At 39.2% G+C, this 71,879-nt stretch overlaps 5 protein-coding genes across 9 annotated transcripts in view; 3 read left to right on the top strand and 2 right to left on the bottom strand.

Annotated features, from left to right (window-relative positions):
- Nucleotides 1–2,077: 2,077 nt before the first annotated feature.
- stard7 (StAR-related lipid transfer (START) domain containing 7) lies at nt 2,078–7,566 on the top strand. The gene is made up of 8 exons (XM_039779949.1): nt 2,078–3,017; nt 3,512–3,675; nt 3,902–3,951; nt 4,439–4,549; nt 4,732–4,814; nt 4,913–5,012; nt 5,095–5,179; nt 5,451–7,566. The coding sequence occupies exons 1-8, from the start codon at nt 2,563–2,565 to the stop codon at nt 5,627–5,629; spliced, it is 1,227 nt and encodes a 408-aa protein (XP_039635883.1). The 5' UTR covers nt 2,078–2,562; the 3' UTR covers nt 5,630–7,566.
- A 9,343-nt stretch (nt 7,567–16,909) lies between these two features.
- drg1 (developmentally regulated GTP binding protein 1) lies at nt 16,910–23,190 on the bottom strand. Its single transcript, XM_039780339.1, has 9 exons — nt 23,009–23,190; nt 21,537–21,660; nt 21,208–21,383; nt 21,036–21,105; nt 20,298–20,467; nt 19,413–19,543; nt 18,358–18,525; nt 18,074–18,196; nt 16,910–17,276 (listed from the first exon to the last, which is right to left on the bottom strand). Exons 1-9 carry the CDS (start codon nt 23,045–23,047, stop codon nt 17,177–17,179), a joined length of 1,101 nt encoding a protein of 366 aa, XP_039636273.1. The 5' UTR covers nt 23,048–23,190; the 3' UTR covers nt 16,910–17,176.
- An 893-nt stretch (nt 23,191–24,083) lies between these two features.
- kcnn2 (potassium calcium-activated channel subfamily N member 2) lies at nt 24,084–48,238 on the bottom strand. 4 transcript variants are annotated; one of them, XM_039780335.1, is made up of 9 exons: nt 47,290–48,238; nt 46,794–46,889; nt 35,599–36,017; nt 35,188–35,329; nt 34,911–35,021; nt 34,690–34,817; nt 32,728–32,736; nt 29,689–29,758; nt 24,084–26,103 (listed from the first exon to the last, which is right to left on the bottom strand). In XM_039780335.1, the coding sequence occupies exons 1-9, from the start codon at nt 48,061–48,063 to the stop codon at nt 25,828–25,830; spliced, it is 2,025 nt and encodes a 674-aa protein (XP_039636269.1). In that variant the 5' UTR covers nt 48,064–48,238; the 3' UTR covers nt 24,084–25,827. The 4 variants fall into 4 exon arrangements, with proteins under 4 accessions (XP_039636269.1, XP_039636270.1, XP_039636271.1 ...); XM_039780336.1 differs by having other exon boundaries at nt 46,794–46,886; XM_039780337.1 differs by lacking the exon at nt 46,794–46,889.
- A 10,987-nt stretch (nt 48,239–59,225) lies between these two features.
- slc2a11l (solute carrier family 2 member 11, like) lies at nt 59,226–64,958 on the top strand. Its single transcript, XM_039780484.1, is given in 12 exon segments — nt 59,226–59,312; nt 59,683–59,783; nt 59,785–59,808; nt 59,952–60,076; nt 60,283–60,416; nt 63,194–63,218; nt 63,221–63,282; nt 63,433–63,456; nt 63,458–63,509; nt 64,534–64,646; nt 64,787–64,902; nt 64,904–64,958. Coding segments are annotated over 12 exon segments (918 nt in total).
- A 1,580-nt stretch (nt 64,959–66,538) lies between these two features.
- Nucleotides 66,539–71,879, top strand: part of nt5c2l1 (5'-nucleotidase, cytosolic II, like 1) — a 10,474-nt gene continuing 5,133 nt past the window's right edge. The window contains exons 1-10 of one of the 2 annotated variants that reach the window (XM_039780569.1): nt 66,539–66,845; nt 67,865–67,938; nt 68,117–68,234; nt 68,669–68,764; nt 69,514–69,605; nt 69,810–69,867; nt 69,989–70,082; nt 70,194–70,247; nt 71,662–71,745; nt 71,836–71,871. In XM_039780569.1, the coding sequence (XP_039636503.1) occupies nt 66,784–66,845; nt 67,865–67,938; nt 68,117–68,234; nt 68,669–68,764; nt 69,514–69,605; nt 69,810–69,867; nt 69,989–70,082; nt 70,194–70,247; nt 71,662–71,745; nt 71,836–71,871 (768 nt within the window). In that variant the 5' untranslated portion in view covers nt 66,539–66,783. The remainder of the gene's footprint in view (nt 66,846–67,864; nt 67,939–68,116; nt 68,235–68,668; nt 68,765–69,513; nt 69,606–69,809; nt 69,868–69,988; nt 70,083–70,193; nt 70,248–71,661; nt 71,746–71,835; nt 71,872–71,879) is intronic. The other variant, XM_039780570.1, reaches the window with a different exon arrangement.

The following is a 71,879-nucleotide window of genomic DNA, read 5'->3' as shown; positions in this document are numbered from 1 at the left end:
AGAGTTTACTGATGTTTGTTTTTCTAGCTTCATATAGTCCTGAACAAACATAAACCTAAAACCTAATAGGCTACTCAAAAATAATTGCTACTTATTCTTTTACGTAACGGTGAAATGGCAAACTCACAGAAAGGACAACTGATGGGATTGTTCAGCTTTGTTGTTCTTGTTTTTAACGTGTAGCCTAGTATTCCAGTGTAAGTGAGTGCAACAAAAAGCTAGAGTCAAATTCACTGTAAGCCATTAAAACTGATTCTGATAACCATTTCCCTTAATGCATAGGCCTATATATACCTACTTAGAGCAGAACTGTGGATTTGTTTGTTTTAGAGATAACAAAAACTAGATAAATAAGGCACATGCTGTGTTTGCACGAGGTTATTTTAAAAACATCTTGTCTCATGGTCTTGATAGGCTACTGAAGTCATTCAGCCTTGAGCAAGACACATGATTGAAAATAAAACAATGTAACCTATTGTTACACCCACTTCTTCAATGTAATGACCATGTAGTAAAAACAATGTGTTAATATATAGGTTAATGAATTACCTATTTCCTATTTTGTTTATAGACTTTTGACAGTGCACACTGCACAAGATAATTGAATGAATGGCTGAATGAAAGGGTTAGACAAAGAGAAAACCCATAACACTGTTGCTTCCATTGAGTCCTGGGGAACCTAAAAGACTAGAGCCTTGTTGAGGGCAGTGCACCCAGTAGCCTACCTCTTAAACAATATATTAGCCAAACTCTCTCTGATGTAGTAATTTTTTTTTGAGTTTGATTTGTGTATTTTTTTTAATTTTGAACAAACAGTTCAGCTTGTATCAGACTGATATATGGCAACACTTCTTGTTCTCTGAATGGTTAAACAGTGCCATCTGGCGTAGGCTACTAAGATTTCTTTCTCTGCCTATATATTTTTCTATGACGATTCTACTGTGAAAATTGCTCTTTATTTTTTATAGGCTAATGACGATTCCATTGTAAAAACAAAACAAAATTACTCTTTTATTATAGTTTTCTAACTCCACTGTTGAAGGTTCAGAATAAATCTGGCTGAGGCAGCACAAACCCAAATCCACAGCTGTGTCTTTGGCATGTTACTAAACTGAAGACATAGAGTAAAAGAATGAGCACAACAACTGTGTTTTGGCTTTGCTGTATAAATGAGCCAGAAAAACCTTTTTAGTTTCCTTGACCATACCATTCATACAAATTATGCATTACTGGCAAGCTCCAAATCCATAAATATGGATTTTCTCTATTCCAAAACTATCCAGAAGTAGGCTAATCAATAGAAGAAGAAAAAATATTGAATTCTGGTATGTTATCATCATAAGAAATCCTCCGCTAATATGGAAAGCACTACATGAGTTTTCTTTCAAAAAATTAACTTTCTATGCTCAACCAAGTACGCTATAAAAGGTAGTGCCCAGGTAGGGAAACTATATGCCTACACTTATGTCTGAATAAAAAAAAATTATAGCCCCTTGCTCAGCTTATTATTTTGTATTTATTATTTTATTATCTTTAATACAATGTAGGCCTACAGTTACTATTTTGACATTATGTTCATCACTTTACTTCATGTTCACTAACTTGTCATTATTGTTATTATGTATAAAATATGGTTAAGCTGAAAATTTTAGAAACAAACTCATAAATTGTTCCACACCTATTCTTTACTGTGTGCTAAATCAAGAGGTTGTGACTTTGAGCAAAGAGGTTATAAAAATGATAACCTTTTGCTTTGAATTTGAACCAAGGTTTCAACAACAACGTTGGAAGGCAACACCGACTTTCTCTCCTCATTATGTGTTTTCTGTAGAGAATGAGCGTGGACGGTTTGAAAAATACCTTCTCATCCCAAACTAGAGGAGCTAACCTGAGCACTTGGAGTGCAATATCTGATCCCATCGAAGAAACTGGAAAGTGGGTAGCTTTGGTACAAATGTAAAGCTGAACAAGCGCACATGCTGGTGCCCGAGCAGCTAAATTTAAGACAGGCTCCCACTGGGACCAATCAGAATTGCCCTAGAACAACAAACGTCCAATGAACGCCCGCTTTACAGTTTTTAAGGCTGGATTTCCGAGTGGGTGTGTACGGAGACTGTAGGAAGAGGAGGTCAAATGCATTTGCTAGAGTTTGAAAAACGTGTGGCTGTCCAGGAAAGAGACCGTTTACAGGTAGACAGTTGTGTTGGAGATTACAGTAACATTAGACGATACAATTTACAGTGCCGTCATTAGAGTTTCGATTCAGAAAGAAGTGCGGCGGTGTTGGGTGTGGTTGTGTGTCGTAGGCTGCTAGCTAGTAAGCAATTGACAGATAACGTTAGCTAGCTAAAGCTAACGGTAACGTTACATGACGCGTGCTCGTAAACACCTCGCTAACTAACGTTACAACCGGAGTAAAATTATCATCTTTATAAAGGTAATGCATGTTGCATCTCCGCAGACCATCAGCTTTAGCCACGGAGTTCGTTAGCTAAGGTTAGCTACTGCACTTTGTTGACATTTATTTTGTCTTTGAGAACTTGCGTTACGGTCACAGCTGTCATGTTTCACTCCGTTCCCCGTCGTCCGATCTGCGAGATCGGTGTAAATACAATGAGGCTTCAAAGCAGTGGGTCATTCAAGCGGACTGTCGAGGAGGGCAAAGGAAAGCTTGAGAGGGTCCCGTTACTGGGCAGGAGCATGGGCCTGCTGTTGTCCTGGCTTCAGAGGGCAGGTGTCGGTGCCAGTGAGGCCGCGGGATCTGGCCGAAAGAGGAAGGGCTTGCTCTCCATATTTGCGGACCACTGCAGCTTTGTGACCGGACAGAGACTCCGGCGTGCTTGCCAGATCGGCGAGCTTTACTCCAACCTGTACTCCGAGCGGACCAGGTGGACCCTGGTCGGTAACATATGGCGTAGATTTCAGAGCAAGCATGCCCCCAATGGGAAACTTGTCGCGGCCCTGGCTGGTATATTCATGTGGGAGAATGAGAAGATTCACGATGAGGAAATTCACAGGTTTGCTATCTATCTTTAAACTCCCATATGGATGCTTTTGTGCTCTGATAAATTACATCAGGAAAATCTGAATAAATTAATGGAGCCATGACAAATGGAGAAGTTTTTGTATAGAGTTACTCAATGGCATGATGAGCATAAATATGATGTGAATTATATGCTATGGTCTTCACATTCACCAGATTTCAACCCAGTTGAACACTTACAGGAGATCTTGGACTAGCATGTAGAAAGCCATCATCATCAGAACCCCAAATGAGGGAATAATCCTTTTGGAGAATAGTTTTCATCCCTCTAGAGTAACCGAGACCTGTAGAATCTATGCAAAGGATCATTGAGGCTGTTCTGGGAGCTCAACACTTTACTAAAACATTTCACATAGTTGTCCTTCCATTTTGGTTTGCAATGCAGCATTTAATAATAATGTGAGTATAATTTGTAATGTCAGCTGTACAGTATGCTAAACCACCTGTCTGGTTTGCATCCATTTAAAGGTGTGGACTTGAACTACAGGCGCTGGGTGCTGTAAAATGTCTAAACGCCGCTTCAGGGACAGTGGCTGGGCACCTTGAACTTGGCTGGGAAGTTGTGATGGAGAAAGAAGGCTTCAGAGTGTGGAAGAGACCTATACCCAACAGTCACCTCTATGAATACAGAGGTCAGCCAACTCACAATCTTACATGTGTAACCAGGTCTCGGAGTTCTGTTTGTGCTTTGAGTTTTTCCTGGGACTTTGGGTGTAGTGATATTGGTATGATTTTGTCTGAGATGAGTCTGTGTCCTTTTATTTCTGTTTAACTATTTTTTTAATTTTTTATGTGAAGCACTTTGAAGTGCCTTGTTGCTGAAATGTGCTATACAAATAAAGCTACCTTGCCTTGCAGTGTTGGGCTCCTACAACGATGTCACCCCAAGGCAGTTCTTCAATGTTCAGGTACAAACTTCTCAAATGTGCTACTAGGAATATGGTGGTCTCAGTTAATGAAAAATTAAGTGAAAAGGATAACTTATTCTACGGAGGTACTGGCTTACAATAAGAAACCTAAAAAGTGGGGAGAGAGCGGCACTTATAATTCCTGATCAGGGTTTTGGGTGTGCAGCAATCACCTCACTCCTGATGTCTGACTGTTAAACCATTGGAAATCTTTATTACTGAAATGAAATCATTATGCAAGCTGATCCAACTGTTGTAGTAATTTGATTTGGCAGTGGGATTTTCATGTTTCATTTTTTCATTGATTGTGTTTATAGTATATTTATGGCAGCTTGTTGGGCATTTCCATCACCCAGCTGCTTTTGCACAACCAACGTTTCAGCTGCATGTGTTCAGTGCAAACACTCAACTGTGTTGCAACTGTAACCCTCTCTTTGTGCTATATTAAGCACCTCATCCGTGACTTATGCTTTCCCCTTTCCCCTAGTTGGATACGGAGTACAGAAAGAAGTGGGATGCGCTGGTAATCAAGCTTGAGGTGGTGGACCGAGATGTCGGTACAGGCTCTGAAGTTGTGCATTGGGCTACACACTTTCCTGTGAGTTTCTGTTTTGCTATTATGCCTAAAGGGAGGAGGCCACTTTGTTGTTGTGTTATACAAGCAAAGTATGATTGACCTTGGCTTTTGTGGTTAAGAGCAACTACTAGCCAAGTTTCACTATATCTTTATCAGCTGTTATTTAATCTTGTTTAACCTCCCCCACCCCCACCCCCCCACAGTATCCCTTGTACTCAAGGGACTATGTATATGTGCGCCGCTATGATGTTGACGTAGAAAACAACCTGATGGTCCTGGTTTCCAGGTGAGACTTCAACAATAATGTCTCTTGAGTGAAATATGGTTTAGTTTTGGATACATTAGTAAATGAGTAACTTGTATATCTGTAATTCTGCTGTATAGAGCCGTGGAGCATCCCAGAGTCCCAGAGACTAATCAATTTGTGAGAGTCCATTCGTACCAGTCAAAAATGGTCATCCGCCCTCACAAGTCCTTTGATGAGGTTTGTGTTGCTAGACAAATTACTTAACTTGCATTTAGGTTCCTGTGTTTTGTAGCCACTGAGTTTGACTTGTGTGTTACAGAATGGATTTGATTACCTGCTGACCTATAGCGACGACCCTCAGACTGTCTTTCCCCGTTACTGTGTGAACTGGATGGTTTCGAGTGGTGAGGTCTTTTCACTTATTGGAACGTATTGGGTCTGCATGTAATGATTATTTTTACAATGATTTTTTTACTTCATTTGTCCATATTCCATTTACAATGATGTTGAGCAGAAAATCTGCACACTTGAGATCCTCCCACTTGGAACCTGCAAATGTTTAGCTTTATTTATTTATTTATTTATTTTTCTTCCCTTTTTTACATTTCGTGTTTTCCAACTGAGTTTGGGTATTCTACCCTGATAATAAGGATGCGCTCCCTTTGCACCTGCCAGGTATGCCTGATTTTCTGGAGAAGCTGCATGCGGCTGCCTTGAGGGCCAAGAACTTGGAAGTGGGTATCTTTGACTACACCGCTGTCATTAAATCCAGCAACACCAACCGCCAGCCAAGCCAGGAGCGCCTCAGTGAAGAAAAGCCACACACAGGTGGTCCTGGACCGATCTACGCTTGAGATGGACATTTGGACCAGGAGTTATGTTGGTGTGTTTTCACTCTCACTTGAACCTCAATCAAACCCTCCAGCACTAACTTTCTGGGTAGATTGCATGAACTGCAAATGGAAGTTGCAACCTACATTAAAGACTAATATACAGTATGTCCATCTGTAGATATGGTTATATTGGTTGTCGATAAGATGTCACAACAACAATGGACTGTATTGTTGACAGCATTTCTGTCCTTTGGAAAAGGAAAAGAAACACCGCCATAGAAATTTTCATCTAGACTGCCGGCATTGGCACTATATTTGCTTAGCTGCCAATACGCCGTGGCATTTTTTATTTTTTTTGGTTTGACTCCTTTGGTGTAATGTTTGTCTTAGAACTGTTGGTAAGATTGAGCCAAAAAAAAATGTACCCCCCTGTTTTAACATTCTATTGTTTGACAAGATTTGACTTTAAAGGTTGTGCAGACTGCACTGCATGCAGCCAAATTACTGTATTAGTGTCTGGTGTGATTTCAGTGAGATGTTGTGGAAATGGTTGTGCAGTATTGGACAGAACGGTGACTGACTTCTGATGGACATTATCACTGAAACTTAAACTATGGCCAAGATTTCTGGACTGACTATGAAGAATAGAGGCCTCTGCCGGGAATACTTGCCACCATGTTTCATGGCTTTAAAGCAACTGGTTTCCTGTTTTCTTGCAGCATGAGTGATCTTCACAAGACTGGATTGGATGGATTAAAGAATTTAAATAATGATTATTTATTATTATTATTATGCACCCACCGATGATTATTGGGACATTTTTCCATGGAATTAGGTCTTTGTGTTTTGGGTATGGCATTGTTTTGCTGTCAGCACAGTTGAGGTTTCACGTTGTTCATCTCACCGTGTCTGTTTGAAACTGCCAGCATTGACAAAACTGCCTTCTGAAGATAAACCAGTCCTTCAGCGTTAGGGGCATAGTGTCTTATAACAACCGCATAAATCCTCTCATACAATGGTACTGATGTGGTACAGTTTAGTTTCCCTAGCAAGTAAACCCTACAAGACATTTTAATGAACAAATTCCCCTTTTTAAGAGATCTTTGGAGCACTTACTTTTGCCACATTATTTAACATGTTTTTCCCGCATTCTGCAGGTTTTGATATTAATGGGAGTCTTACTCACACTCCATATAATTAATCCTTTCAAATCATCCTTGTTGCTTTTGTAGTGAACCGTTTGCAGGGGTTGTTATGACTGTACAAAGAGTCACATTTAGTGGAATAAAACCTTACCTAATAATAAAGTACACTGTTTACAGCCTAACAATCTGGCACAGATATCTTGAAATTCAATTGTTTAAAAACCTCTCCTTGTACTAAAATGTAATGCAATTTGTTCTACATCAGATTGACTCAGCTGCAGTACCTCAAGATAAAGCAGTACAGTGGTGTTTTTGTCAAGGAGGTCCCACCTGTATGAGTGTCAAATATTAACATATCCCCAGTGTGTCACCATGTATAATTCTATTCTGTAGTGAAGTATTTCCAGCTATTGGATTAATGGAACAAAGTGTAAGATGTGGCAAACGGATGTTTTTAAAGTGTTTTTTTTTTTATTATTTTTTTTTTCTCTCTCTTGTGATTGGACAAAACAGACTTTTTAAAGAGCTCTCAATTAAACATGCAAAGTTTGCTAATGTTCTGTTTGCGAATGTAACTGTTGATGCTCTGTCATTTGTAGACACCTGCGTGCCACCTGCGGTAGTCAAAGTTTTCATACAGTTTTTTATTTTTTTTTCCTGCAGGCAGTAACATTTGTTATTGGTTAACACACGAGAATTACTTTAGGAACAGAGAAATGATTGTGTGAATATAAGCTTGTGCATCCTGTGATTTCAAGATTTGTTTGAAATCGAAGATCGACTCATCAGATCAAATAAATATCCTCATGTGTATCTTTGTGTTAAGCTTTTCATTGCAGAGCATTCTTGGTTTTGACCTTGTCTTGGTTAGAGAAAAGGGTGATTAGCATTGTTTGTGTGTGAAGCAGCCAATGTGGTCCAGTCTAATGAGATAATCTATAAAGCCTAAACTCCCTGTCTGGGCATAAGGTCAGTGACCGTCTGCAGAGAGGCTCCAGTGTACTGAAAGCACTGTCTGCTCAATCGATCAGCTTGGAACAAGACTCTACTGGCAAAAAAACTAGCTGTGTCCCAAATCCACACTGCATATTAATGTTAAGTAGCTCCTCCAGTTTCTTTGTGCATCTCATTGTGGAAGAATAGAATCAGCAGCACACTCAATATAATACTAATGCCTCTAAATGACCTACGTAAGCAAACAAGACCATCAGCAAGAAGATTGGCTATTCATTCTCAATACCTGTCCCCTGATCCGATTCCCAACGAAATCAGACTGGAAGAGCCTATGTTTACATTTTCCCAGGCAAAGTTTTGCAGTGAGTAGTAAGTTAGCAAGTTAAAAGGAAGCAGGATACGACTGAAGAACAAAAAATATAGCTAAAAGGGGCAGTGATAAAGCACGAAAAAAAAAAAGTCAACCCTGGCCAGTCAATTAACAGATGGAAAACAATTACAGCATTTGAAAATATTCTCCAGAATTGGCCCTCTTCCTACTAGACTAGTGAAGTATGTAAAAGGTCTATTTTATTTATGAAATACATTGCGAGATGTGGTTTTACGTCAAAATAAAAATATGAATTCACATTGGTAGCTGAAACAAAGTTTGATCAAGGGAACTGGCTGGAGAACCTAGTACATGTTTTTGATGGTGGGGGAAACCAGAGCACCCAGAGGAAACCCACACAAACATGGGGAGAACATACAAACTCCACACAGAAAGGCCCAGAACGACCTGGATTCAAACCTGGAACCTTCTTGCTGTGAGGCCACAGTGCCAACCATGCTGCCCCATATTACACTTATTAATTTTACCCACAAACAGATGCATTCCCTCATGCTATGAAAATTAGTATTAAAAATAGTCTCAGTGCAGGCCAGATTAAGATCTTTACAGGAGGTGACGGTGCTCATGGAAACACTATCACTATAATTGTCCTCAGGGCTGCCAAAATCAACACAAAATGAAAGTTCCTTGTAGTTACTTTAAAGTGTGGCATAACATCACATTTTAATTATACTTTTTTTTTAAATACAGAATTATTTAAAAACTTTGTTTTGCAAATTAGTAAATGTCCAAGAAGAAATTGTTTGATCAAACTCTGCTTGTAGGTTTTGTTTTGAGTGGCTTGCTGAATAGTATTCCTTGAAAGGCATTGCAGGGTTGGTAAGGTTGAGAAGCTAGCAGGATTTTAAAGTTGCATCTCCTCTGGGCTTTGTCTAACTTGGATAAGGACTGGGATTAAACTCATCAAAACTCCTTCATTTACACAATTTACATAGTTTCCCTTTTTATTTATTCCTAGGAGGAATTAATTGTACAAAGTACCCTTTGTTTTTATATTTTGTTCAAATAAAAAAAAAGATAAATTACTTTCAATTAATGATATCACAACTATCAAGACATTATATATCATCCCCCTACATGTTGCAAAAAATAATTACAACCAACGTGGTGTAAAACTTGTTTATTTTTCATATAAACAATATTAAATATCATATAGGCTAGTAATCAAACTTTGTCCAGGGCTTCCGTGTTAGCAGACAGGTCTGGCTCTGGATGTGGCAGTATCATCAGCTGTGGCAAACTACTCTGGCAGTGATTGTCCTTGAGAGAGAATTCAGAAAGACACCCACAATGAACAACAGAACCATTACCATTTCTCTGGCGCAAATATTTAGTACCAACTAGGGCGTAATTTATCCCCCGCACACTTTTCAGGATCCCGTTTGTGTCCCCCCACTTTCAAATTTGTTTATTATTTTTTAACCGCGAGCCGTCCTCGCAACGAATGAGCAGAAGAGTGTGGATGCGCCTGTGTGGACGCACGCCTGTGTCCAGGACCGTCATGTGCACACTCTTAAAATAGTTCAGTGAACGATAGAAACTTCTAATGAGCAGGTACCGCAGTTGCCGCACTTGGTAAAAATAGGCTACAAATGAAACGCCAGCAAATGCAGCAGATGACTTAAATGTTGCAAATGAAAAGAAAGGAGATGTTAGTTGGTTTATTCAGTAAATTAGCTCCGGATAATCATATATTCTGTCTAAACCTGTTGAGCTGGCTGCTAGTGTAATGTTAGACTCAGGGTTTGAGGTCCACCATATGCTTCTCACCTGTTTTAACCCTGATCAGTTTGCGTGCCTGCAGTGGAAATTAAATCTCATATTATTTAAATTTGATTCACACACAAAAAGCATAATGAGCACTTTAACATTTTTGACTTTATAAAATGATTCTCTTAAGTCTTGACGATCAGCCCCTATATTATACAATAATACATCTATTTCGTATACATTCTTTTGTACTGTTCTTTTCTGGCAGAATGCATGATTATGATCAACTTAATTATTTCCTAGATTTTGTATCACCATAGTCCCTATAAATGTATGTTGAAATGCAGGAAATGGGATTCAAATAGGGAAAACAATCTGGCAGAGGTCCCCCCACCCCCACTTCTCAAACCAAAGTTACACCCTTACCAATATCACTGATAGAACTCATTGTGTATGTGTTGCCCATCAAAGAGAACAGTTCACTTCTGCATCAAGCTATAGACCTAACGTTACTCACCGGTCAGAGAGAGACTGTGAAACAATAGTTAACACAGCAGGGAGAGATGGTCTCATCGATTTGTGTTTCCCGGTGTCAACGTTGAATTATCCTTGCCATAACTACCAAATTATAACAAAAAGAAAACGCAGAGCCTGCATCAGCACATTTGTGAAAAGCCAATATTTAAATGACACATGTTCAGGTTCAGACCCTGGCGACCATATAACGTTACACAAATTAGCGTTTTGTTAGATAAGAATATGTAAACATACAACGTTAGCTAGTGTAGCTTACTAGCTAGTAGCCTTGATCGACAGGGAAGCTAACGTTAGCATTGGGCTAATATGACTTACAATGGTAGCTACATAAATGTAAAGCTATGTTGGCTAGACATTTCCTGAAAACAACAAATCCCCCACAAAAACACGTAACGTTAACGTTACATGTCCAACAGAATTTAAAGGTGCCCTGCCATACAAAACTACTTTACTTGCATTTTTTTTTTATATGTTAGGTCCATATGTGTATGTGTTATGTTGTGAATGTGAAAATGAACTGCTACCTCCTTTGTCAGCGCTATCAACTGAAAAGAAATAAGCAGAGAAATCAGGCCAATTACAAAAGCTGGTCAGTCTGACATCATATTGCCTGAGCTCATTACTATTCATTAGCTCGCCCAGTTGGGCTAGGTAAAGGATTCTGACAGCCATCATTGGCTAGCTGTTAGCCAATCAGATTCAAACTGCTTAGCTTGTTGAGTATTAATAAGAACTGGCAGAAATCGAGCTGAGTCTTCCTGCAGGCTTTCTATACCACGCTAGAATGGCTTGAAACAAGGTAACCAAGGCATTTTTTCCACAAAAAATGTTACAGAGTCCATGGTAGAACTTCAGACATTACCACAAAGTAATGAAATATGTGTGGCAGGGCACCTTTAAGACAACAACTATGGCCTCAGTTTTCATCTCTTTCAACTCTTTCAGCTATCTCCATCACTGAAAAGCGTTTCCAATATTTATTCCTGTTTGTCCTCTTGCTGCATCTGTAAAGCCTTTAAGTTGTTGCTGTTTCAGCTCGTCTTTCTTTTCTTTTTAGCAGGGTCTGTGGGTGCAGGTAACGGCGGCAGTGGCAAATGTTTCTGAGTTTTCTTCTCCATTTTCCAGCAGACTTCAAGATATTTGGGCGGCAGCAAGCCGCGCACTGAGCTCTGGCTCGTACACCTGTAGTGTACAGCGGGGCTTCGAGGCAACCGACCAATCAAACAGTTAGGCCCGAACATTTGATTTTTCACTCCTTTTTCAGAGCCCATAAGTTATTTATAGCTGTTGGGTTGTAAAGATAAATTATAGATAAAAAAATTATAAATTAAAATAGTATATTGGAAATGTTACCAACGCCACCTGACAGAAATGTGTGCCATATTGTCTGCGTCTCTGATTGCTGGTCATTATGATTTTGATTTTACGATCTTAGTCTCACAAAAGAATCTTCAATAGGCTTTTCATGGAGGGCATTTTGACATATGACAGTAATTAAAGTACAGGTGTAAATAATATAATGAATTGCTGAATTCCATTTATCTCCGCTTCAGGGTCCTGGTATTGTGCAAGCTGCCTCACAATGTCATAATTTACTGGGACACTTGAATAGAACACAGCCATCAGTATTGTTATAAGTAACACTTAAGCCTAAGTATCTGCTGCTATTTGTTTTTAATAAATGCATTTGATAAATTGTATTTAAAACATAAATAAAATAACTGCATTCAAGACAGCAGCTGCAATTGAGGAATTACATCACCTCATCCATGGTGAAAGTGCAATCCCATAAAATAAAGGCATAGCCAACAATGACAATCTATCATTGTAACTGGCACACACCGCTGCCAAAATTTAAATTCTCAGTCAAAGGAGGGTTTATTTTTTTTGAAAATATGTTGGATATGACAAATGAATGGATAGATATGTCTCCAGGATAGAGTGCACTGACTCAGTACAACATAAGACAAGGTTCTTGTTGAACTTTATTGCTGTAACGTTCATTCGGACAGTGATTCAAACTCAAAAGTCATACATCAATATTTTACAGTGTACATTATCATGTAATGCCTGCAGCACATGAAGTGTTAGTGAAGACTCAATTCATTAAAATAAGAGTCTTAAAGAAAGGGCGAGTCTGGTTTAATCATTTCAAATTTATTGGTTAAATGTGATTTGATTTAGACAACATAGACTGAAAAATAAGTGGCTGAGCACAGTATAGAAACAAAGCTAATATAATTGAATCATCATTTCACAAACATAAACTAACCGTCTAAAACCCATGGGCTTGGATGTCTCAGGATTTGATTTACAGACCAGTGATTTGTCCGCAGTCTTGCCAGAGTGCACATTGTTTAAATATAAGACATCCACTGTCTGAAATTATGAGCCATAGTTAAAAGCCGCAGAGCACTTACAGTAATTGATCGTTTCCACAAATCTGCCATATTGAAAATGACTGTTTTATCTATATGAATGCTATAAACCCTTTGAGCCCCACTCTCTCTCTGTTAAAATCCATTTTGCCCTTCATTCAACATTTTTTTTAAAAGCAAATAAAACACACAGGATGTTTAGATGATATTTATTGGTCATAGTCATACATCTTAAAGTACATCATGAGATAAAACAACAGGAATAAGAATTATTAAAACTAAATTAGAGCCAAAGCTTTTGTAAATACCATATACCATATACTTACCCAGAATATTTAAGTTGTATTAACCTATTTTAGAGTTAATTTCATATATATTTCTAGATTCTCAAAATGCACAAGCACATTAATTACTTGAAAATTAAAATCTGAGTTTTAAAAAAACAATATGGAGTCCACAACAGAAGGCCGATAGTGCTCGCAAGCCTCCAAGGTGCTTGGCACAACCATGGACAGAAGACTCACTGCATGGTTAGATCAAGCACAATGGGGTCCAGGGCAAAGACAAAAAAAAACAACACAGTTCAGAGGAGATGCGGCTTTACATAAGGCATCCGAGGAACTTGAAAGCTTTAGTTTAAATGTAAATGGAAGTAAGGGGAGAAAATCAGTGAAACTGAATATATCTTTTGCTTTCCTCAACCAACTCATCAAGTATCAAAACTCATAAGAAACATTATCATCAAAGTATTTTCTTGCAGTTTAAAGAACAATCCCACAGCTGCAGTCCAAGATTCTAAAAAGTCCAAAGTGTGAGGGAGGAGATCCAAGCTCATGGATAGATTGTTAAAATAGACAAATTGGTTCACACAATGATTAGAAAATAATTTTAACACAGATGCATTAAAGTACATCTGCAGAATAAAAAAAAAGTCATAGGTCACACTCACTGCGGAAAAAAGGGCTACACCCTTCCTGCGCACAAACTGCGGCAAACCCCACCCTCTCGCCCTTCGCGCCCGACTCTACCAGACACGACTGAAAAAAAGTCTAAAAACTTAACTATTGCATGATACAAACATTTAAATATTAAACATTTTAAGAAAAGATTTACAGCAGGCCTGAGGAACAGTGGCTTAATCAAATTAGGTTTCTATCAGTCTGTTGGCTGTTCTTCGACTGATCAATGGAAACAGAGTTTGGGTAATTTGTCAGGGATCTTGTCAGGAACCGCATCACCTCATAGAGTCCAGTCTCTGAAATTGAACATGTAATTGACTAAATATAAGTCTTGGTGGCTAGAGATACCAATGTTCTCAATAATGATCGCTATATTGCTGTTGTCCATCTGAGGACATTTGGTGTCTTCTTAGAGTAAAGACAAAGCCCCTTCTGGCAATTTCGTCCTAACTATGTTAACGGTCACTGAGTGCAATGTCAAGAGTCATGATACCATCAAGCTAAGACAGCTGTTTCTCCAAAAGGTTTGACAATCTTGTTATCTTCTCTTTTGTGTCTCTTTCAGCTCCCCTGGGACATCTTACTAAAATGAAAAGGCATGGTACGATAATCAACTTAGACCTTTGGCAACTGAACCACTTTGTGTGATGAAATTACACCACAATGTATATTGATGCACCAAAGAGAAACCCTGCATTTCTAGTTGACCAAAATGGCATGAAAATGGGAGTACTTTGGGTGAAAATGGTGGGCGGCAGCGGTCAAACAGACCTCTGTTTTTCAGAACAATGAATGAATGTTTCAAAGGGATGCAGTGTGGCTGATGGGATGGCGTGATGGTTTTCATGCAAGGATGATTGTGATACATATTTATGCGTCCTTACCGTTTTTGGTATTTTTTCTTTCATCAAAAAATGACATGGATCACTGTCGTTCAAGAGTTGGACTTCAAACTCATGCATCTCAGAAAGAATGTTTAAATGTTCCTAATCAGTTATCATTAAAAGTATCTGATTTAAAGCAATATATCAAATAGTTTTCAGACTGAAGGTCACAACTCAACAAACTACCAATATAACATTACAAATTTAATTCATAACTTACTCTGTATTTAACTGACAACCTCCAGTTGCTGTCTTTGGAAACTCACTTCTATACATCTGGTCTTTCCGTGAAACCTACCTTTCCATCCTCTGGTCCCAAAGTCGCTGTTAGGTTTAGCCGGCTGAGCGCTGATGAAGGCGATTGGGAGCTCTGAGCTGTGTCTACCAGTTTGCTCAACTGGAGACAGACTGTCCTGACTGCGTCCTCAGCACCCTTCAAGTCCCCATCTCCTGCCCCTCCTTCAAGCTAGGAGGGGTTGGTGATGTTCTCTTGGGATAGGTGCACTGGCAAGGAGGACTTGGTCAGGCTGGGATTGGATGTTGGTTGGGGAGTTTGGGGGGGCCCACCGGTTCCGCATTTCATAAATATTAATACAGAGTCCTCCCTCTCCAAATGGGTAGATTCTTTAATTTTGTTAGAGGGGAAGTGCTTTATTCACTTAATGGCTTTTATTAGTGCCCGGTCTTCAACTCTTTCATTAGCTAAAGTGCTGCTATAATTTACAGGGTAAAAGGGGGTGGGGAAGAGGTGGTGTCTGAGGAGAGTTGATCCCGCTGCTGCAGGACAGGCATGCAATACCCTCAACCGCTGCAGCTTTTCCTACAAAAGTAGCTATTATCTCAGTAAGAACCGCAGTCTATACCATCAAATACACTCAATGGCATCCTCATTGACCATTATGGTGTTGTAGCATGTTGTCTGGCTTTTTATATATCCATGAACCTGAATCCTGTTGCACATCTAAATCTTTGTTAAACATCCAAGACACAGTGTAACCTGTAATTAATGGACAATATTAATATCCCTTCTGGCAATTAAATGTCTTCTTATATATGAACAGGAAAATATTCTTTTTGTGGTCAAAGCAGTTTTTCTTCTTGACTCAAGTATTTACTGTCTTCTAGATACACTAGATTGTTAAAGTACATTGGATATTTTGTACTGCCCTAAAGCTATTTTGTATGTGTTAAAATGCCTACTTTTTCCTGTTTGATACATTTTATGTGTAATATTAGATGACATGTAAGGGTCAGTTTATTTGGTAACACTAAGGTATCTACATAAGAGTGACATGACACTGTCATGAACACATGAACCCTAACTCTAACCCTAACTTGTCATGACAAAAACCAAATGACACTTAATGACAGTAGCGTTATGTCATAAACGTTTGACTTGTTTATGTTTATGACACGTTCATGACAGTGTAAAGTCACTCTTACGTAGATACCTTCAAGTAAAGTGTAACCATTTATTTAAACAAAACAAGCTGAAATTATAAAGGCCAGTACCACATCTTTGCAGCATATTAAATGCTATGAAACAAGCTCATATAGCTTTGGGAAAGCTATGCTTAATTGTATGTATATTTATTGTTTAGTTCAATAAAGTGTCATCTTTATTCTTCAAATTTCCTTCTGACAATATCATACTAGTCTATATACTTGCATATGCTCTGGCGCCATCCACTGAATCACTGGAAAGCATGAAGTGCTTAGGCATAAAATGGCCGCTACAATTCATGCAGGTTGCAACATATCGACAACAGATAATGCAAGCTTCCCAAAGTGCTCCCAGCTCTGATGAAATGCTCTTTATTTTGCTCTGCGGAGTCTTGTTAGTTGTGAACAGCTGTCGTATGATGTCCCCAGACTGCGTCTGAGTAAATGAACTGATTAACCTGAGTGGCTGTCCCTACCAGGGAGAGGGGGTGGACCACCAGCCTGAATAACTGCCTTCCTCATCAATGTCACATAAATCACTTAGCTGGACAGGGCTCTCAAATGACTTCTTTTCTCTGTGCCAGACTGAAATGGTCATGGTAATGCTGCTGCTTAGTGCTGGTGTGTTTCTGAAGGAGACCATGTTAGTGTGATGGAGCAAAGGGTTCAATGATGCAACATTTCTGTCCTGCTTCCGTGGCAGTAGCACATTACAATTTAAATGGAGAGAAAAACTGTGCCTGTCTACACTTGATGCATACATGTTAACATGTCACCACCCTGGTGAAGGCTTGATAGCCAAAAACGTTGAATAAAGCATAGTGTACAGGAGAAGAGTGGTGCAATGGGTTTTAATTTTGAAGGCTGGATACAAAGAAAAAAAGAACTGTGGCACAAGAATTAAAACAGCAAGATTCCTTAATGTTTTTATTGAACATATTTTTTTCAGATCTTATTGCAAGCCTTAACCAATATTCAATATGAACTATTCATGGTGTTAAGTACTGTGGGTTCTTTTAAACGTGACACATTCATTTTATTCTTAAATTATAGCAAAAAACTGGGAACCGCAGGACACAGGTGCTCTGATGGATGTTTGGTGATTTAATCAGCACTTGTACAGAAAATTTTGTAATACACAGGCCATGCAGTGAACTACGACTCCTTTTACTTTTTCACCAGCTGGATAACGTCTTCATCGTTCATCACATGGTCCTTGCCCACCTTTTGAGGGTTGTGTTTCACAGATGCTCCCCACACAAGTGCACTGAAAGAAAAAAAAAATATTGAAATTATTGTACATGAATGATTCCTTTAAGGCAGTAAACAGGATGCATGTTTAACGTTACACCACCGTAAAGAACAACCAAAAAGGATGAAAGAGCTCATCGTGGGGTAATTCACACCTTAATTACACCAGAAAATACTGTACATAGAAACTATTATTCCTATTCTTTGCTACAGCAACAATGGTTCTGCACTATAAAATAACCTACAAGACAAAATGACATCCTTCAGTTACAAAGGCTTTCTAATCGTGTGTCACTGTTTGACCCATTAATTCCCTGGAGGATGGGTAATGCTCAGCAGCACTAACATACCGACTGATTGACGATCTTAGCTCTCCCATTTGTGGATGGTGGTGCAACACATCTCAGATCCTAATCCAGACTCTCAAATGAATGCTTATCTGGGATACTTCGCCATAAAGAGGGCAATGGCTGTGATTAAAGCGACGGTGTTGTTTTTAACCATTTGATGACCACTTATCATTCTGGTATAAGGTAACTAGCAATGTCTTTTAGTAAGAGTGTGGAATAAAGCAGATAAACATATATTCTTGTTACAGAATTAAATTACACCTGTAATGTAAGTGAATACATTACAATTATAATGTACTGAATAACTATAACCTTTTTGGATTAAGACATGATGAAATAAGAAAAGGATGGAGGAAAGAAACTTCTGTAGGGAGTCTTAAGGATAGCACACATGATCAAATCTGTGTGCTAAGAGACAAAATTCCATTTAAAAAGGGAAAAAAATGAAGCCAAATCTACTCACTACTTAAGTTCTTTGATGAGGTTTTTGTGAATCTTTAAGCAGAAATCCTCGACAGCAGTTCTTCCGTCAGGGAGTACAACAGGAGATGTGTAATCAGGAAGCTGGCCTTTGGGTTTAGTGTAGCTGAAAATGAACACAAGATCTCAGTCAAATCTTCAAGTCTGAGCAAACAACAAAAAATTATAATTCACAAACAGTAGATTCCTCATTCAGCACCATTTAAATCCCCAACTCTTTCACTTCCATTCACACCCCCTAGTGGTGACTGTATAAACAACTCTTACATGCGCACAAGCCTTAGGTAGTCCCACATCTTCTCCAGCAGGTCATCGAAGTTCCAGCGGTGGTGGGCTGAGATGGGCACACAGTGGGGCACCTTGTAGATGATGTCGAGCTCCTCGATGGAGATCTGATCGATTTTGTTGAGCACATAAATGCATGGGATGTAGACCCTGTGGACAAGAGACTGTAAGTGGCTGCTACTCATGAAAGGGATGCATAATGAGCAACCGTCAATGTAGAACAGGCTGAAGTAAATTCAAAGCTTTGTGAGTAGAGACATTTGTCAAGTCATGTGTGTGGCAGGGATGCCGTGAAGCTTGCAAGGCCAGAGTGTACTGAGACAATGTTGGTTAGTGTGGAGTATTTTATGACTCTGCTCATGGTGTTACACAGGCACAGAGCATTTATGCAAAAGAGGCCCTGTGAATGCTTTCTCTCTATACACCTGCAGGTATGTGGGTTAGTGTATGGCAATTTATTTATGTTGTAATATTTCAATTATTGGTTATTTCTTTCTTTTACAAGAGTATTATTTTTCCCACTGCAATAATAATGTGCATTATGCTCTCCCTTTTTGTTTAGTTTTTTTTCTTCCTGGGAAGGCACATAGTGCATTTATGCAGGAGAGATGCTGTGAATGCTTTGTTTCATTACAATTGCAGGGAGGCTATGCTGTTACCATGTCTGGTGCCTTCAATAAAATGACAGTCCTGGGAAGAGAAGTCCTTGTCCAATATACAACACAGCATAGAGTTAGACCCGCTGCACATGCCCCACCCTACATCAACCATATCCTTGATTTTAAATTTGTATGAGTTTTTATATTTAATTAAATTGAGGAATGTTAATCCCATAAGCTTTTAAAGTAAGAGATGACATTGCTTAACTACAATTTATGCATTACACACAAAAAATGATGATGCATGTGGTTGGAACCCATAAATAGCATTTTCAAATGTATCTACACTGGTGTAGTGGGAATTGATTTAAGATTCCAACAGGCCACACCCACTGGGAATGACTAAGGAGGGCCAATTCTGGCACTTCAGCAGCTTACCGGTTTCCCTCCACCACATCAATGAGGTCATCAGCTGTGGAGTCACTGCGCAGAGTGATGTCTGCGTTGTGGATCTTGTACTCTGCCAGAATACTCTTAACAGTATCACCATCCAGCTCAGATTGTGCACACTAAAGAAAGAGGGAATGACAGGCACCAGCACAAGACAGAGAGACTATGAAAAAAAATACTGTGAAATTGTACAATTACATCATGCTTCAAGTGCAGTATAATGAAAATCCATAAGAGAAATTATATATAGGCAATGGTAATTGTGGCGTTTACCAAATACAAAATAAATGTTGATATTTTGCAGGACAGGAAAATAAATGGGTAGGAGCAATTCAATTAAGAGTAATCTTATACATGTCCACCAGAGGGGGCATTGAAAAGTGTTTGTTCCCAAGGTGATACAAAGCTTATGTAAAAATGTATTGTCTGCATTTGATTCTGCAGATCAGTGCAAACCTTTAAATAAATTATTTCTACACACAAAAGGTTATTAAAGGCTTTCATGTGTTTGTTTAAACTAATGGGTTGCGAGAAAAAATGGCCATCATCAAAATGAACTGACAATCGACGACAGATATCCCTGACAACTAAAATCCTGCATGCCAGAATAATGGCAGTATTAAGGGACATCCTTTAATTAACTATCAATGTTTAGATTGATGGTTCTCGTCATTATAATCTCACTTTTCCAGCTCATCATTTGGTTGACTGACAAATAGACAACCAGCATTTATAACCCTGTCAGACACCTAACACATTAAAACCAACTATACATTCTTATGGGCTTTAGAATATTCATTTCAGTGACTCGCTTAGAGGTGAAAATATGGACATTGTTTGCATTTCTGTATTTAAATTCTGGGTGAGACATACTGTAGCTGTGAAGTTGATGCCTCCTTTGTCCTTCCTCTTGAAGCCAATGTTGGGTGGTTGCTTATTAAGACGAATGCCAAAGCCCTCCAGCTCATGTTCTATTAGCTTCTTATGACCAAGAGGCTTCAACACATCGAGCACTATCAGGATTAGGTTACAAGTTCGAGCCACTAAAACAGAGGGAGGAGGCAGAAGCAGACACTTGTTAGAGCAGAGTGGATAAAGGAATCACAATGCTTCTGTAGTATACAGTATGCATCTGCAACCATTTAAGAATAACAACACTGGTAAGGTTTACTTTATCCTGCCATCATTTAAGCACGCAAAATCTGAATCAAAAATAAATCTAAATGTGTTGGTCCGAGTGTACATTGTTTGCTTAAGCATTAGCTGTAAGCCAATAGTATATTTTGTACTATACAACAAAGCGTTGTTAAAGCTAGTTTGTGCCTCTATAGGGGTAAAAAAAAACTTTGGGCGGAAATAAATGTGTTTAAATCATGGCCTCTAAACATCACATTACATTCTTTATTAAGCTTCATTAATATTCTTTGCTGCCATTAGAAGCAAACACACAGTAATGACAAAAGTGTCTCATTTAATGGAACATTGATGCACAATATTATCGACAGGGAAAGAACTAAATATATCTGGTATCATCCTTTGTTTTATAATTCTATTTTTTCAAGGAAAAACCTGTCTCAATCTTAGCAGAAACTTTACTGATCACAACTTTACCTGCGATGACCTGTCTGCCTCTGCCCTTGCCATCCTTGGCTCCCTCAATGATTCCTGGGAGATCCAAGAGCTTAGAGGGAAGAGGAAGACAAGAAAATAAAATTAGAAACTCACTGGAAACATAACAGGGAAAACTATTGCAGGTACTGAACAAAACAAGAAATGTGTGTACCTGAATTTTGGCCCCTTTGTAGCGAATAACTCCGGGTACCGTCGTAAGAGTGGTGAACTCGTAAGCAGCAACCTCAGAGTACACACCTGCAAGGTTACTTAGCAGTGTTGACTTTCCCACTGAGGGAAAACCAACGAAACCAATACGAGCATCACCAGTTTTTGCGACATCAAAACCTAAAAGACAAAAAAAGAATCAGGAACATGAATCAAGAAACTATACGCTTTAATGCTTTAGATGACAGAGAAGGCTTAAAAGGCATGTTTGTAATAAAACCTAGATAAAAGTAGAAAATATACTAAGTAATTAAAAATCGTGATCGTGATTACCTTCTCCTGTTGCACCACCACTGCCTCCTTTTGGTGTGATGAGTTCCCTCCTCAGTTTGGCAAGACGAGCTTTGAGCAGACCCAAGTGGTGAGCTGTGGCCTTGTTCCTCTGCGTCCTGGCCATCTACAATTGTAACAGTAACACCACCAGCATGAGGCCCTATTCTTGTTTCATGACAGTTTTGTAGTAACCAGTGATAGAAGCGTTAAGACGGTTGTTACTGTTTGTAATCAGGTTTAACTAAACATTACACAACTCGAGAAAAATTTGCTTGCGATTATCGATAAACTTTGGAATACATTTTAGTGCCGAAAAGGGTAACTGTTGATTTGGTGCCCCTTCACTTAAATTGGAAGTGCAGAGACCTTTTAATGGCCATAAACAGGAGAACTGATTATAATATGCAGTTTCAGTGTTCATATGGCCATCTGACTATTGTTTTAAGAGAGACTTGAACAATAGTGAACTTATTCTTTAAAGTAACTAGTTGACAGGATAATGAGGACTTCGAACCATGGGGGTCTGTTTTAACGGGAGGGGCTCCTTTACCTGGCCTCTCCGTTTCACCATCTGCTCAATTGAGCCATTTCAAGACAGCACCACAGTCTAAAGTTAATTTGAAGTTAACTTGAGCTTCAGGTTTATTGCTAAACCTAAAGCATCCGTTGGGTTAATGTTTCTTCTTGTACAATATCTGCTGACGTACTTTGAAACAATGTAGCTAAACTAGGATACTAAATTACGTGACTCTACCTCTAACTAAATCCTTACAATACACTTCCAAATATTTTTCAAAGCTCGTGTTCAGGGATTACTTTTAAACCTCTTCAACATTGAAATGCCTAAAATAAACACAGAAAATAATATTGTTTTCAGATTTTGTTACACGCAATCTTTGGAGTCCAAAAATAAAGTTACACACTGACACGTCGAAAACTTTGGTTACAAAACGCCTTGCTTTTGTCTTTTATGTTAAACTAATTTCGGATTAAGGTCGAATGTTTCGTGTGCTAACGTTACGGTAAATTAACTATCACAGAGAACTACAATGGCCTAGCTAGCTAAAGGACTGAGAAGCTTCAAAGACAAACGCAAACCTGTGAAGATAAACGGTTGGTCCCCAGTCAATCAAACCGAATCTGGAGTCAATACTAACATTAACTGTAGCTATGCTACTGACCTAACGTTATTTTAACATTATAGCAACGTCCTCTGACTTCTGATTAATAACACATTTCGAATGATCACGTAAAGAAACTTTTCAATACACAATGTAACCTGTCAAGAAACTTTGTGCCAGAAATATTTAGTGTAACGCGTGGCCCAGCTGTGGGAGCTAACGTTAGGCTAATAGTTGCTACAGTTAACAGCCAACAGCTAACGTTAACTTAGCTAGCTAGCTAGCAGTTAGCCTGTAGCTAAACGTAACTGATTCATTGAGTTGGCCAGCAGGCTGTCTCACATCACTTACCTCATTTTCAATCTCTGCTATTTTGGCGAGTATACTCATGGTGACGGAGATTTCTGTGAACAACCAAGGTTACCGAAAGTACTCAGATTTTACATGGACGTTGGCAAAGTTAGATGTTTAGCATGCACACGGGTCCACACCACGCAAGTGCCGCTGTTGGCAGTGGGCTGCCTCGCGCGAAATCTCGCGAGAAGATAGATTGGAGGACCAAGACAAAATTCTAAAGGAGGTATCTGAAACAGTATCTGAAAGATAAAAACCATACATAATTAGACTTGTCCAATCCTTTATATCGATGAGAAACAGTGTTGGAGAGTAACAAAGTATATTTACATAAATACTGCACTTTATTATATTTTTGTGGTACTATAGAATATTTCTATTTTATGCTACTTATTGTACTTTTTACTCCACTACATTTATTCTTCAGATAAAATCACTAGTTACGTTTTAAATAAAAACATATGATAATCATATAGAATAAAAATGTGTTGGTAAAGATTAACCAGTGACTCCCAACCTTTTAGGGTTGTGTCCCTTTTTACTAAAGAGCAGTGTCTACTTGGAGCCCCTCATTACAGGTTTCAGATGTTTGTGAGTTCCTCCAAAGAGACATATCCCATGTAACTTTTGTTTTCATTTAAATAACTGTTAGAGGGCCAATAACTTTGTTTCCGCTTTTCTACCCTATTTAACTCACTCCCTGAGATTTATCTTGTGATCTTTTGGAGGGGCCTGGCCCATAGGCTGGGAGCCACTGAACTAAATTACTGTACCTAAATGTATATATTTTTTTGCTGATAACACCATAAAGGCTACTTTTAATTAAGTAATGGTGGATTTTTATTTTGTGGTATTAGTACTTTTACGTCAGCAAAAGAGTACTTCTATATGTACCAGAATAAAGCCTACATGACACCTCACTCCTTCAGTAATTAGTCAGTGACAAAACCAAGAAAGGTTGTCACATCAAATTAAATACAGTTAAATGTCAATATAATTGATACTTAACCTAACTTGTCCTATTCAATACAAATTCTAACACAATATAAAAAAAGGATGCAGGTCAGTCACATTTTGTATATATTTTTTTATTGTTTAATTGTCTAATGTTTAAGTCGCATACAATATAATCTCTCATTGGTTTCTATGTTGCTGAAGTTTGTGGACTGAACATCTGTCATGTTGTTGACCATCTGATTGACTTATTGGTTAGTGGGTGGGCTGGTTGAACAAGATCAGCGCTGCTGGTTTGATGATCTCCTCTAACCGATGCTATGCTCTGTGAACCTTGGAAAGGTTACATTAACAACTATGTTCATATGTGAATATTAATGTCTAGAGGGTATATTGGTCACATCAGGGCCTTTCACACAGTTCATACAGAGATAGACAGTATGAAAGGCCAAGGAGGATATTTCAGTCACATTTTTGACATTAAAACTTCAACACCTAATAAATGCCAGCCACTGTAGGTAGATTTACCAGTTCTGCTCTTGAATATTGTTCTTCCAGCTCAGCCAACAGTGTAATCTAAAGCCTTTGCTGTAAAAAATAAATGCAATCTGAAGAACAATGCACATTTTAGTCTATAATCAATTTCAGGAAATAACCTAATAGAAAACTTTATGTATCTTAACTCCAGTCCAAAAAAATACTAAACCATATGCTAGATATGCTGAATCTGTCGCTTCATACATTCCCATTGTTTGTTTAGTTGTAAGAGGTGTGCTTGTCCTCATCAAAATATATAAAAATAGGCATTTTCTTTTTAAAAGGTAGATACGGTTTCAGCGAGTTGTTGTTCAGCATCTGTTGTTGCCCAGCTTGGGTGACAGCAAGCATAAATAGCACAGGAAGGAAGGACAGGAGGTGAGACACAGCAAGACAAGGCCGTAATTACTGAGTTTGTGATCACTAATTACATTTCTGTAGACCTCTACAGGTCTAAGAAAACAACAAAAAGGGCTTTGACTTGATTCATCAACACTAGCCACAACTTGAGAATTGACAATAATAAACCCATGCCCAAACATCTCAAATGTTCTCTTAATGAGCAACGCATCTTTATATCATACGTCAGTCAGCATTGAAGTGCATTGATTAAAAAGTAAGTGCAAGTACAGATTTTGATGCATTCATTTTGACTAGAGGATTAAATTATTTGCAATGTCGCCCCAAAAATAGTCATTCTAAAGGGGCAATCTGCAAAGAAAACCGCTATAGATTGATGCTGTTTCTAACCTAAAAGATATATGCTTTTTTCCTCATTTCAAGCTTTTTAAGTTATTTCTGTGTGCAGGAGCAATTTTCATCTGCTGTCTGCTCTTAGTTCACTCTAGTCCATCAAACACAGAACTTTTCCCAATATCACTGTCATGCTTCCTGACTGATTTCTCTGTGGTTTCTCAGTTTGCTTTGAGGAACACGACAACTGAATCAAGTCAGCGGAAGCACAAAGTCTGTGAGAAGCACTATTTTAGTGCAATAGTTTCACACATGGTAACCTTGCCAACTAAAACTGGCTATCTCTGCATAGAGATGGAGAAGAGTTCGTATCCTACCCCCATCGATAGGCCCTTTACTGAGGAAAGCGCCATTATTTGTGGTCATGTCACCAGAGCAAGGATAACATCATCTTTTGAGGTAATAAAAACAAATAACAGCATGAAGTTATCCCTTAAAATGCATTGTCCTCAGTATCTTGGATTCTGTCATCAGAATTTGGATAATACTTATTGAAACCATAAGGCTTTACGATAAATGCAACTTGGCCATATGATGGCAAAAGTCTTCAGTGGAGGCATTCCCCTTAGACTCTAGCTGCTCTCGGAGGAGGTGGGTGGTGCTGTGGAGGACGACCTCCGTCGGGACACTGACTGTGAGCGCTCAGTGCTGTGTTTGTCATAAGGCTGGAGCTGCACCTCCAGGAAGTCCCTGTGCTGCTGGCTGATGACCTGGCTGATGAGTCCCGGCAGAGCCTGCAAGTTAGTCAGTAGAGTCTCCAGCTTTGTCTCCAGCAGGGCAATCCTCTTTTCCATGTCCTCTCCTCTCTCATTTAAGTCCGATATCATGTCATACATGATGTTCTGAGTCTGGAAGAGGGGAGAGGGAACACACTTAACATGATTTTTCAAAATTGGTGTTATTTTTTATGGACAACCTGGTAAATTTGTATGTGTCCATTATTAACACACACACACATAAATATAAAAACACAGGCTTTAATTAATAAATTAATATTGAAAGAGTTTGTTCTGAAAAAGAGAGGAAAGGAAATAGACTGTGAGCTTCACATTAAGAGATTTACTTTCTCAACACATTCTGTTCATACTTTAAATAATTTAAAAAACCAACTGTTAATTGTCTGACAGAAACAAATTAAAGGATAGGTTCACATTTTTCAAGTCTATTTGAAAACAATACTCACATGCTCTATGTACATTGAAAGCGTTAATTGTCATTGCAGTTGTTCTTTCTCACTGTACTGGCAGCAAAGAGATCCTTCTCTAAAGCAAGTTCAATGTAAGTGATGGGGGACAAATCCATTTTAAAGTTTGATTGAAGCCCATACGAGGCTTATGAACCTCAGTTAGACAAATTAAGTGGGTATCTTCCAAAGCTACAGTCTTTTTAGTTCCCTTTTTGTGCTTCAATGTACAGTATTTTCTTGCTGAGCTACAGTGGAGGGAAGGTAACACAGAGGGAATTTAGTACAAAGAACAGAGTAACTTCGGAAGATACCCTCTTGAAGTGACTGACTCAGACTGCTGAAGCCTCATATTAAGCCGTTTTCACATATGAACTCCGGACTATGTCCAAGGAATCAGGTCCTGACATTGTCTAAAGTTTCAGTTTCTCACATGTAGCACACCACAGGAGATTTTCCGTCTCAGACATGTTCTTACTCACTGGAAATAACTCTGTTTGGTTTAAACGAGGGTAGAGCATGCAGGAGGCAGGGCATGACGCGGATTACACCCCATCAGCCGGTTTGTAATTTGGTTTTAAACAACTGAGTCTCTTGCCGTTCCTTGAAGTTTTCTGACATTTTCAGCGTTGGCCCTTACTGACAGAAGTTTCCAAATCTAGTTGTTTCTACACACATCTCCCTCTTTATTCACCCTTGGATGTTTGTTAGAAAAGTTATCAACACTTGTTTGCTGTGAATTCTCACACTTTGGGCTCAATCTGAGATTACACAGATTTTGTACTTGGGAGCAGGCAGGGTAAACACCTGTGATGTTCGATCCAGCTGATTCAGATATTTGCATTGTCACATACAGCTCCCCAGGGTAATGTCTAGATTACTTCAGGTTTGCAGTGAATGTGTGAAAGGGGCTTTAGTTTTGATTGAACTTTGAATTACACTGAATGAGAGCTGTGGATTTTGTCCCCCATCACACAACAAAATTGCTTTAAAAGGGGAACAAAATTCTTTCAATATACATATATTCAAGTGAGTATTGTTTTAAGACAAAATAGAAAAACAAATGTGAACCTATCCTATAATCACAGCATCTAAAAAAAAAATCCAAATGGGATGGACATAGAAATATCAGCTATCAGCAATATCAGCTATCAGCATGAACATCCAGTCCAATTGACAAATCAATTTTTACAGTTTAAAGTAAATGCTTTTATTATGGTAATATCATGGTGTCTACGTTATCCATTTTGTCGGCTGAAATTTCCCAGCAAGTCCATTGTCCTCCAGTCTTGGGGGAGCAGAGGTTGAAGTATATTCCACATTAATAAAGGTCAGGGGAACATCAGGTTAAGTTACAACCTTGAGAACAAATTTCTGTTAAAGACTGGCTGAGAAGGGCACATTTTATGACCAGTTTACAAGAGTTCATGATGCAGACCAGAGTACATTATAAGCTTGAGGAGACATGAAAGGTGCCTGCTGAGTTTGCATGATGCTTGCCGTTGATGCATCAATCATCTGTTCATGGATCTTTAAACTCCTGAGGTTCAGTCTTCAAAAAATAGTCAACAACAAACCAAAGAAATCTATGTGACATTTCGGATGAGGTGTGATGATGCTGCTGGAGGGCGGCTTCTGAGGTATTATTCAGTGGAGGGCTGATAATCCCTGGCAGCCTGGAGGGGATGCCATCCATCACTTACCTTGTCCTCTTCTGATTTGAGGTGGGAATAATGGGATAGGTTGTTTATGTGAATCAGTGAGAACTGAAGTAGCACTGACAGCACTTAACCTGACGACTACAGTGGAGACAAAGGTTTCACTGTGTTGCATTAACTACATGAACACTAATCTAATCCTTGATTTCTTGCAAATGTAATTCAACATTTAAACATTTTGTGTAATGATAAATAAATACTTAAATGTATGGATATATTGTCTTATACACATGCAATTTGTCCTTTTACTAAGAAATTGATTGAAAGTGGAGCAGAAATGACCCAAGTCTTGGCCTCATCTGTAAATTATGAAATGTAACAAAAACAAACATAGGCTGAGTAATGAGGGAATACGTATCATAAATAGAGGATGAAACTGACGGAGCAAGAATATATGCCATTATTATGGATCCACTTCAACTGTATAATAAAACAACAAATTGACACCATCAACCCATTTCTGGACAAGAGAAGGAGAGTGGCAGAAATAGTTTTAAAAAGCAGCTTGAGCGAGCATTTTTGCAATTTGAGGACATATAATTCAGCCTGAATGGCAAAGTGAAGAAGATGCTGTGGAAAGAGTTGACAATATTCACGCAAACAGTAAAATGCTAAACCACATTCTATATTAGACTGTAGAGGACATAATGAGCTAAGGGGATACATTGTGATCTGAGGAATTTCACATTGCACTGCAGTGGCAATGCAGCTGCCACTGATATGTTCAGCTCTATTTAGCTCCATCTTTCCACTGAGAGCACAAGGAGACTGATGCTACTCTGCCCTCTTATGGCAACAGACTCATATAACAACAAATACAGATCCAGTTTAGTGGATCTGGCTATAAGCCACCTTATATCCAATGTCCAATCCCAACTCTCGCTGTCATTTTACAGCCCGAGGCGATTGGGCAATATTAACTAATACCTTTCATGACACGCTGGCCTGAATCCAGTTTGACTGTGCTGTATGTTTGAATGTCAAAGCTCTCTGCCTTTCTCCCCTCCCTTTCTCTGCCTTTACTTCTGGCTGAATCATCAGATCACAGTGTGTCTCCCTTCCCAGGTTACTGTTTCTGCTGTGTCAGGCTGGCGTGCTGCCTGGTACTTCCCTAAGGTTTGTCAACTTCTGTTTATTACATCTGGAGACAAACATCACATAATACATAAAGTGGAAAAACAGCACGGACACAAAGGGGTTTCTCTTCCCTCTCATTCAGTAATGTTACGGAGAACACGTCCTGGAGATAATAATTTACACAGTGAAATAAATGATGTTATTATTTGAAACCCAAAAGATCAGAATCTCAGGTGAGTGCAGACAACCACAAGCATCACACAGATATATTTTTAATCACCCTGTGAACAGCCTGTCTGTTTATTTGACACCTGTAGACTTTGATTATCAGAAAACAACTAATTCAGCGAGTGAACTAGCATGCATTGAATTCAATCACACAAAGGAAAGAAACTTATCAGGATAGTTGTGTGTCCTAATGTGCAATGCAGCAGTAGACTGTTAGTCTATCTTACCTTAGCAAGGTCCACTAGTGAGTTTGCTTGGTCATTCAGCTTGCGTTGCTCCATTTTAACACTTCTCAATCTGAACACAAGACCATTCAGAACCCAATAAATTTACGCTATCAGGATTTTGTCATTCAATTTGTGCACACACAAGGCATACACATGGAGAGAACACTCCTAGGACATGCACAGGATGTGTGTAGAGAATGCAGGGGTCAGTCTGTTTGGTTGAGCTGCATGCAAGTGAAAAGGAGACCACAGAGGGTGAGAAAGCTGCCACTGAGGAGAATGAGACCCTACATCCTACTCAACCAATAAATACAACCTTAATAAAGGAACTCATACCAGAGGCGGACTCATACCACTCAAGTACTATACTTGGCATGTCAGATTATAAAACACCAAAAACTGTTGTGTCTTTAAAGTTCTGGTCTTTCTGGTTAAACCAACTTTTCTCTGTTTAAGTTTATGAATTATTTAGTCACTCAAACCACAGATATCAAACACAGTTTTATGTAAACATAGAGAGCTCTCTGTATATATGTTTTCCTTTTGAGACTTTTCAATACAAAATAAAAAAATCAGAATCAGAATTGAGAAAATTCTGATGCCACATTCAAAAAATTAAATTAAAAGGCCTTCACAATTTGCTTCACAACTTGCATCATGGATAGAAAAGAATACATTACTTGTTTAATGAGTCAAAAAAAAAGCATAATTTCCTCAGTGACTTGACTTATGGTCCACTTTTTTTTAACAGCCAAAGATCCTATTTGTTAAGTCAGCAAAAAATAACTTGCCTACTTCATACAACATGATTAAATAATTCACATCTCATGTTTAATTAGTGTGTTTTTACTCATCTACTCAAGGCGCTCAAAAACAGCAACTGTGCAGTATTGTAGAGTGTCGACCATATGTGGTTTCAAAATATTAAGTTGAGTTGAGTTTTTTTCCCCCAAGAATCACCTACGCATGCTGAATTAAACAGGACACAGTACACAGAATAGCATCATGATGGCAAGTTTGCCAACGTTTCAGATTTAAAAAAATAATAACAACAACAACCTATAACTAACTGAGACATGAATTCAGTTCGAGGTGGTTATAAGGTTGTGTGTGAATTGAAGGCAAACAGGAAGTAAGATTGAGAAGGGATTTAAAAGGCCCCGGTGGGGAGGGGAGGGGAGGGGGGTGGTCTGCTAATTAGCTGAGATGCACCTGTTTTCATGCAATGCGGGATCATTTCTCTTGACAGGCAGATGTGGAGCGAAGGTTAGACCAACAGAGGGTGCCACAGGAGTCACTAAAGGAAACTACAGGCAAGGGAAGGTTTCCTAACAACTGAGGACCGAAATGCTTCATACAGAGCAGACTCCAAAAACAAGTACAGAACACTATTTCACTTCTATTAATAATGTATGTAAATAAAATAAAAACAAAGTTATCTACAACGATGGAAGATATAGATAGATATTCAATGTTAAATGATTTTTAGTTGCTGTAAGACCTGTTCAAATTTTACCGTTGGATGACCAATAGCTGGCAGATGGGGTCAAAGCACAGGGCAGCCCGAGGTCAGGATGAGGAAGCCCACTTGTCCCGTCTTTTATATTCTGTTCCCTCGGTCAATCACCTCTCATGGGCATTTCTCCTTTTCAATGGGCACTCTATATCTGCTTGCTATTCATCAGGGGAAAACGGCAACGCTAAGCTTTTCAATACCCAATAAATCAGTTAAAGCAATCTCAGTTAGTGCTGCGCCATATTTTTTACAATCTTGACTTGCTTTCTTTGTCATGACCTCCCTTTACCTCATTGTGGAAGGAAATGCTAATTTCTCTTTAGTGTAATGGACAGGGTGACCATTCTGCAGTCGTTTTTATCCTGTCCCTTCTGACAGCTTCACGCTGCAGGCATCAGCCTCTCGGGCTCAAAGGGGATTGCTCGGAGGCTTTACCCATGACCTTCCTCTCAGGTCACTTTCCTGTTTCTCCAATCCACTGATCGCTGAGCTAACAAGCACTCACTGCCCTGCCTCTTGCTATGATTCCCACTTCAACCTTGTAGATGGAAAGGGACATCGTTCCCAAAGGGGATGGTCTGACAGCACTGAGACACTTGACTTAATGGCCTTAAACATACTGGAAGACATTTGGTTGCACGCATGCAACATCATGCCTGTGGTGTGATAAACCGCACCATCCAAATAACCTTAGGAGTGTTTAAACTGTGTTCACGGCTAACTCTGCTAATTCTTCTCAGTGCAGAAATGCATGACAGCTGTATGTGTGTGTTATTATGCTGTTTACCAGCCATGATAACACCTGATCAGCGTGTTTGCTACTGTGTCATCCAACAGAGAAATGGAGGAAATGGGGCTGCAAATGTAGCAACAGGCGTAACAATGGTTCCACACGCCGAAAGATGACCCTGAGCCCTGGTCTGTATGAGCATGACTGCTAAGTTAACATGACTTGAGGGATACTGTGAGGTATATACTTGTGCTACTGCAGGTCTGTCTCCTGTAGAGCTCTAGTCGTCATCCTTCGGTACGTGAAAGCACAGTTGATTGGAGTTTAATCAGTGGCTTTCTGATTAAAGATTAAATTCTCATCACATCCATGCAGAAATGGAAAGAAAAACACCCTCCATCACCGATAATTGAAATTCACTTAATATGCATCTGTAGGTGTGTTTACAAAGTGCAACATGGTTCTACTCAATGATGAAACAAAAAAGGTGTTTGTGCTGATTATTTGAAGCGGTTTGTTTGCAAACATGTTGAAGATTGAATGAAAAATAAGAGAACAATGTTTATTTTATCAAATTGACATGTTACTCAGTTAAACAGACATCTCAGAAAAACCTTATGATTGTTTCATGTGAAACGATTCAATTGTTGCAAGCTACGACATTTTTTGTGGCATGAATTTCACTTATCAAATGAGGGAGTGTAATTTTTTAGTCACATTATTGGGTTCAAGGACAAGCTCTCGTTAGCATGCACACAACAGGTCTGTATCTACAGGTGAGGCGAAGACTTACTTTCGAGCTCTATTGCATTGTGTCGACACAAACAGGAAAAAAAGGAAACATGAAGTAGACAAATGAATTATTACAACATCAGATAAACATATTCAGACGGCAAAATCTCTTTGCTCAAGTCTGGCTGCTGGAACCCTAATTTCTACGCTGTCACCTCACCTCTGAACAGCAGAGACAATTTTTCTTGACTTATTTCTAGCAAGTTATCTCTCTGTGTTTGGACTGTTCTGGTAGATGCAGCTCTGCTTGCTCTCTAAGTCTAATCCTTTTTTCCACACTGGTCCTGGTTATCAGAAATACAGTGAATCAAAACAAACTTCCTGTAAACATTCACCAACACAGAGTGCCTCAAAGCGTCTAGGGCCACATTACACAACTGTTTAACTCCGCATCCTTTACAGCAATTGATGAAGACTTCTGTGAACGTTTTTCACCCTTTATTGCAGCTTTGACCAGAAGAAACAGGCACAATGATATCCGTGACTCATGACAGGTCAAGGATGGCTGTAGCCCTTTTCCAAACTCTCCACTTGAGCGATCTGCTCACTGTCAGGCCACTTCCTGTCCTATATAAATCTCACCTACAGGCAATACTTAAAACTCTCCAAGATAAAGCCTGTGAACACACTACCTTGTGTACAAAACGGATAGATAAAGGTGTGGCGGTGACACCATTTTGAGTAGTTTTGTCATTTTGTCCTTACTTAAAGAGCTAGACGTGACTTTTTCCCACCAAATCTACTTCTTTATAGATTTAGTAGCTCAGAGGGATTTCCATTATTAGGCTGTCCTAGAGAACAGGAGGGGGACATGAGACGCTGTCATCACTGCTGCAAATCGGCTGAATACGACAGCAAGGACCTAATGACTCGACAAAGCAACCATGACAAAATGCGATTAAACGGCACAAATCTGGATGCGGGTTGCAGCAGCAGCAGCAGCACCACCAGCAGCAGACAGTTTGTGTATTTCTCTATCTCTCTACCTTGTAATTAAAGATCTTAATGTTTTTGAAACATAAATGTATGTTCAAAAGATTCATGAGCAAATCAAAGTTGCACGCCACAAAGACCCATATACATACATAAAACCACAGAAAGCAAACAAACATACAAACGGGGTATTTTACTTGAGCAAAGCTACATAATAACAAACTCATTGCAGACCTAGTTGAATGCCAGTTATTTAAAAGAAGCCACAGACTGGATGTGCTTGTAAGCACTGTAGGTTGAAGGAAAACAAGAGTGAGGTGAGGCTAAAATCGATACTGTTTTGGACTTAGCTAGCACATCAGGGGGTCCTTGGGGACCCAATAAAAGACTAGCTGACAGTTAAGTGTCTGACCAGCCCCTAGAAAAGTAAAAACCCAAATGTGTCAGCCCCGAGGTCAGCCTGACATCTGATTTACAGCGAAAGAAACACAAGAGTCAATGTGACAGCTAAAAGTGAGTAGTGAGAGATTAATATCATACTGCTGTGAATTCTGTAACTCAAGAATATTTCAAGGGAAAATTAGTTTCAGGAATAATTCTGTAAAACTGAGGACTGACTATTTCCATAATATACCCACACGCTTAGCGGAAGTTTTCCACGGCTCATTCAGAGAAAAATGCAATTTTTTCACATAAAACATTTCGCTTTTATATTTCACTGACACTCACTTTTTTTACTCAATTTTTAAATAAATGGATAACAAGAGCCTCTAGTGTATCAGTGAATGTAGTTCTCTTGCACATTTTACCACTCTTTATGATGCAGAATCAACAGGCACATCTGCAAATGTAAAGTTAGTCAAGTCAGGTGAAACAAGTACAAGATCCTTCAATAATATGAGCACATATATTTTGCTACAGGTGTCAAACAAGTCAGATTTCAGGTTGGTGTTGCATCGGTAAATCAAGTGATAAAAGGCATTAGGCTGACATGAGTTGCGAGGTCAGGGGTTAAGACTGGGGTACCTACTGGTGAATGGCTTGGAGAAATTTCCTCTGGTGTTTCCTGACTCTGGCGTGGTCCATCTTCCTCACCAGTTTGGTGTTCTTATAGATGAGCCACGTCTCCCTGAGAACATTCGCAGCTGTGTTTTTCACCTAAAGTGCAAAAAAGGAAACATTTGGGTCAAGAACGCAGAAAGGTAAAATATCTGTAATGTCAAAATAACAGAATGTGGAGCTTTCACTTACTCTTTTTGTTAGCTGGGTGTCCATCATAAAATTGTGGACATGTTTTTCAGCTTTGGTTAACTCCAGTTTCTTTGCCACCACAGCCACCACCAAGGCAGTGCAGCCAGCGCCCTGGGAAATAACAAGAAAGGACAGGCACAAATATACAACGTGGATAGTAGCATATTAGTTACTTTTACAAAAATAATGTCTTTAATAAAGGCTTTCTGTCAATATCAGAAATACTGACTGGCAAAAATAAAAAAATAAAAATAAACTGGAGCTCTGCTTTTCTCACCATAATGCCAGTCAGGAGGCAGACGCCTTTCCCACAGTATGTGTTTGGGACCATATCCCCATATCCAATGGTAAGAAATGTGATTGAGATCAACCACATGGCTCCTAGAAAGTTGCTGGTTGTGTCCTGGTTGTCATGGTACCTGTAATAAATAATAAATGCAATAGGTTGACCAACCTCCAGCTTCACCTTCTGACTAATTCTCATTTGAAAAAAACAAAAATCCATTGTAGTAGTAAGATTAAATGTGTTGTTAGGATACTGCAGGGCTTTCATCTTTTCTTGTAAATCTTTCTGTCTTGATGCTCAGACACAGCGTGAGCTAAGAAGTGTGTACATTATCTATTTTTATGCCTTATCTATGTTTCATGCTGAGCAGTGCTGCATAGTGTGAGAAACTGATCCAGGCACCTCTCGCAAGCTCTCACAGTCCATGCGGCGATGATCCACAGTGAGATGGTGAAGACCAGCAGCACAGTGCCGGGACAGATGGTCATGAGGGTCTTCATCACAAAGCGTGTGTTAAAGTTAATCTTGTTGAGTGCACCGATGCTGCGGGACGAGGCGTCCGTGAAGAGTTTGCTGTGCAGCAGCATGACACGAGCGATGAGGTACAGCCGCAGGAACATGGGGATGGACAGAATTATGTCCACATCTGCATCCGTCTTGGATGGCACATACGAGTAGGCCAGGCGTGCTGTCCAGGTGAAGGTGTAATTGCCTGGGATAGGGTGGATGGCGCACACCAAGATTTCCAGGCAGATGAAGAAGATGCGCTCATATGTCATGGCTATCCTCCAGTCATCAGCTGCGTTGTCCACCATAAATAACTGTAAGGAAAGGGCATGGTGAGTCTAATGCAGGGTAACATTTTCATCATGGTGACTCCGCTAGTTACAGGAAATCATTAAACCCTATTAAACAATAAGTCACAAATAGCCTTTAGTCATTCAATCACATTTTCTTAGTCATATTTTTTAAGACCTTAGCAATCCCCCTACCATGTTGCTGCCCATTTAAGACATATTATATATATACAGTATATATACAACATTTTTGACTATTTTCAAGAGAATAAAATAGAATTGAAGTCACTGTGTTGTGCTCGAAACAACATTTGGAGGAGGAAATAAAAGGGGAGAATGCTACACTCTTCAGATATGTATCTGATGAAGGTTGCAACACTGAAATATCATGTATCTGTTTTTCTGAATAAATTTTCCAAAGAATACCATGATGCTTTACAGTATAGGTTTTCATGCGTTTCGTCCTGCCTTGCAGGTAGGTATTTGTTTCTATTAATTTCTGTATGGGAAGAAAATCCCTGCGAATCTTAAGCTTCAAAGATTTTCAAGCTTAATTTTTATATTTAAGTGAAATGGATTGACTAGAACGGCTGTCTGTAAGGTAGAAAGAAACCAAAATTAAAGCTAAAACAATGAGTCAAGCTTTTCTTTGTCATACATGTAGGCTTATTCACCGTAAACTGAATATCCTTGGGTATTTGACTTTTGGTTGAACAAAACAAGACATTTGAAGACATCACCTTGGGCTCTGGGATCTAAAATTCTACAACAAATGGCAAGAATTCATGTAAAGTATGTCATTTGTATTAAGATAGGCCAAATAGTCTGTTTCCACAGGTTTGTCTTCACTACTCCACAAATAACTTTGTTTCTCTCTCTGCTTTCAGACTCCATGAATAAGTTACATCAGCAGCATGCATTTTCAACTTTAAAGCGTTATACTGATAAGAACATCTGCCGCCTTCACATTAGCATTATCTTTTGATCGCCTGGCCACCCCGAACAGAAGGTAGGCCGTTCCACTGGGGACTTCAGTGTGGGTGGATTTCAATCCCCGTCATCACTCTTCTCCACCCCTCCACTCCTCTTGTTCATCCCCTTCCTTCCCCTCATCTATTTCAATCCAATCTACAGTTATCTTCGGCCAGAAGATTCACTGCCGGGTGTATTCACCCTGAACTAATGGCAGAGCCCTGACAGCCATCACCAGCTCACACAGTGATCCCTGGTCATAGATTCACGCTCTCTTAATCTCACTTCTCTTTCTGAGTTGTATATTTACTGGTGTGGGTTGCAGATTGAATAATACCAAACTGTATTAGCTTCCCCTACATTTGACAAATAATTCCTGTTTTTGACCCACAACACTGATATTCCTCCACAGCTGCTCCTGCTCTATCCACTCAATCACCACAAAGTTCTCTGCCTGCATACAGGCCATCACAACTAGCAGTAGATATTTCACAAAATGTTGCTGTCAGCAAATACAAGTGGGGTTTCCTGGCGGCTGATTTTGCCATGAGAGCAGAAGCCTCTCTTAAGGAGAGAAAAGAAAAACTGCACAAGATTACATTTTGTCGGACACTTCCTTAATATGATAATATGGATTTAAATGAAAATAAGCACATATAATGTTTTTGCTTACAGTTTAGCATCTCTGAGAACAGGATTGTGTACAGGTCAGTTTATCTTTCAGCTCAGCTCCTCTTTAATATTCACAGTGTGCAATTTGGATTATCAGTGACTTTTTTTTCAAATCCACTAATACCTGCCGGCATTACCCTTGAAGAAGAATAAAGAAGAACATACTGTATTTTAAGTTTAGGGGCTGTACAAAAATGATTAGGGGTCAGAAAAGAGGAAGGGCCATGTATTTATTTCTTTTTGCTGAAAAGAGGTTGGTCATTTTTTTCCCAATGCTTTCATGGCCCTGGTTTATATTCAATTTCATAATTTACTGTAAAACAAGCTTGAATAGAAACATCAAAAAAGTTATGTCCAAAACATGCCTATTGTGCGCGCCATGGATGGTAAAGTTAGCTTAAATTTTGCCATATGCAGAGGACAACAATCATGTCTCCATATCAGGGCTATTCCCCCCTAGGTTCTGGAGGCATAAATATATGTTTTCACCTTTATAGTTATTAGGGATTGAACATATTCTCCCCAAAGAGCATGCCGTTTTTTACAAGCCAACATTTGCCTTCACTTTTATCTGCATTATAACAGAATTAAGGTAAAATAGTTAATAAACTGTGACATAATGCATTTTTAGCACAACCAAATGCTAATTCCACTCCTAAAATGCATTCGCTTTTATACATTACAAAAAATTGTTATACCATTAACATATTATGCTTAAAATCAGAGTTAAGATGAGAAATTAAGGAGGCTGGGTGATGCAATTTGTAATTTGTGTCAAAGGGAGGGTCCAAACCAAATGTCAATAATATCTAACACACACTGGAGGCACACTACGACTTGGCATCTTGCCAATTACTCTCCATTTGGTTTAATTTGGAATTTCTCAATATAGAAGTAAAAAACTGTCCCAGTCCTGGAGGGCTAATGGGATCAGTGACCTAGATTATACATTTACCAGTGATATGCTACATAAAATTGAATTGCTGAAGTAGTCATATTTCTCACATTGAAATGAAAGCCCATTCAACATGTTCAAGGACAAAGAAAGCACATAGAAGAAATCAATAACACGGTGCACTGACACTTTTCTCACAGACATACATGAATGCACACTAATACTGCAGCAGCCCGCTTCGCTTTAACACACAGCCTTCACTGAACCCGCAACAGCAAACACTGTATGTTTATTATAGCTTCTGAGCCAATTATATGTCCAACCGCCACTGTGCAAGAAACATCAACTGTCAACAAGCTGGCACATTACAACAAAAACAGAACAAGCTACAGCTAATACATGTCCCCGAACAAACAGTACAACTGACCCACAAAGCTTCTGCAGCTCATTTATATTTATTTAAAGGCTAGAATCAAAGTTTTCCCCAAACATAGAAAACACATAAATTAAATTTTCAGAGGCAGTTGTTCATATCAAATGAGTGACACCGAGCTCCTTTAACACACTGACATCTGTCAGAGAAGTGTGTAACTCTAACCACAGCTCGTCGTGTTCGGCTTTCCAAGTGAGTGTAATGTAGACACGGAAACACAAGCTGTGTCTCCACTCTGCTACAGTTTCTTACTTACAGAATTAGGGCTCTAAACGCAGCTAAATCTATTGTTTACACACAGCACAAGCAGCGTTTTATTTTAAATTTTAAACAACAAACCTGTCCTGTCAAATACAGTTACAAAGTTTGTTACCTCAAAACAATGTAATTAAACATTTAAACGCAGGTTGCATAAGGAAAGCCTACTTGGTGGGTAAAAGCAATTATGGTAATGGCCGACCTGTAATACAATACTCAAGGGCCCTTAACCTCAGAGCATCAAATATTCCATGCTAGCAGCAGAACCAGCAGTGTAAAAACCTTAAACTGTGTGTTTTAAATCATGTAAACATGATAGACACTGAGAGTCAGGCCTAAAATAGAGTTGATGAAACAGGACGCTTTTAAATTAGTTACAGGAGGCTGACAAATAATTTAAATACAGCAAGTAAAAGGATTTTTAAATTTGAACTAACTTAATCACAGTTCAAAACAAGTCTTTAAAGAATGAAAGCAAAGAAGCTGACAGTCTGGACTGCTGTCTGGCAAACAGCACTATGAACTGTGAGTTTTTTTTAAAACATTATGACACAATAGAGGCTCAAAGAGGCCAAATTAATCTAATTTGTGTTGGTCAAGTAAATGTTTGGCTTATTTCATATTTGTACTGGATACAATATAAATCAAGCAATCATGTAAACAGAGGAGTAAGGAAGTGATCAAACACCTCTCGAGGGGGAAATGGTCTCAGGAAATGGTCAAACTCATATGAACTGCATCATCAAAGAGGAACGTCAATTTCAAGATGAACCTTACAAACATACCAAATGAAAATTTGCAGACTTTGTACGCTGATTTGGTTACTTTAAGGGTCGTTTAACCCAAATGGCAAAAGAAAAACATTTTTTTTCTCACTTAAAACTAGTGATATCCTGGCATGCAGATCCGTTTCATTTTCCCATGTATTGTGATGGCTCAACATGCCAACATGCTCACAATGACAAAGCTTACATGCTGGTATGTAGCGGGTATAATATATACCATGTTCAACATCCTAGGTTAGTGTGTTAGCATGCTAACATTGGCTAGTTAGCACAAAACACAAAGTACAGTTTAGGCTGATGTGAATCTCATTCCGTTTTACAGATATTTGATCATAAACCAAGCTATTGGACACATTTAAATTTTCACATGATAATGATGAAATATTAAAAGTTAAGGGATCACCAACATTATTATGATTTTATCCTGAGGGGGACATGAATGCCTGTACCAAAATTCATAGCAATTCATCTAATATTTGTTGAGACATTTCATTCAAAACCATAAATGTCAACCTCATCAACCTTAAAGGAGAAGTCAGAGGATCACCAAAGACAATGAGAATGTCTGCACAGTTTCATGGAAATCCAATCTAACAGTTCAATTCAATTCAATTTTATTTATAGTATCAAATCATAACAAGAGTTATCTCAAGACACTTTACAGTAGGTCTAGACCACACTCTATAATTTACAAAGACCCAACAATTCCAGTAATTCCCACAAGTTGTCTGGATCAAAGTGGTGGACCTACCGACTGGCATTGCTATCCACAGAGCCATGGCTAAAAATTCAACAGCAACATTTCTTTCCAGAAACAATGTTCCTCATAAAATCCAGCGAACTGAGACAGAGATTTATAACTCCAAACCTGGGCAAATCAAATCAAAACTACTATCTGCACAGCCAGATGCCTTATAAGAAAAATGAGGAATACAGGGAAACACAATATGTTTTCCAATGGTAATTTGGGTTAACTGGCCCTTAACTGTAAGTCATTTTAAGTCACACACAAACACACGTTTATACCTCTTTACATGTGAGTATGTGTGTCCAAACCTTAATCTAAACCTAATTCTAACCATGGCGAAAATGTCTTCACTTTCCAAAAACTGGTATCCTCACAGTAAAAATAAAGTACAAGAGCACATACATTAAGCTCCTGCATTGTGCAACACATCTGAGAGAACAAACAGCTGATACAGTGGCCATGAGGACGATTTGAGGACAAATCCAGCAGTCTCTGGCTTCTCTCAGCTTGTTTTCTTATGGACACAAAATAAGTCTAATCACTAAGAGTTCATTCATGTCAGGTTCAGAGACAATACAGCTGAATATGTCCTGAGATCATTATCCGCCTGCCACTGTCCTGCGTCTACACCGTGCAGTCTCAGAAGAGCTCACCTGCAATGCTAAGCTGGGTTGGTTACTGGTTGCACGATGCTCAATATAACTAATGGAGTCCGGCTCAATATTTAATCTGTGTAATGTAGAGATGGGAACATATATCTTGTCACTGAGAATGAAAACGCTCAATCTCATTAGTGAATTAGGTTGAGAGGTTCTGCTCGATTAGACATTAATGCAATGCTTTATTTATGCTATCAAAGTGAGCCACTAAGAGGCCACTTTGCTGAGTAAATCTGAAGCTGTTGCTGATTCAGTTTGCTTTTGTTTCTGATATTAAGTCTCACATTTGCATAACCATTCTCCTATTCAAAGCAAAGTAAAGCCTCTCTGAGCCAAAGTAAAAGCTCGTATAAATCTTTCTTTCTTAAAAGTTTTGCTGCGGCGGCCAACACATTAATAACCTAAAATCATCTGCATGTTTAAAGTCCCACAGAGCACAATTTAGTAAATGCTAAATGCCATCAAGAAGAATTTGAGGAGGCTGAGTGTCTCTGCCCTTGAAAGCCTGTATGTTCAGTGAAAACATTAAGGTCATGAGCCAGCGGTGGTTATATGACTCCAGTCTGGAGTCTCAGGTAGAGGACAGATTTCACTGTGAGAAATGCAGAGCGTCTCCTGCAGTTACAACATATCTCTGACACATACACATGACCTAAGGGCGGTCTGACAAGCACTGCCAAGTTTGACTTTGGCAAGATTCGCAGATGTGGTGTTATTTTAATTTTTCTGCAAGTAAAATGTAATACTGTGCAACTGTGAAGCGCTAAATTTTATCACAAAAGTACACATCAAAGACAGAACAGCTTAAACCCAAAGCATTTTGCATTAGTTTAAAAAAACTCAGCAGAACTGTCATCACAAGGTACAGTGACACAGCAATGGCCTTAACACAAATGCCCCTCGGCAACCAGCCTTTGTTGTGACAAGAAGAGAAAACTTTCAAAATGTCAGTTTCTGTCTGTTTGGGAATAAGGTGAGCTCATCAACCATCTTAACAGCAAGAGCAGGAATATGCTCCAAGCTCGTAGCTCGTATCAGTCTTTGACAATGACAAATCAAAGTCATGAAGCAGCTACAGACTCTAACCTCTCAATTTCCACTCATACTGTACAGTAAGTCGCTGCCTGCCAATGCAGCAAACTCAACTAAATCATGGCGGATCGCCAGTTGTTACCAAAAGACATCATTGGGACTGAATCAGACCGATAACATTTGAAGTAGAAGTATAAAAAGATAATGAACAACATCAATACATACAAAGAAGAATTAAACGTTATTATACATATCCTAATTGTAGTGGGTGGGACAAGTCTCAGGATATTTAGCAAAACATGGACAGACTGTTTCTTTTGGTAACTGCTCAGTAGGTCACCCATCACTACCATGACAGCACAGCAGATGTATCCCTAAACAATTTAAATGACAGCTGGTATCCTGTCTGACCTGACCTTTTGAGTTTTCAGTCACTCTGAGGAGGAAACACTTCCTGTTGTTATACCCCATAAAATGAGAGGGCACAGTCTTTACAGAGTCTGAGAAGTAAATCAGTTTTAAGGGGTATGGTGGTGGGGAAAAATTTCATCATCCTGACTTATGCTTCTACATCTGACAGGCATCTGTGAGTACACATGGGTGTGCATGCATAATCCATTTCACTGCAGGAGCTACATTCCCCACATGGAAAAGTGCACTTAATAAAAGCATTCTACTAATATCACAAATAATTTTGGGCTCATGTAAAGTCATAACAAAAATAAAGTGGTAGTCATAAACCAGGGCATGCCAGGGACATCAACTGTAGATACAGTATGATGGTGATAATACCACATATGGAGTCAATTAGTCAGGGTTAAGTGAAATCTAAACCCAAACTGATATACTTTGTTATAATTTTGATATAATTTTATCAGACTTTTCAAAGCTTATCCAGAGCCACAGACATTATACAACGTATTTGCCGTGTTGTACTTCCAATGACTAGTAAATTGACTTTGACATGTAAAAGTTGGATTGAGTGTCAAAGGGGAACTCAATCAATTTGTGATGTCACTTGAGTCAGTGTCGGTTGGAGCTGAAGACTAAAAGCTTGAAAATGAAACAAAACTGGTGGTGTGGAGTTAAAAAGAAGTGAGATTACCAGATCTCTGCAGGCCGCTCCTCATCTCTGCATGAGGCTAGCTGGCTGAGGCTACATTAGCTGCGACTGGCACAACGCACCTGAATATATGTTGGCAGTGAAGTTGCATTGTGGGTCATGTTGGTGCCAGGTTTTGACAAGGAAAGATAATGTGTAGAATGAAAGGGCAATATCTCTGATTCGTTTAATCTTTATTTTGTCCATCTTGAGTTTGACAGTGCTAAATCAGTGGAGTACTCTTTTACTGTTACAGTAAGCGTCAGGTACAAACTAGGGGCAGGACTAGGGGCAGGGCTACGTTTGAAAGGCATGGCTTTTAGCCCGGCAGGGCAGGTCTAATAAAAAATATAGCCACAGTAAAACAATTAAATTGAACACATATGAAGTCAAATCAAATTGTTATCACATGCAAATGAATGAAGCACAGAGAAAAGGAAAAGGAAACAAACACACACACACACACACACACACACACACACACACACACACACACACACACACACACACACACACACACACACACACACACACACACACACACAGACACACAGAAATACCCAGTGTCAAAGCATGTGATGTGACTGATACGTTTGATAGGGTACTGATGTTAGCATTGATCTCTCCCAGGTGATAGAATACAACATTTCAATGTGTGGATTGCGTAATGGTAGTGTATATGATATGATATGACACACACACACACACACACACACACACACACACACACACACACACACACACACACACACACACACACACACACACACACACACACACACACACACACACACACTTCCAGAGCAAGTGTGTGTGCATGTGTGTCATTACATTTAGATAGATTTAGAACAAATTTCTCTGTGTATGCGTGTATGTGTCTGCGTGTGTGTGTGTGTGTGTGTGTGTGTGTGTGTGTGTGTGTGTGTGTGTGTGTGTGTGTGTGTGTGTACATATGTCAGTCTGCAAGAACCAAGTAATGACAGACTAGCAACAACAGGCACAAAGCCCCTCAGGCAGAGAAGCAAAGGAGCAGCTGGTGTGGAAGTTGAAGCATAAACACTATGAACTGGATTTAAATAGTAAGACAGTCAGTTTCCAGGAACTGGCTGATAGTTTGTTCCAAAGGGGACTTGATGAATTAGAGGATAGACCTTATAATCAACTTGTACAGCAGGTTGTGAGTAAGACTGCAGTTAAGTGACAATGTTTCCTGATTCATTTAAGTGTTCAGGCTTCTACGTTTGAATAAATTGCATATAAATCATTGTGGAGAGGGGATATGTGGTGAAAAGTGCATTGCAGTAATCAACTCTGGGGCAAACAATCGCCTAAATAAAGTTTTCTAGGTCAGCAAAAGTGGAAACGTCTTTATCATGTAGAGAGAGAGCTATCTGGGGTGAAAAATGTTTTGGATATTGACGTGACTGTCAAAAGGAGTCTGCATCAAAGAGGTTTGAAACAGCCTTCCTTTGGGGTAAGTGTGGAGCTACTGACAATTAAAGGAATGGAATGAAAAGCTAGTTTTAGAGCTAAAATTAACATTTCATCTTGCCTGTACTGAAGGAAAGAATTTTGCTTTACAGACATTTCTAATGTGTAAAACCGAGGCTTCAAGCTATTTGAAACAGCTATCATTACCATGTTTGTCAATAGAGATGTGTTGCAGCACCACAACAGTGAGAATATATGAGTACAGTGAGCACAGTCCAGTACTTTAACGTTTTACTGGTTTATTGTGAACAGACTGAGGCATGACTACCAATTTAACACAATCTGTTATAAAACTCACAAAATGGAAAACAGCTGTGATAAAAAAAAGTGCACCTTTGCAAGATATTAGTCACAACTAATTACATTATTTAACATCAAGAAAGGTTTGCTCAAGCAAGAGGTTAAAAGCTCAGTTTAGGAATTGAATAATTTACACAGGATTAAGTAAAAGGTGCAGAGGCCAAGGGAGGGAAGAATGAATATGATACTGTCATGCAAACTTACAGCATGCTTTCTAATTTATAAACAGCTACTGGGAACTGTCTGCTGGGGAAATGGAAACACTTCTGCTTTGCATTGAAATATGGTAATGATGTCTGTGTCTTCTGTCATCCCTCATAAAGAAAGGTTTACATGGAGACATCTGAAGAGGGCAACACATTTTACTGTTGGGCTATTTCTATGACTGATACTCCCCTGGGACTTGTAAGCACTAAATATACCAACAAGGCTGATGAATATACTGTAGCAAATGCAACTTTATGCGCCAACGATAAGAACCAAATGTAATATTTTTCTGTTCTACTAAATCACATTTTACATTGTGAATATAAACTGATTAAAACAGCTGTATCAGCTCATACAATTCAGCTGAAGGCATTTTTTTTGTTTTGTTAAATCACCATCGCCATCTTTCGTCCATTAACATGATTAAACATGGTGTCATTCAAGATTTGAGAAAATGCTTGCAGTTGTGTTTCTTTTCATGTGATGTTTTCCTTTTTAAGTTGATTTAATTAAAAAGAAAGAAAAAATAAGTATCTTATACATTAAAGCTTTCTGGCAACATACATCCATCATGCAGAAAGGGGCACCATTCATTCTGTGGCTGTTCAACAAAGACACACAAGTGCTGAAGCGCAGGAAGAACTGTAAGTAATGCAACAAAGCTTCGAGGCAAGGTCATAAAACTGTGTTGGAACATCTCAGGGGAGGCTGACAATCTATATTCATCCACTGAGCCCTGTGAGGACTTCCTAAATCTAATCAAAATATATAATGAACTGTTAATGTTGCTACACTCGACAGTCCAAACACCTCTACTGTCATCTATGCAATCACAGGGCTGTGTAGCTTTTTAAACATGGAGTCATGGAACAAACATTAGACGTGTGAACTTTGCAGTAAAGAATAATATACTACTATATATATAAAAATTAATATGATTTCATTGAGTAATTACACAGCCCCACACTGCACAGAAACTGAAATGTAACACTGCGCTTGCTTTCTCAAGAAGTTATTTACTTTGGTAGATTTTGGAAAGTGAATAAAGAACCTTCTAACCTGCAAATACTAATTTTCTGCAAAACCTACTGAATACCAAACCTATTTGTGACATACTATAAAAGGTTTAGAGACCTATTAATTTCACATTAAATTGACTAAATGTGGAGAGACATTTATTGTTAAAGCAGACTGCTGACCCTTCAACACCAACAGTTAAAGAATAAGAAAAGTGTTACAACATTACCTGTATCTCTCTTGCATGGTATATGATAATCAGTCCCAGGAGAATGATTGTAGAAAGGCTTATCAGGCATTTTAGAGCTAATGAATACAGGGACTCCTGGAAAAGAGCAACAACACTAAAGCCAAACAACACACATCATGACATAAAAGCACATTCTTATGATGGTAAACCAGCCTTAGTTACATGTATGACACACATCTGGGGGAAAAAAAACACATGTAGGCTAAGTAATAATTCAGCTTCTTAAAGTGTACTGCAACAAATTCTGACATGTGATATCTGTTTGTAAAATTGAACAGCAGTTGGACAGCAGTGGGCCTTTTGGCCTGCATGTGACAATGTGACTACATGGGACACTTTGCAGTGAGCCCAGACTTCTTATATAAAGTGGCTGCTTTTTATACAACACTTTGGGCACAAGTTTTAATTTTTCTATTTACCTGCTCCGTCAGTCCCATGCTACTAATTTAACTCTGGCATATGTGTAAATACGTACCTTTCCATAGGCTCCCCATGAGAGTTCAGTCTCTATAACCATAACAACGATCCCAAACATCCCAAAGATTAAAGCATAGTCGCTGAGCCGCTTCCTTTTCTCAAACAAGGCCCTCCTGTGCCCGAGCTTTTCCCCAATGTTCTGGTTCTTCTTTTTCCCCAATTTACCGCCACTGTGGCCGCAGCCTCCCCCTCCGTCTACCGATGCGTAAGGCATCAGTGTGGTGGAATTATTCTCCGCCTTGGATACTAAAGTGTCAGACGCATCTGCGGCTGAGATGGGCTGCAAAGGCTGGGACTCGGAATCAAACTCGTGTATGTTTCTGCGGGACGAGCTCAAGTTGCTCAGCGGCCGCATTACGCCGCCGTTGTATCTGCAGCTGCTCATGGCTATTTCATTGTAGGAGTTACTGTCTTTGTGGCTGCTGCCCAGGCTGCCCCGCTGCCGATCGCGACAATGCTGCTGCTGCTGATTGTGAGGATGATGATGCCTGGATGAACTACCATGACTAGAGGGTGTAAACTCGCAGACGCTGTACTGACAACCTTGTCTCGAAGACGTTTCCGAAGGTGTCCTTAAAGTTCCCACAGTGGTCGGCGACGTCCCGCGAAAGACGAGGCTTTTTCTCGCATCACAGGTGCAGTTATTGCAGGTGCAGCATTGGTCGTGTTGCTTGCCGATCCGATCCTCCCGCCCGCAGTAGTGCTGGTACTTACAGTGCTGGAATTGCTGCTCTGGAAAGAAATCGTTCTGCAGCTGCAATGGGGTTTCCATGTCAGTGCTGCCGTTTAAAGCAGCAGTCGGGTACCACAGAGCACCCGACGAAGGGCGTTATGGTACTTACGGGAGGACAGAGCTGCTGCATGAATAGACCCATTTCGGCTCCAGTAGAATGTCAGCGGAGCCTCCGATTGGGCAGGGGGGACCAAAACAACTGTATCGACGTCATGAAAAGGTTGCAACCATGAGATGTGAAGCCCAACCTTATTTCATCAGGATCAACAGAAACTATTATTATAATTACGTTATTTTTGGAGATCTACCTGTACGTTTACACCTTTACAAAGATCTAAACTTTTAATAAAAACACGTAACATCTTTCTGAAACTGCAGCCAGTGAAAATAGATATTTTCAAAAGTGTAGAATAACGCCTATAAAAGGTGTATTTTCTCATTTTAACTGTTGTTAAATGTCACTTCATGAACACACCTCTGCATTATATATACTGCCATTCACACAGATGTATTGGCTTTTGCACCCATCAGCCAGACCTATTCATAAATTCCAAATTATTTCCCATTTATTGACTTCATAGGAATACCACGTAACTCGCTGTCACCGCAGATTTACACGATGCTGATTTCATTCAGCTCATTGGCCGCTGACCATGTGATCGTGCAGGTCTGTAGCATATATGGCCAGGGCTCGTGTCTGCAGCCACAGATTGATGTGACCGCTGGTGGCTGCGTTATTAATGGAGTAGAAGAGTTATATCACCCTTAGGAAATACAGCCAACTGCCTGAGATTGAGCAGCCGTGGAGGCATAAAGCAAAGGGTAAAACCCAATCATCCACACGTCCCGGCTTATGCAGCAGCAACAAATTTAGTCTTAGGCTATACTGGAGTTATGTTTTTGTATTTGAAGTGGGATTATAGTCAGAGCTGCGCATTTTGCTTACAAGGCTTTCCTTGCTTCAGTTGCATTGAAGTCGTAAAGTTGTCTCTCTCTCTCTCTCTCTACATCTACATCATCCATGGAACCAGCAAACAACAATAAATAATCTAAACATCTGCAAAGTTTAAAATATATACATGTAGTATTATATTTCATATATGGTATTATGTGTTGTTTTTGAACAGGAATTATGAAAGTGTAGCTGTCCAAGGTGCTGAAAGTCAGTCTATCGTGAACTAACTTTCAGCACCGTGGACAGCTCCACTAGCTCATTGATCACTACCAACCGTTTAATAAAACAAGCCCTCTGCACAGGATCGCAATGCGCACTTACTCTTGATGGGCTGAGTCTACATACCACGTGACACCTCCCACCTTCCTCATTCCTCTGTGTGTGTGTGGAGTCCAGTGAATGAAGAGAGTCTGCATACATTTAAGCCACATATTGTCAACAGGCTGGACACTGTATCCTGGGCAACACAGACAGACAAAGGAAAGAGCGCTGGAGAGTTGTTCATTAAAGATGAATGGTGATCTTTCTATACGGCATTACAGTACGTGAAAGCACCCCACTTATGTCGTTACTTTCCTTATATCCCCAAAGTATTCTTGATTTTCCCTCATTTATTTAATGAGTTCCCCCCAGGAATTTAATCAGAAACTCCTTAATCACTACCTCGGCAGTTTTACCCCCATCGGGCTATGGATTTTGTTTTATGAATCTGAAAGTTAATGGAACTTTCATGGAGATACCATTGTGTCTATGTGGTGGCTATGTAAGTTGGTATCCCAGGTCTTATGTCCAACATTAACTTATATCCTTTCCAGGCAGAGGAGTACTTCAACTTTGTGCCTCCATTGATTCAGTGAATCTAGGCAGCTGCATGATGAGGGAATGTTTTGTTTCAGGTCTCCTTTTGGAGGTCAGTAGGCCGGCCACACTTTTGCATACTTCCCAGAGAGAGAGAGAGAGAGAGAGAGAGAGAGACAGGCTGAACTAGGCTTTAGCATCTTTTTTACTTTTAGGCACTTTCAATATCTTTGTTTACCTTCGAGGGTTCAGCTAAACTTAACACCTCCAGCATGAGTTTAAATACACCTTCAGGATGACAGGAACTTCACAGAGTTGAGACGGCACGACACAAAACACAAAAACTGTACTGCCTGCCTAAATTCTCTCCTCAATTGAGTGTCCATTAAATGCTTCTGTGTAATTCATCAAGGTCCCCTGAATCTTCTTCATGTATGGGAAATTAGTTATGCTGCTCCTGAGTTTTTCCTTAACAACCATACTATCTATTTATCTATCTACAGAATGGACCCAACTTAAAGCAATTGTTTTTCAGCAATCACCTCATATTACAGCACAACATTGTGCCTTTCAAATGATTATTGTAAAATTGCATGGCAAAATACCTCATATTTGGCTATGCTCATTTAAGTGTTATGTGTTTTTTGATTACTACCTTTTATATTTTATATACAAACAATCTTGAAATCAAGTTTCTCATATAACCTTTATATAATCAGGTATGTTCCATTCAAATTGGATTTGAGATTGCGATCTCATTTTCAAGGGATGTCTGATTTGATAACATGTTAAAAAATTATATTACAGGATACTCAAGAACAATAATATACCATAGGAAAGCTGAAAACACACACACACACACACGATGAGCCTTTATGGTTGCTCATGGAGTCCCATGAGAGTCCTAAAGGCTGGTTATTCATTCAGTCAGGGATTTATGATCAAGGCACTATAATTAGTAGAAGTGCATATATATTAGTCAAACACATATTATTCATTCATGTCCTGTTAGTGTCTGTGGAACTGGTTATTGCTCCCCCTAGTGGTGGAAATGACTGTGGAGACAGGCATGTCTCACAAGAGGTGTAGGATGAGGTTCTGGCTCACAAATGGCAGACATGAAAACTTTTATCTACGAAGTGACATTTTGGTGCATTTTGCGCTTGAAAACAGCAATACAAATTTCATCCAGATGACACGTATACAGAAGAGAGGTGTTAAGGTCAAGAAGCTATTCTAGGAACTAGGATTTAACAACACTGAATCACAGTGTCAAAATGTAAGAGTCGAGAAACATTTGGACGTATTTATTTACATATACTATAATGCCTCCCAAAATCAGCTGTGCTACAGCTGTGTACTACAGTGCATTCAAAATGCGGTTGCACATGTTCTAACTGGAACTACAAAGTATGACAAAACTAGAATTGATTTTAAGTCTGCTACTTGTATACACTCTAAATGGCCTTGCACCTCAGTATATAAAAAAATGGTGATTACACACAAACTAGCAAGAACCCACAGGCAGATGTCTTTTAACCATTCCCCGTACTAACTCTAAAGCAGGAGAGGCTGCTTGTTGTATTTATGTCATTTGTATGTTAAGCACATTATGTTGCATATTACTATGAAATGTGCTATATAAATAAAATTTACTTGACTAATAAGTCTATAGGAGAATTCAATAATGCATCCTAATCAAGATTGCAAAGTCAAATCACACATACAATAATTAAATAAATAATTATAAAAAATAATATAGAGAATCGCTGAGATTAAAATGGAAAAACATTTTGATTCCCATTGAATATCTAATGTAGACGTACAGATCATGCTGCCTTTCTTGATAACAAGTGCCATCTCTATGCATTCCTATAGAATATAAATGTCATCAGATCAAGTGTAGTTTCAATCCTGCGAAGAAAAACGATTGTTCGGCTCATGTATGAAATGTTTGCATCAGAGTTGTTGGCTTACAGCCCTCTGCTTTGTGCAGCTCTCTCCACCACGCCTTCTGATGTTCCTTTAAATGGAAATACAATGCTGCCTCACACAATTACAGAGTCAGCACCACTTTTCTCCCCACCTCAATGTGTTTACTTACTGGACTGTTAAGATCAGTCTGACAAGTAGGTAGAAAAATGTGGAGTGAGGCAAGCGGCAAAGTGAGCTGCCTGCTTAGGTTGACAGAAACAGACTCTCAGATGCTTAGCAGTCATTTCCCAGTTTCCTTTGGGTGAAGACTCTGGTCCATTAAGACCAAGAACATCAAGAACACCCTTGACCTCAATAGCTTCTTTCTGACAATTGTTGCCATTTACCAACCTTTTTACCGTGAGTCTACTCAATAGGATTCTCCTCCATTTCTCTTCTGAAGATTTTTACTTACGTTAGTAAAACACCACATCTTATTTCCTACAGTGTCTGCACATTCATGTATACTGGGTAGGCACATAACACAACATAATAAATAGGCAATATAACAAAAAGTGCAACTTTCACAGTCACAATCAGTCACTGGCCTTGGTTTCTTGCAAAGCTATATACTGAACATCATATTGTTTGAATGTACACAGCTACAGAATGTGTTTTAAAGGGTCCCTTCTGCAGCATATCTGAGGCAGTCTTGCACCTGTGCCTCACATGTACTGTTATCAATACATGTTCTGAAAGTTATCAATATGTCTTCATGTCAACGTCCACGTGACATATTCCTGTGCATTTATTATTAGAAGAAACTTTGGCTGTTCAAAGAACACTGATGGCTTTTAAATTCCCATGATAATAAGGTAAGAAATTGCTTTTGTTTTGTTATTGGTATGCACAGTTTTCATTTTGCTTCAGGACATCTTTTTAATAACTTCAAGGCCTCAGATGACTGACACCGCAGATGAGAAAGACCAAAGCAATAATTGAGATCAAGAATCTAAATAATGCTAAAGTCTATAAGTTTAGTAAACTGGACACCACTTGTCCATTTAGTATTTACGTTGACAGGATTTTGAAACTATTGCAGTTGTTGAAATGAATGGTTTAACTTTGCTTAAAATATATCTACAGTACAGGTGTTATTTTGCCATTACGTTTGTACTTCATGTGCTTTATCTAATAAATTAGTACAGTTTATTATCTGCCAATAGAGTTGTTATGTTTTTGATCCATGTCGTAGAAGTGAGTGTGTCATCTTTAAAAACACAAAACTGAATAAATGTGTGTGCTAACCAGCATATATGGGAGCAAATCTGATGAGATAGAAGTTGATCATGAGGGATAAAGCATAAATTAGTAATTCTTAAAAAAAAAAAAAAAAAAAAAATACATATATATATATACATATATATATATATATATATATATATATATGTTGGCTGAGCTATGTGATTCCTATCTTTGTTTTGGTGAAGACCTTTCTAGAGTTTGACCTTATGGCATAAAAATCATTAATGAAAACACACATCTTGATTGCTGTTGCCAGACAACACTGCAGTCGACTTTCAAGGTTCTTTAGATCAAATTGGTGATAACAATGCCAAAAGGCAGTGCCTATAAATAATGCAACTCTTGTCCCTGAGCAAAACAAAATAGCCTCTGTTGTTGCCATTTTTGAGTTAGTAGTAATTAGAGTTAGCTAGTAATATTTGTTTGCATTTAGTAACTTCAATCAAATTTAATATTAATGGTAATATAAGCTCAGCAAAAAAAGAAACACACCTTTTTCAGTACACTGTATTTTAAAGATACTTTTGTAAAAATCAAAATAACTTCATTGTAAAGGGTTTAAACAATGTTTTCCATGCTTGTTCAATGAACCATAAACAATTAATGTTGTTGACCTGTTGAACGGTCGAAAAGACCATAACAGCTTAAGGGCGGTAGGAAATTAAGGTCGCAGTTAAAAGAAAATTAGGAAGGTAAAGAGAGCTTTCTACTGACTCTGAAAAACACCAAAAGAAAGATGCCCAGGGTCCCTTCTAATCTGCATGAACGTGCCTTAGGCATGGTGCAAGGAGGCATGAGGACAGCAGATGTGGCCAGGGCAATACATTGCAATGTTCCTACAGTGAGACGCCTAAGACATCACTACAGGGAGACAGGAAGCACAGCTGATTGTCCTCGCAGTGGCAGACCACGTGTAACAACACCTGCGTAGGATCGGTACATCCGAATATCACACCTGCGTGACAGGTACAGCCGCAAGAACTGGTCTGGTGCAGTACATGAGGAGGAGATGCACTGCAGTACTTAATGCAGGTGGTGGCAACACCAGATACTGAGGGCTACCCCCCCTTTGTTCAGGGACACATTATTCCATTTCTGTTAGTCACGTCTGTGAAAATTGTTCAGTTTATGTCTTAGTTGTTAAATCTTTTAATGTTCATGCAAATATTTGCATATGTAAAGTTTGATTAAAAAATAAAAGCACTTGAAAGTGAAAGTACGTTTCTTTTTTTGCCAAGTATAGTTGTTTGCCAGTCTGAAAGTTCTATGGACAAATATTCACACTAAGTACTAAATTATTAAAACATAGAAAATGTTCATCTTTTGTTTCACCAAAATAAAGTAAAAGGCATTTGCATATTGTTCATGTCAAAGCAGAAAATTATAATACTTTACTGTTTGCCCCAGTGTGCAATATGCTAATGTGATTTTTGTTATGAGTTTAGCTTTTATAGCTATGGTTGTTAAAAGCCTATTACATAAATAGCTGTTTCTCCATCCATTTTTGGCCACTTATCTGTCGCAGTGGCAGCTGGCTAAGCAAGGTAGTCCAAACATCCCTCTCCTCAGTTTCCAGCTAATCCTGAGGGATCCCAACACGTTTCCTAAACTAGATGAGATATATAATTTCTCCAGCGTGTTATGGGTCTACCCTGGGCTCTCTCACCATTTGGATGTGCCAGGAAAACCTCCAAAAAACCACACTTGACACAGACACAGATCATCTGTGATATACTGTATCTGCCTGTTTTACAATCTTTGACCAACAGGGGTGGTATTGTGAGCAAATGAAGCCTCGAGAAATGACCCCTTTTGCGAACCTCTTTGCTGGAAAGCATCATTGTTTCAATAGGCTTCATCTCGCCGTCACTAATTAAAACTACCAAAAATATGAAAATTAGAGAAAATAATGCAAAAAACTAGAACCTTTTAACTTAAATTGAGCAAAACAAACAAACGGCAAATAAAGACTGAACTTAACATAACTGTCCTAACAAAAGAGCAAAGGGAAGGTTTATATGGAGAGAGGCCAGCCTACACAGACACACAGGGGAGAAGGAATAAACAATTAACTCTATACTACAAATTAACCTTAAAACAATCAAATATTCAATATCGAAAGTATTTGTAAAAGTAATCTTACTATCAAACAAGAACAACAAAACTTAAAGTTCCCAAATAGTTGGATTTAACATGGACCCTAATGTCAGACACAATTTGCTTCACAATCAAGATCAAAAAGACAGATGAAGGACAGATTACTAAAACAGAAACATCACTGATCTCATCACAAAGTCGCCCTCCGATGGACACCAACAGGGAGGCGAAATAGGGACAGACCTTGATGCTGAGCTGAAAGAGATGGGTCTCATGTGACCTGGCCAAGCTGTGGCCAAAGATAGCCGCCAGTGGCAGAAGACCGTTGTAGCCTTTGGTCCCAAGTGGGATTAAGAGTAGCAGGTAAAATACATTCACCCAGAAAATTTTTGAAGAAATAAATAATAGTCAAGGCACCAAATACAGCAATGAAAAGCAAATTAATAAGAAATAAAATGATAAAACAGACAAATACTCTCAAATATCTTCGGGAGGTTAATAAGTGTAACTGTGGAATTGCATTTTGAGATCCCCACGTTTTACCAAAAATCTCAATGTCACCTGCCTCCATTGTGCTGGAAATTAATTGAACATGATTTATTTAGATTTGAGTCATATGGACACTGGATACCTGACTTGAGTGAGAAACTATAGCCAGCAGCATTCTGCATCTGTTTTCACTCCAATTTCTCTTCTAATGTCCCTGATACCTGAACCCAGAGGGCTTTAAGGCACGTCACACCTGACAGAAGACCCATTTGTGTTGAGCTGGAGATTTACTGGCAATCTGGTTTAAGTGCCACACTCAAGGGCATGATGGCACGGAATACAACATGGGATTTTGACTCTCAGGTTTCCAGTTTATTTCCATGATCAGAGTGATATATTGCTGCTTTGCTGGTTCGTTTGTAAATTTGTCATTTGTAATAGGGAGAATGGGCAACAAGGAATCCACTCTGTCTGTCTCATGTCTTATATGATGATAAAAGTATATACAAAGTGAGAAAGTGTGTTTGCTGACACGAGTCTAGTTACTTCACAAATAAATATTTGACATAACTGAATGTCATTATTAACATCAAATCCTTTTATTAAGCTTGCTTTGTCATCAGCTGTACCAGTCTGTTTCCTGCCACTGGAGATTAGAAAATTGATCCATCGTGACTGGCACTTTGAGGACACATTTGTCAAGCTCTGCACGTTTTCTCTTTGGATTTAGTGTGTGTACATTTGTGTTTGCGTCTGACAAGGAGAACCTGAATGTAGAAATTAGGGTTACCAATAGCATTGCTCTGGTATTGTGTATCAGCTTACTGCTTTGAGCACAGCTACACTGGATTTATCTCAACGTCTGACATCAACTACATCTTTTCCAGCTTTACTGCTCTTTGATCTCTTTTGGTCTGTAACCTATTATAAGCCCATCCCATCGTCCACCTACAGATGAGAAATGCCACTTCAGCAGACTCTTGCAAGTGGATGCTGTTTGGCAAAATAAAAAGAGTATGCCTCTAACATCTGTCAAGAGTCAGACTTAACCCAGAATGTGAAAATAAGCTTCTCCAGGCAAGTCTTCCAGAATGGCTGTGTTGAGATTTGAGCCTCACAGTGAGATAACTAGACTACAGCCCACAGCCATGTACACAGCCAGCAGACTGGAAACACCTAGCCTCTAATGCTGTCTTCTTAAAACATATCAAACCACATGATAAGTTGTGGTTGTGTTGCAATAGAAGAAACTGTTCTATCATATACATAACTCCAGTAATATATGTTAATTAGTGAAATTTAGAAGTGCTTGTAGGCAGATCTTTTAACCTTTGGACAAAGAAAGGCTAGCTATGTATATGGTGGAACCATTTCCTAAACCCCTGTTAAACCACAACTTCTTACATTTCGGTTAAAACAAACATAACGTGTTGATTAGTGAGTTTTACAGGCTAGATTTCTCCCCCTGCCTCTATTCTTTATGCTAAGCTATGCTAATTGCTCAAGGCTCTAAAACGTCGGATTTAGGTCTGATTGCCCTGTCTATCGTTAAATGCAATGGAAAAGTCACAATTTGCTGCATTCATATGGCTTTCATTTTAGTTTAGCTTAAACTACATTTATACGGTTGATTTCTGTCCCGCAGATAGGGCAACCTGTTTGTATAAGTCACCCTCCCAGGACTGCTGTTCACTCTCAGATAATGAAAATATAGTGAGTGAGTGTCTGTCCAAACCTGAAAAGCTCCTTGTAAAGTGAACCTGTAAGCCATTCATTATTCATTGTGATCAAGCGTTGCCATGACTCTCTGTCCACTTGGGAGGACCTTAGACTTTGGCACAACTCCTTGTGAGTGTCTGTTTCTGCTGCCAACTGTTTGTCTGATGGCCTGAAAAACAGAGGCCGGACTCAGAGATGCATAGTGTTTGTTAAGACACACATGATAAGAAAATAAAAAAAATGACTGACACTCTTCCAAGGTGTTAACATTTGCAAAACTTTACTGACTGTTGGATAGGAATATAATCACTGCTGTGGAGAAAAAGCTTGGAGACACTGTGTAAAAGGAAATATTGTAAATGCTTGGATATCAGTAAATGCCATTTTGATAATTGAAATGGAAAATAACAACTTTCATGCAAATGCTGAACTGACATTTAGTATTTGTCTTGTCTGTCTCTGGGAAGAAAGTTATGAAAGAGTTTAGCAGGCTGACTGAAAAAGGTGGACTCCAGTGATGAATGTAAAACAAGACTAAGAGTATACGCTACGCTAGCTGCTGTGTGAGGCTGTACTTAGGCACAGTGCTAACATGCTCACAATGATAATGCTTACATGCTGACATTCAGGAGGTGTAATGTTTGTGTACCAATGTAGGCTGATGATAATGTAATTTGCAGGGGAGCTTGAGAGGGACAAGAATGGCTGTACCAAATTCAATAGCACTAATAACTGTTGAGATATTTTGTTAACATGCTGATGTTCAGCAGTTATATTTACCATGGTTGCCGTATTGGTTTAACATGTTAGCAATGTATTTTACTGTTTTGGAATTCAACTGTTCATTTGAGGAGTATGAATGTCTTATCAGTTCTTGGACCAGTGTGTCCTCCACACACTGGAGCTTCAGTCACCGGTTGATAGGGAGCTTTAAAGAGAAGAACACATACATCTCTGTGTTTGGCTCACAGTGTGTGGCCTGACAAATAGACTCCCAGCTGCTCAAAATTACTTTAATCCAACAATAAAGTTGGCTATGTTCAGCTGACTTGCAGTTGAACAGCTGGTCTTTGTTTACGTTGTCATTACTGAAGAGATCCAGACCTTCGTAAAAGGTGTAATGTAAGTAGTTTAATTCCAGTGGTGTTAATTTTGTCCAACATTAGCAGGCAGCCAAAAGACATAATTTACTTCATCTAGGGACTGTTTTGTCTTTCAAACATAGGATAATGTAATGTGGTGGTTGAGGTTTTTAATATTGTTACAGTTCCACAACTGAGGATTTAGTTTGGCTCGTTTGTGATACAATTTCAGGCTTTCCCATTTCCTCTCTGTTTTCAGTGGCTATAAAAACCAGTCATCCTTCTCCCCTGCCTCTGGCAGGTGCAGCATATCCCCCAATTTCCATTTATAATCAGTGTCTGGTGTCACTTTTCCTTCCTCAAACACAATGAAGCGCATCTCTATATTTCTCACTCTGATCTCAGTGCCCTAATTTCTTCTCTTCCTTCTCTGTTGTTTCTCCAACTCTGACTCTGAAGGAGCGGGGTGGCAGTTTTTAGCTCGTTCACCAGGATGTCTTTCATGTTGTGCCTTATCAGACGCCTTCTCAAATTCAACCAACCCAGCACTTTTAGCATTTTTTGTCAGTCCAGAGTTTAAAAGACAATACGCAATGGTTCCTCTTGTCATTCTCAAAAATTCTAACTCCTTAAGAAAAACAATTTATTGTGAAAGTGAAAGGTTTTACATCCTACATGCTACGTATTAGCATATCTTTTTTTAACTTTATGAATATTTTTAGCCATACGAGCAATATCTCAATAACTATCAGATGGATTACCATGATATTTTGTACACACATTCATGGTCAGCAGATGACAAACCCTACTGACTTTGGTGAAACTTCTCAGAATCCCATGAAATGTGGTACTATTTTAACTGTGGCTATGTGATTGTGGTGTTGTATTTACCTTTCTCATTGTCAAATCCATCTATTATTGTCAAATCGATTTCAATCACTGGAATGGAACACTCAGAAGTGCCACTTAACAATGATTTTGTATGTTTTGACTACTCATAAAAAAGGTAAACAATGATACTACATCAGTAATTACTAATAAGTCCAATTAGTATGTGCAGTGCATTGGTGTTTTTGCAGCATCAGCCATTATCATTTGAGTTTGGGTTACTTTTGGGTGTAAATTGATACAAATTATGTGTTTTTTACACAGTGTCAGCCCTTTACTTGTGTCAAGCTGCCTCTCTGGCAGTTGCAAGGGCTTTCATCTCCTGCAGAAAACAGTCATCGTGACAGGTTTTTTAGAGGTTTCAGTCTCTCAGTGGTATGTCTAGAGTGTGTTGTTATCTGAAGCCACCACCTCCTCCTCCTCACATGTCTGCAGAGATATAGTGTCTCCTTGGAGCAGTGGCAGGTTTCTCTCATCTGGTCCTTCACTGTGTCCGTTTTCTGCATTGGGGCTGCAGCTGATCTCAAAATTTGGCAGGTCATTGTCGCTGAACAAAAAACTTCATTGCAGCACAATCAACCATGAGATAAACATAATGAAACTTTTAGCTTTTGTTTCCTTTTTGTTTTTTAAATGATGGCCTCAGGCTTAAACACAGTCTCTGTCTCCCTGTCCCACAGAAAGCAAACCCTTTTGTTCAGCAATTTTGTGGCTATAATTGGAGCTGTGTTGATGCTCTTGAGCCAAACATCTGTGCCTTTTGAGATGATCATGGTGGGACAATTTCTCTATGGCATCAATTCAGGTGAACCTACTGTATGAGGAAACCTATTTCATCTCTCTTTTTTTTCTTTAAAATCTTCATAGATGGCTGCTCAGCACTCTTGGCTCCACATTTAACCCTACAGGCAATTGATTTATATTATATTACTAAGTTCTCTTGGTCATGTGTCACCCAGTTATTGATCAATATTGACTCAAAATGTATGATTCCCTTGTGCATAACTCTAGGATTCAATCTTGTAGCTCATACCGTGTACCTTGTTGAATGAGCCCCCAAGAGGCTGCGAGGGATGGTGGGCGTAACCATCGCTACCTTCCTCTCCTTGGGGAAGTTCAGTGGTCAGTCCTGGGGATCAGGTGAGGTGGCTCATTGATACTGTCACTGGGGTCAGGTGATGGAAGGTTCCAATGACAGTCTTAATGTGGACAGAACTCTCCCGAAGACCCATTGTGTCCTCTCTGTATGGATGAAATCTTAAATCAGAGGTACAGTATATATAATGTTATTTGTAAGTGACTTACAGACTTCTCTACACAGTAGAGAAATTACCGTATAGTACAGGAGAAGCTCGCAGGCAGTTTCGACTTACATGAGCTGTTTAGGTTTAATTACTAATGTTAACTAGCATTTTAGTTAGCAATAATTAGCCTGTGCCCATATTATCTCCTTACAGATATACCTACGCTCTCCGTCTCTGCAAGATTGGGAATGATTGAGATTTCTCTTGGCACAGCTACCAGAAGAATTACAACTTTCAGACAGGTTGCTCACGTCACATCTACGTCTTCGAGCTCAGTTGGAGGCTGCGCAGTAACGCTCAGCCATGGGCGTCAGTTTGGTTTGAAATGTGCTGGGGACAGAGACGCATTTGTAAGTGCATTTCCAGAAGTGCTGGGTACAATGATATTCATTTTTTTTTCTCTTTTGCGCAGGTCATGTTTTGAAAGACGCTGTCCTGTAGATTACTAATGTAAATTAATAAAAATGTATTCAAAAGTGTGGTGATGTCAAACACGTTTTATGAAGAAGTTTTTCAAGTTTTCAAAAACCATTAGACAGGCATTCTAAAACGCTTAACGTGGTTTAATGCAGGGTGCGAACTAGGCAAGCATCAAGGCGTGGTGGCGCTGCGGTGCAAATTCAACTCATGTTTAGGACATGTTAATTTAAAGGTTCGCAGAAAAAATATAAACATTGGAGGCCATTAATCGGCACGCAAAGTCCGTGAAATCCATTCTGCAGTAAGCGTCATATAGCCATGGTAAAAAGAAAACAAGGCAGTTTAATTAATTTCGGTTTTACTAAGAAATAGTGTAGCGATGACGTTAATAGCACGACCAATTCACCTGCTGCAATGTTATTACCTCCCACGCAAGAAGAAGCTGAAGAAATAATGTCCTCTCTGGCTGAAGATGATCCTAATCCCTCTTGCTCCTCTCTCTCCCGTTAAATTGGAAAAGTCCTATTATTATGGACGTTATCTGATAAGCGTTTCTGCTTCATTAGAGCCTATAAGGAAAAAGCTTAACGTGGTTGAACGTAGCAGGACTACCTAAACAACAATCAATGATCACCAAATTTCTCTCTCATATTGCTCATCATAACCACTGAAAACTGTCAAAAAGTCTAACTGAAAGTCCTATTATTATGGACGTTATCTGACATTAAGCGTTTCTGTTTCACATTTTCAGCAGGGCAGCGGAGCGGCTGAGGGTTGACTCCCCACGGTTCTCATATGTCCTATAAGGTCCGCAGCAGAGCGGCTGTGTCTGTGCCTGTCCTGTGGGGATAGAGCTTTTTGTGGATTTGTTGGCATCTGTCATTCACGAATTATAGGCCTATGTGTTATGAACTTTATTTTTTTAACTAAATTGAGCTCGAGGTTTTAAAAAAAAGTGGTGGGTACAAAATGACTCATGACGAAATGTGGTGGGGACGCATACCCACCGTCCCCACCGAAATCGACGCCTATGCGCTCAGCGCTCACCGGAAAAGTGCTTCTAATATCCTTCACTGGTCTCCATCCAGAGCAACGGGATCTGTTGTTCCATTCTTATATACTGTCTATGGATGTGACTGGCAAGTGTTCAGATGAGAGACAAACCAGTAGGCCAATCATGTGATCTCTCTCCTCTATGTGGGCCAGTCAGTCAAAGACCAAGGCTGTGAATGGCCAGTGTTCATGTGAAAAACACACAAGTGGGCCAAAGTTTTAGATCGGATTGCAGCTTTAATGAGTTTTGAACAGTCAAACTAAAAAAGTGCTTAATGTTCCCCAAAAGCCCAATTTTTCTAATCAAAGCACACCAGACATTTAAAGGAATATATTTACTTTTCAGAGAATAACACGGAGTGAAGTAAAAACACCTCATACCCACTACTGCACTCAAAACTAAGAATGTGAACATATACATTTTAAATTAAATTTTGGGGGTTTCCTAAATAGACATGTGATTTGTATCTAATTCAAATACTTCTCTCCAGGTGTAACCTACTATTATTCTTTTGATGTGTTGCATGTGGCAGAACATGCAAGAACAACAGTTAACCTTTATTTATTCAGGGGAGGTTCACTGAGAGGCAGCCTCTCTTTTGCAGGAACGCCCTGATCACATTCACACAGTTCCACATTCATACCTGGAAGCTGCCCAGTACAACCACAGTCTGATCTGCTGGCCACTGAGCAGCTCCACTGGAGCGGTTGGGGTTAAGGGCCTTGCTCAAGGGCACCTCAGTGGTGATAATGAGGGAGGGACAAGCGCTGTTCTTTCACTTTCCCCACCCAGATTTTATCCTGTCGGTCTGGGGATTGAACCGACAACCTCCCGGTCACAAGCTCGCTTCTCTAACCTGTAGGCCACCACTGCCCGTAGCCTGTGTAAATCCCATTTCATCAATATCCCACTATGGTTTATCTTTTTTGATTTGTGGCCTATTACCATTAGTGAATTTCGAGTTTAATAGCCCGTAGACATCCTGACATAGATGGGTTTTTTCTATTATTTCCTTTTGTGATTTAGGAAAACAATTATGGAAAAACTTTCCTCTGCTCTCACAGTTGTCTCCATCTGTGACACCTGTCCTAATGTATAGCTAGAGCTCCCCCCTGTGGTTTACGTCTGTAAATGTGCTTTGCAGTTCATGATTATTGAGAATACAGGCAAAACAGAGGATACATGGCAATGTTTGCAACACTGATCCTCCTCACCATCACTCTGTACCTGCAAGTGAGTTCCCACAAAACCAGACACAGTTTGCAGCACATTTCTGCATATTTTGATGCATAAAACATGGCAAGTAATGACTGACAGCAATTCAAATAATAAAATATATGCGATGAACACAAGCATTTCAACAGACCTTTGAATTTCCTTTAGAGTTGGGTCTCCTGGATGCCGTATCTGCCGCATGGTCCTCATTTTCTTCTTCATTTTCTTTTTTGCCGGTGGACCAGGTACGTTTTATCACTAGAGATCTTTGCTATTAAAGTGATGGTTCGGAGTAATTCACCCTAGGGTCCATTGCACCATGACCTCGAGCCAAACACCCCCCCAGAAGCTTTTTTCACCTGGGTCTAACATTGGGAGAGTTAGCTAGAGTAGCGTTATCAGCTGAATAGCTTAGCGCAGGGGCTAATGGACCCACGTTTGTATCTTGTAAGTTACCCCACTAATAATGCCCGAAATTATACCAAACGTCTACAAGTAGTACAAATAGGTTATGCTCTCATAAAACGATGGATTGGAAAGTTTGTAAGTACACCAGAAGTTTATGAACACTTGCCTGCTCTCTTCAGCTCTCTGCTGCTGCTGCTGCTGCTACCTGCAGTTGGACGAGTGCTTAGGGCCGTCTACAAATTACAACACCGAAAAGAGTTACAACAAAAATATTTATTAATTCAATGATTAAATAAGGTAATGTCTCCAAACTTACCTCAATTATTACTTGTCTCCTGCTAGTTATACTACAGCACTTACTTTAAAAAAAAAAAGTTAATTAATAAATATTTTTGTTGCATCTCTTTTCGGTGTTGTAATTTGTAGACAGCCCTAAGCACTCGTCTTACAGCAGCAACAACAAAAGCAGAGAGCAGAAGCCAGCAGGCAAGTGTTATTTACATAAACTTCTGGTGTACTTACAAACTTTCCAATCCATCCTTTTATGAGAGCATAACCTATTTGTACTACTTGTAGACGTTTAGTATCATTTCGGGCATTATTAGTGGGGTAATTTACGAGATACAAACGTGGGTCCATTAGCCCATTCAGCTGATAACGCTACTCTAGCTAACTCTCCCAATGTTCGACCCAGGTGAAAAAAGCTTCTGGAGGGGGTGTTTGGCTCGAGGTCATGGTGCAAAGGACCCTAGGGTGAATTACTCCGAACCATCACTTTAATGAAGGATTTCAATTTGACTATTCAACAATGATTACATCAAACTGCAGTGTGTATATCTCCCCTGTGTTTTTGACCCTCAGCTGGAGCATCAGAAATATTAACTCTGTCATTCAAATCAGCAGGAAACACCCTCGGCTGCACTCTCAACTGGATAAGCATGTTTTTGCTGGGACTGCTCTTCCCTTTCATAGGGGTAAGCACATTATTATCTTGCTGAAATGTGGCATATTTGTAACTACAGGACAGTAGACACATTTATTCATGAATATTCAGATCAAATCAGAAATAAATGCACACTGATTTATAAATGTCCTCAAAATGCTTCCTTTCCAGGAGACAATTAATTACTTTTGTTTTCTCATATTCCTGTTTGTCTGCACCGCCTGTGGGCTGTACATGAAGTTTAATGTCCCTAAGACCAAGAATCTGACAGCGCTGGAGATTTCTGCAGTTTCAGAGGATGCACTGTCAATCTGGAGGATCACATAAGAAAAAAATCCCCTGAACAGAAACTAGACGGAAACCCAACAGATGTGATTGTGATCATATTTACCGAGGTCATAAAATGTCAAACAGCAGACATTTAGAGATCAGAACATCCAGTGTCCAACTGCAACAACTTAACTTTACTGCATTATTTGACAGCTTTCTGTGCTACTTTACAGGTCCATAGTTTACAAACTGTTATCATAGCATACCAGTACATTATTAAAGATTAAACTGCCCAACAGTATCAGTTCATACACCATTGCATTAGTTATTATAATTCTTGATTATAATACATAATAATCACTGACAGGAGCGTACCTACCTGTCCAATACTGTATGAAGTGCTGCTGGTTAGTAATGTCATTTTATTGTATGATGCAAATACAAGTCCCAGCCCACAAGCGCATGCAGTACAGGATACTGTGGAAGAAAACGTTCTCTCAGGTCCAATTCAGAGGCTGGTTCAGATGAGTTTTATTCACTGTGCAGTGGAGAAAGATGCTCACAAGCAGCTGTAAGATTGTCTCTCTGACCAGAATGAGTTTCTAGTCAGGGTTTTATACAAGGTTACAGGAAACAACAGAATAAACAAAAGCTGAGAAGACATTCAACTCACTAGTCTGTCTGAGTAGATTTGCATAGACTCAATACGGTCTGCTTCAACTAATCAAAAGTACTTTGGTCAGTAAAGATGTGTGAGTTTCTGTTGGAGCCAACCTAGGCTCTAAACAAAAGGTCTCACTCACAGTGATCAAGCAAATGCTTTGTTTTAACACTAAACTAAAGCAAAGGCAGACATACTTAATGAAATCAGGAGACACTAAAAAGTTGTTGATCAGGTAAAACAATAGGAGCTTAATCAGTCAACAGGAAAGACGATATCAGGATAAAATGAGACTAAAACTGTTAGGTAATTCATTTTCTTCTACAATACCAACTATTCTGTTGCAGAGCAACAACAGTTGTCAGAAAAGACTGTAACGTCTTACATAACACATTACACTGCAAACAAAGAACTTTGTCTCCTCTCCAAAGTGTTACAAATAAAATCTGTCACAGAAAAGGTTCCCTTCCACACAACTACAGTTTGTATAATTTAAGAACTCATCACACAAAGTCAAGGCTTTACATCATATATAATAAAACATAAAATACTCTTTCATCTCCCTTAAATCATAAAATATTTTACACACACACACACACACACACACACACACACACACACACACACACACACACACACACACACACACACACAGTATTAGAGGATTGTACTTTTGATACTTTAAGTAGGCCTACATGTTGCTGAAAATTGGCTCAACAGGGCTCTGTATGCCTACTTGTGCAGTGCAGCTTTAGGTGAAACTAAAGGTAAATGTAAGTTCAAATATCTGAAATGTTTTGCTTTGATGAACACAGTTTAGCTGTTGGGGGTATGGCGGGACAGACATCATCGGGAAACTCCTAGCTATTACGCAGGCGTGCAGCCCCAAGACATGTGTGCGCCCCTGATAACGCAATCTACACGTTCAAAGCTAAATGTCTTGCAGGACGAGTGCGTGGCAAATGCAAAATGCGAGAGGCAGGTATGCATGTGTCCCGCAGCTGCTGACATCACCAACAAGTAGAAAGTCACAGGGTGGAGTTTCAGCCTGCGTACGAAATAGAGAAAAACAATTATGTCCACGCCTACAAAATTTGAACAAATTTGGTCATTTAAATGCCTCTCCAATGACTGCATGCGACAAGTGCCGAGTAGCATACCGCAGGGCAGTTACATAAAGGCCTAACTCACAGGAGTTGGTCATCAGCCATCTTCGTTGAAAGTTTGACAGGACGCAATGGACACAGATCCCAAGACCTCCTCTGATGAGCCCAGGGTGAAGCGAGGCTTTGACCAAATGTGAGTTCATTTGATTTAGTGTGATAGCAATGACATACACAACTGTACTTTGAACAGCACTAATGCTTTTAATATCCTTTTCAACTGATAATTACATAGTCAACATAACAGAAGAATTTCTGAAGTTTTTTTAATTATTTTCATAGAAAAAGTACTTTTTGTAGTACTTGTTTTTGTAATGTCTGTCTCATTGGTGACAACACCAGATCTGGAGAAGTCCCTGTATTTATTTCTACATCATTAACAAGTCATTATAATTAGGCTATTAGGCTACATGTTTAAAAAAAAAAATAATAAAAAAAAAAATTACAAATGCTTCCTGACCCTCCTCACCTGCTACTATCTTCTGAAGGTTTGCACCCCATCATTACTAAATATTTGAATCAGCACATACTGAAACCAGTAACTGCTCCTCTGTGCTCCTCCTGCACCAGAAACACTTGTTCCCTGCCAGCTTTTATGTGCTGGATTGATCTCAGGAAAAGATCCTCAATAGCTCAGCAGCAACACACTTACAAAACAAGAGCTTGCAGGTAAATTATTTACAGCAACCCTATATGAATGAACTGTCAGGGAGGGTTGAGACTGGGCCATCCAGACTGGAGGTGCTGCAGATAGGCCTCTCTCTCTGTCAGGCTGTCACTGATAAAGAGGAGCATCTAGTGACACAGGAAACCGTGTACTGTACAGTTGCACCGGTCAACACGACAGTCTGTTGACAGTCATTGGAATCAGTGGTGAAGATAGTTAAGGGTAATGATACAATGTCCATATAAAAGAGCTATGAAAGAAACCATGAGGAAACCTAATAATGTCACAGAAAAGCAACAAATCTTGACTTCAAATCAAAAGGTCTCTTCACTTTAGTTGATGACTTCCCCTCAGGCCCACAACAGAAACTCTGGTTAGAACTGATGCAGACAAGAACTGCAACATACCTTAAGAAACCTCATAAGTCAAATCCACCAGACATGTGTTGTGCTGTCAGACTTCAGCTGTGTTGTTGTGTTTGATCACAGGGTGTTCGCCAACAGAAGTCTGACACTGGAGAACATCAAATGCTATGGATTTGATATGGACTACACGATGGCAAGTAGGTTACCAAAAAACCTTTGGGTTTGGAACATGTCGTGTTACCATGAGGAGGTTCTAAATCTAAACTGTCGTATTGAATTCTTTATTCTAGATTTAGGACTTTCTCTTAAACTTGCCACATGATATTTACCGGCTTTATGCTAATGGTGCTTGTGTTTGTGTGTTTGCGTTTGTAGTGTACAAGTCTCCTGACTACGAGAACCTGGGCTTTGAGCTGATAAGAGACAGAATGGTGTCTGTTGGATACCCTCATGAGCTTCTACGCTACACATACGACCCCAGCTTCCCCACACGGTTAGTTTTAAATCTACCTCTGTAATTGAGAAGTCATGCAACAATGAAGTAATCAATTTATCTGATGTACTTCAGAAACTAATTTGTTTTTAAATTTTAAGGATGAACCCCTTGAAATTAACCATCATGTTTTCAGTGGGGGTCCATATAAATTAATTAAACAATTCAATCAAAAACAAAACTAACAAACATGACATCACTATTTTAGGTTTTAGGAAATTGCGATGGGTTATTTTCACTATTTCTGACATTGCACAGATCAAACAATTAATCGATTAATCATAATAAATTATCAGTTAATATTCAATCAATATTCTGGTAGCTGCAGTACTGAAATAAACGGTTGCCTCCTTTATATCTGCTTCAACTGCAAGTTCATGTCATGTCTTCATAACCTCCTTCACATCTCCTTTTCTTTTTTCCCCCACCATCAGCGGTTTAGTGATCGACACCACATACGGGAACCTTCTGAAGGTGGATTCAAATGGGAATATTTTGGTTTGCAGTCATGGCTTCCACTTCCTCAAAGGGTAAAGTCAAAATCTTTACAAAATGCAGTACAGAAATGTTGCCACATACTCTGTTGAATTGTTGGTAAATCATTGACATATCTACCCGTTTAATCCATAAAACCCATTCTAAAAAGTTATAAGAAATAAAAGAATGTTGACATCCTTAGTCCAAAGACAGACAGATTGGGTGAATTAGAAATCAACAGATAGAGAAGCACTCATACAAATTAAACAAAGATACATTTAAAACACAATTAAAAGGCCTTTACTATTTGGATACTTTTACTTTTGTACTTTAAGTACATTTTGGTCCTTATACTTCTGAGTGAAATGTTTTCTTTTACTTGTAGTGGAGATTTTTTAGAAGACGTAGAAGAGTAAATTATCTGAATACTTCTTCCACTATTGGTTATGTATTTCAAGAAGAAAATCGGAAGTTTGAGGTTTAACATACAGGTTAAACCAATATTTTTCTGTATTTTTACAGTATTTTTGCTGTGACTGGGAAAACCCAGTTGAATTCAAACCTGTCATGGTTGTTTGTTTTTGGATGCTACTCTTAGTTATTTATTGACACTAACTGCTAATAATGACTGATGGTCAGCTGAGATGAGCTTTCGTGAGATTCCACTTGTTTTCTGGTACAAACCACAGCAGCAGATACACATAAGTGCATCTAATTTGTTTTGTTTTTAATAGATTATCACAAGATTTATGTATTTGTATTACAGTTTGTATTTTACCAGTGTTATGTCTGTGTTCCACAGAGAAGACATTCATAACTACTACCCCAACAAGTTCATTCAAAGAGACGACACCGACCGTTTCTACATTCTAAACACTCTCTTCAATCTTTCAGGTATAAAATGCACCTGTAGAAATGTTGAATTTCAGTTATATTACTAATTTATGGGTAATTCTGTAGTGTTTGCTACCCCAAACTCCTGAGAATTAAAAATAAATGCTTTGTCTGCATTTCATACTCATTTAAAAAGGAAGTTGATATATGATATCAGCAACTTAAAACTGAACTAACTGACCTGTGTTTCCATGCAACCTGCAGAGACTTACCTCTACACCTGCCTTGTGGACTTCTTTACTAGATGCACCAGATACACAAAGTGAGTGGACTCGTTTTATTACTCTCATATACATTTGACTGTTCTCTCTGTGATTATAAATAAACCAGGGAATTCTTTGTCAAACTTTACCACTCTTACTCTTCTACTAAATTTCTTCCAGCTTCCCGAAAGGTTTCCAGCACGGCGACTTGTTAATGTCCTACAGAAGCATGTTCCAGGATGTTAGAGATGCAATGGACTTTATTCACGACACGGTAAATTAAATTGTCAAATCTCAAGATGTATAATGTACAATGGGACACATTGTTAGCATGGAAAATCAAACTTTGTCTCTAACTGTTATACTGTATCCGTTTACTGTATAGGGAACCCTGAAGGGACAAACTATCAAGAATTTGGATAAATACGTGATCAAAGATGTGAGTAAACTGACAAGATTAGAATGACGATCAGCTGTAATGGCCAAGTATGTGTGAACATATACAAGGAATTTGACTCTAGTTGTTTGTTGCTCTCAATGTACATATATACAGCTAAAAACAAGGACAACAAAGCTGATCAAAAGGTAAACAAGCATGTGACTACTCTGTACTGTAGTCGTCAGATTCATCTAAAGACACTTATAGAGCTGGCTCAGGTTTGCCTGACTGCCGGGGGACTTCTTTGACACACTGAGCTCCTCTCTCTTTCCATCGGTGTGCATCCATATCCCAAAATGCTTGTTGCTAACTTAGCTCTGGGGAGCTTATTCCCCGGAGTCCTTATGTTTTTTTCACCCCGCAGTTTTCCTTTCCTAAATCATGGTTGCAGCTGTCGCCGTGGTCTTGCTCCGCGCCCTGCTATGCCTTACTACATCCTGCTATGCCCTGCTGTACCCTGTAATGTCCTGCAGTGCCCTGCTACGCCACGAACTACTACAACTACTATTTCTAGTCTTTATTGTGACTATAATTGCCACCGTTTCACACCCCCAACCGGCACCGTCAGACACCGCCCACCAAGAGCCTGGGTCTGTCCTAGGTTTCTCACTAAAAGGAAGTTTTCCTCACCACTCGAGATTTGTGCCAAAAAGGGAGTTGTTCCTCTCTACTGTCACACTAAATGCTGGCTCTTGGGGGAATTACTGGAATTGTTGGGTCTTTGTAAATTATAGTGTGGTCTAGACCTACTCTGTCTGTAAAGTGTCTTGAGATAACTCTTGTTATGATTTGATACTATAAATAAAATGTAATATTACAGTATATACACTGTGGATACAGCGATGCTTATATTTCTATTGATAGTGATGATATTGAAACTTTAAAGAACAGTGAGTATTTAAATTATGAAATATATCATTTATTGGCAAAGTGGATGCTTGGTGTTAAAGGGTTATTGCACAGGGATTTTCCTAGCACTATGGACGGTGTTAAGTGTTCACCATAGTGACAGCCTGCAGGAAGTGTCTTATCATTTTGGCATACAGTGTTTTGTAATGCCTACCAGACAGAAGAGATTGGAACAGATTGTGTCCAGGTTGTGAATGCTCTGCAATGATGTTACCTGCACATTTCCTGACTCTTGCGATGTATAAGTCCTGGATGGAGGGCAGGTTGTCACCAATGATTTTTCCTCTGTCCTGATTGTCCATTGTAGTCTGTTCTTTGGTGGCTGATCCTAACTACATTTGGCCGTGCAGAGAACAGACAGGATTATTGCAGAGTAAAATTGTATCAGCTGCTCCTGAGGCAGTTTGAACTTCCTGAGCTAGCGCAGGAAGTTGGGCCTTTTTCCTGATAGTGTCTATGTTGGAAAATTGTTGAAATAGTAAACAAATGAATGTGTTCTTTACAGTCAAATCTCCCTGTACTCTTGACCCGGCTTAAAGTGGTGGCCAAGGTCTTCCTCGCCACCAACAGTGACTACAGTTACACTAAGGTGAGCCTCCAAACATATAGTGACTAAACACTAATTATATGAAAATAAACTGGAGGACTTTTAAAATGTTTTTTCTCCTTTCTCATTAAGGCCATTATGAAATACCTGCTTGAAAATAATGCTAAGGTGAGACC

The sequence above is a fragment of the Perca fluviatilis genome, chromosome 17 (assembly GCF_010015445.1).
Source record: "Perca fluviatilis chromosome 17, GENO_Pfluv_1.0, whole genome shotgun sequence".
Classification (NCBI taxonomy): domain Eukaryota; kingdom Metazoa; phylum Chordata; class Actinopteri; order Perciformes; family Percidae; genus Perca; species Perca fluviatilis.
The sequence above is the reverse complement of the archived record's forward strand: the minus strand, read 5'-3'. Positions and strand labels throughout refer to the sequence as shown.

Excerpts from the sequence above, each read along its gene's own strand:
- stard7 (XM_039779949.1), top strand. The coding sequence starts at position 2,563 with ATGTTTCACTCCGTTCCCCGTCGTCCGATCTGCGAGATCGGTGTAAAT. Across the intron at positions 3,676-3,901 it reads TCACCTCTATGAATACAGAG|TGTTGGGCTCCTACAACGAT; the intron begins GTCAGCCAACTC and ends CTTGCCTTGCAG. Across the intron at positions 5,013-5,094 it reads CTCACAAGTCCTTTGATGAG|AATGGATTTGATTACCTGCT; the intron begins GTTTGTGTTGCT and ends TGTGTGTTACAG.
- drg1 (XM_039780339.1), bottom strand. The coding sequence starts at position 23,047 with ATGAGTATACTCGCCAAAATAGCAGAGATTGAAAATGAG. Across the intron at positions 21,384-21,536 it reads TGGTGGTGCAACAGGAGAAG|GTTTTGATGTCGCAAAAACT; the intron begins GTAATCACGATC and ends TTTGTCTTTTAG. Across the intron at positions 21,106-21,207 it reads ACAAAGGGGCCAAAATTCAG|CTCTTGGATCTCCCAGGAAT; the intron begins GTACACACATTT and ends CTTCCCTCTAAG.
- kcnn2 (XM_039780335.1), bottom strand. The coding sequence starts at position 48,063 with ATGGAAACCCCATTGCAGCTGCAGAACGATTTCTTTCCAGAGCAGCAA. Across the intron at positions 36,018-46,793 it reads ACCATGCAAGAGAGATACAG|TTATTTATGGTGGACAACGC; the intron begins GTAATGTTGTAA and ends CTTTCCTTACAG. Across the intron at positions 35,330-35,598 it reads ACTGTGAGAGCTTGCGAGAG|GTACCATGACAACCAGGACA; the intron begins GTGCCTGGATCA and ends TATTTATTACAG.